The sequence below is a fragment of the Arachis ipaensis genome, chromosome B6 (assembly GCF_059453495.1).
Source record: "Arachis ipaensis isolate K30076 ecotype BB chromosome B6, ASM5945349v1, whole genome shotgun sequence".
In the NCBI taxonomy this organism is placed as follows: domain Eukaryota; kingdom Viridiplantae; phylum Streptophyta; class Magnoliopsida; order Fabales; family Fabaceae; genus Arachis; species Arachis ipaensis.
In genome coordinates, this window is record NC_142441.1 from 89,045,441 (window position 1) to 89,117,529 (window position 72,089).

The 72,089-nt window shown below is 39.1% G+C and overlaps 2 non-coding genes across 2 annotated transcripts; one reads left to right on the forward strand and one right to left on the reverse strand.

Moving 5' to 3' along the window:
• The first annotated feature begins 21,776 nt into the window (after positions 1-21,776).
• Positions 21,777-21,884, forward strand: LOC148561691 (small nucleolar RNA R71). The gene has a single exon (XR_015886867.1). It is a non-coding gene; the product is annotated as a small nucleolar RNA R71 (small nucleolar RNA).
• Positions 21,885-26,433: 4,549 nt separating this feature from the next.
• LOC148561692 (small nucleolar RNA R71) lies at positions 26,434-26,541 on the reverse strand. Its single transcript, XR_015887635.1, has one exon. It is a non-coding gene; the product is annotated as a small nucleolar RNA R71 (small nucleolar RNA).
• Between the last annotated feature and the right edge of the window lie 45,548 nt (positions 26,542-72,089).

Consider the following 72,089-nt stretch of genomic DNA (forward strand, 5'->3'; position numbering starts at 1 on the left):
CGGTTCCCACTCATGCTAGAATAGGATCCATTGATCCTTTTTCGTCTGTCACTACGCCCAGCCCTTGTGAGTTTGAAGCTCGTCACAATTATTCAATCCCTGAATCCTACTCGGAATACCACAGACAAGGTTTAGACTTTCTGGATTCTCAAGAATGCTGCCAATGGATTCTAGCTTATACCACGAAGATTCTGATTAAGGAATCCAAGAGATATTCATTCAATCGAAGGTAGAACGGAGGTGGTTGTCAGGCACGCGTTCATAGGTTGAGGATGATGATGAGTGTCACGGATCATCACATCCATCATATTGAAGTGCGAATAAACATCTTAGATAGAAACAAGCGTGTTTGAATAGAAAACAGAAATAATTGCATTAATTCATCGAGACACAGCAGAGCTCCTCACCCCCAATAATGGAGTTTAGAGACTCATGCCGTCAAAGAGTACAAAGTTCAGATCTAAAAATGTCATGAGGTGCAAAATAAATCTCTAAAAGTTGTTTAAATACTAAACTAGTAACCTAGGTTTACAGAAAATGAATAAACTAAGATAATTAGTGCAGAAATTCACTTCTGGGGTCCACATGGTGTGTGCTGGGGCTGAGACTTAAGCTTCTCACGTGCCTAGGCTGTTTCTGGAGTTAAACGCTAGGTTGTAACCTGTTTCTGGCGTTCAACTCCCATTTGTAACCTGTTTCTGGCGTTTGACGCCAGACTGCAACATGGAACTGGCGTTGAACACCAGTTTACGTCGTCTATCCTTGAGTAAAGTATGGACTATTATATATTGCGGGAAAGCCCTGGATATCTACTTTCCAACGCAATTAAGAGTGCACTATTTAGACTTCTGTAGCTCCAAAAAATCTATTTTGAGTGCAGGGAGGTCAGAATCCAACAGCATCTGCAGTCCTTTTTCAGCCTGAATCAGATTTTTGCTCAGCTCCGTCAATTTCAGCCAGAAAATACCTGTAATTACAGAAAAACACACAAACTCATAGTAAAGTCCAGAAATATAATTTTTATTTAAAAACTAATAAAAATATAATAAAAACTAACTAAATCATACTAAAAATATACTAAAAACAATGCCAAAAAGCGTATAAATTATCTGCTCATCACTTAGACAAGAGTTTCTTTTATCATTCATATTTGAAAACCCAAAAATCTTGATTGCTTTGTCTTAGTTATAGTTACTTGTTTAGTTTAGAATAGAATTACGTTGGATGTTATTTTATGAGTTTGGAATTATTTACTGGTGCACGAAATCGTGATTGTTCATTCCTTGGTAACAGCGCCAAAAACTTAATACGCACGTTCATAATCTTAGTTCTTTTTCACAACTTCGCACAACTAACCAGCAAGTGCACTGGGTCGTCGAAGTAATAAACCTTACGTGAGTAAGGGTCGATCCCACGGAGATTGTCGGCTTGAAGCAAGCTATGGTCATCTTGTAAATCTCAGTCAGGCGGATTCAAATGGTTATGGTGAATTGATAGTTAAAATATAATTAAAATATAAAATGGGATAGAGATACTTATGCAATTCATTGGTGAGAATTTCAGATAAGCGTATGGAGATGCTTTTGTTCCTTTTGAACCTCTGCTTTCCTACTGTCTTCATCCAATCATTCATACTCCTTTCCATGGCACGCTGTATGTTGGGCATCACCGTTGTCAATGGCTACATCCCGTCCTCTCAGTGAAAATGGTCCAAATGTGCTGTCAACGCACGGCTAATCATCTGTCAATTCTCGATCATGCTGGAATAGGATCCAGTGATCCTTTTGCGTCTGTCACTACGCCCAGCATTCACGAGTTTGAAGCTCGTCACAGCCATCCCTTACCAGATCCTACTCGGAATACCACAGACAAGGTTTAAACTTTCCGGATCTCAAGAATAGCCGCCAATAATTCTAGCCTATACCACGAAGACTCTGATCATAAATCAGGAGGCTAAGAGATATGCATTCAAGCTTGCTTTCATGTAGAACGGACGTGTTTGTCAGGCACGTGATGAGCGGATAATTTATACGCTTTTTGAAAGTGTTTTTAGTATGTTTTTAGTATATTTTAGTTAGTTTTTATTATGTTTTTATTAGTTTTTATTTAAAAATCATATTTCTGGACTTTACTATGAGTTTGTGTGTTTTTTTGTGATTTAAGGTATTTTCTGGATGAAATTGAGGGACCTGAGCAAAAATCTGATTCAGAGGCTGAAAAAGGACTGCAGATGCTGTTGGATTCTGACCTCTCTGCACTCAAAGTGGATTTTCTGGAGCTACAAAAGTCCAATTGGCAAGCTCTCAATTGCGTTGGAAAGTAGACATCCTGGGCTTTCCAGCAATATATAATAGTCTATACTTTACCCGAGATTTGATGGCTTAAACAGGCATTCCACGTCAGCTCAAGAATTCTGGCGTTTAACTCCAAAACTGGCACAAAAGCTGGAGTTAAACGCCCAAACTGGCACAAAAGCTGGCGTTTAACTCCAAGAAAAGTCTCTACACATGGAAGCTTCAATGCTCAGCCCAAGCACACACCAAGTGGGCCCGGAAGAAGATTTCTGCATTAATTACCTATTTCTCTAACCCTAGGCTACTAGTTTTCTATAAATAGGACCTTTTGCTACTGTATTTTCATCATATAGAGAGATCATACAGAGATCATACACAGATCATATACACAGACCTTTTCACGTTTGGGGCTGGCCTCACGGCAATGCCTAGACCTTGTTCTTATGTATTTTTAACGGTTGAGTTTCTACACACCATAGATTAAGGTGTGGAGCTCTGCTGTTCTTCATGAATTAATACAAGTACTATTATTTTTCTATTCAACTCAAGTCTATTTCTTCTCCAAGATATTCATTCGTTCTTCAACTTGATGAATGTGATGATCCGTGACACTCATCATCATTCTCACCTATGAACATGTGCCTGACAACCAACTCTGTTCTACTAGCAATGGCTTGAATGCATATCTCTTGGGTTTCTAATCTAAGATTGGAACCTTCGTGGTATAAGCTAGAATTATTGGCGGCCATTCCTGAGATTCGGAAAGTCTAAACTTTGTCTGTGGTATTCCGAGTAGAATCTGGGAAGGGATGACTGTGACAAGCTTCAAACTCACGATTGTGGGGTGTGTGACAAACGCAAAAAGATCAATGGATCCTATTCCGACATGATTGAGAACCGACAGCTGATTAGCCGATGTTGTGACAGCGCATCAGGACCATTTTCACTGAGAGGACGGGATATAGCCATTGACAACGGTGATGCCCAACATAAAGCTTGCCATGGAAAGGAGTATGAATGGTTGGAAGAAGGCAATAGGAAAGCAGAGGTTCAAGGGGAACAAAGCATCTTCATACGCTTATCTGAAATCCACCAATGAATTACATAAGTATCTCTATCTTTATTTTATGTTTATTTTCATCACCTTAAACTCCATAACCATTTGAATCTGCCTGACTGAGATTTACAAGATGACCATAGCTTGCTTCAAGCCGACAATCTCCGTGGGATCGACCCTTACTCACGTAAGGTTTATTACTTGGACGACCCAGTGCACTTGCTGGTTAGTTGTGCGGAATTGTGACAAAGTGTGATTCACATTTGAGAGCTCCAAGTTTTTGGCGCCATTATTGATGATCACAATTTCGTGCACCAACACGCGTTCATAAGTGAGAATGGTGATGAGCGTCACATAATCATCATATTCATCATGTTCTTGTGTACAAATAAATATCTTAGAGAAGAAATAGGCTTGAGTTGAATAGAAAAACAATAGTACTTTGCATTAATTCATGAGGAACAGTAGAGCTCCACACCTTAATCTATGGTGTGTAGAAAATCTACCGTTGAAAATACATAAGAACAAGGTCTAGGCATGGCCGAATGGCCAGCCTCCCCAAATGGCATATGAATTCGAAAATAGGGAAAAGGACCTCTAGTACAATAGTAAAAAGTTCTATTTATACTAAACTAGTTACTAGGGTTACAGAATTAAGTAAATGATGCAGAAATCCACTTCCGGGCCCACTTGGTGTGTGCTTGGGCTGATCATTGAGCTTTCATATGTAGAGACTCTTTTTGGAGTTAAACGCCAGGTTGTAGCCTGTTTTTGGCGTTTAACTCTGATTTGCAACCTGTTTCTGGCGTTTAACTCCAGAATAGGGCAGGGAGTTGGCGTTTGAACGACAGTTTGCATCATCAAAACTTGGGCAAAGTATAGACTATTATATATTGCTGGAAAGCCTTGGATGTCTAATTTCTAACGCAATTGAGAGCGCACCAATTGGGTTCCTGTAGCTCCAGAAAATCAACATTGAGTGCAGGGAGGTCAGAATCCAACAGCATCTGCAGTCCTTCTTCAGCCTCTGAATCAGATTTTTGCACAAGTCCCTCAATTTCAGCCAGAAATTATCTGAAATCACAGAAAAACACACAAACTCATAGTAAAGTCCAGAAATGTGATTTTTATTTAAAAACTAACAGAAATGTACTAAAAACTAACTAAATCATACTAAAAACTATGTAAAAACAATGCCAAAAAGCGTATAAATTATCCGCTCATCACAACACCAAACTTAAATTGTTGCTTGTCCCCAAGCAACTGAAAACCAAATAGGATAAAAAGAAGAGAATATACTATAAATCCTAAAATATCAATGAAACTTAGCTCCAATCAGATGAGCGGGACTAGTAGCTTTTTGCCTCTGAATAGTTTTGGCATCTAACTTTATCCTTTGAAGTTCAGAATGATTGGCATTTATAGGAACTCAGAATTCAGATAGTGTTATTGATTCTCCTAGTTCAGTATGTTGATTCTTGAACACAGCTACTTTATGAGTCTTGGTCGTGGCCTGGTGCACGAAATTGTGATCATCAACAATGGCGCCAAAGACTTGGAGCTCTCAAACGTGAATCACACTTTGTCACAATTCCGCACAACTAACCAGCAAGTGCACTGGGTCGTCCAAGTAATAAACCTTACGTGAGTAAGGGTCGATCCCACGGAGATTGTCGGCTTGAAGTAAGCTATGGTCATCTTGTAAATCTCCGTCAGGTAGATTCAAATGGTGATGGAGGGTTGATAATTAAAAGATGAATAAAACATAAAATAAAGATAGAGATACTTATGTGATTCATTGGTGGATTTCAGATAAGCGTATGAAGATGCTTTGTTCCCCTTGGACCTCTGCTCTCCTATTGCCTTCTTCCAATCATTCATACTCCTTTCCATGGCAAGCTTTATGTTGGGCATCACCGTTGTCAATGGCTACATCCCGTCCTCTCAGTGAAAATGGTCCTGATGCTCTGTCACAACATCGGCTAATCAGCTGTCGGTTCTCGATCATGTCGGAATAGGATCCATTGATCCTTTTGCGTCTGTCACACGCCCCACAATCACGAGTTTGAAGCTCGTCACAGTCATCCCTTCCCAGATCCTACCCGGAATACCACAGACAAGGTTTACACTTTTCGGATCTCAGGAATGGCTGCCATTAATTCTAGCCTATACCACGAAGGTTCCAATCTTAGATTAGAAACTCAAGAGATATGCATTCAAGCCATTGCTAGTAGAACAGAGGTGGTTGTCAGGCACATGTTCATAAGTGAGAATGATGATGAGTGTCACAGATCATCACATTCATCAAGTTGAAGAACGAATGAATATCTTGGAGAAGAAATAGACTTGAGTTGAATAGAAAAACAATAGTACTTTGTATTAATTCATGAAGAACAGTAGAGCTCCACACCTTAATCTATGGTGTGTAAAAACTCCAACGTTGAGAATACATAAGAACAAGGTCCAGGCATGGCCATGAGGCCAGCCCCAAACGTGAAAAGTTCTATCAAAGTATGAGTAAAAGATGAAAATACAATAGTATAAGGTCCTATTTATAGAGAACTAGTAGCCTAGGGTTACAGAAATCAGTAATTAATGCAGAAATCTTCTTCCGGGCCCACTTGGTGTGTGCTTGGGCTGAGCATTGAAGAATTTTCGTGTAGAGACTTTTCTTAGAGTTAAACACCAGTTTTTGTGCCAGTTTGGGCGTTTAACTCCAGCTTTTGTGCCAGTTTCGGAGTTAAACGCCAGAATTCTTGAGCTGACTTGGAACTCCTGTTTGGGCCATCAAATCTCGGGCAAAGTATAGACTATTATATATTGCTGGAAAGCCCAGGATGTCTACTTTCCAAAAACATTGAGAACGCGCCAATTGGGTTTCTGTAGCTCCAGAAAATCCACTTTGAGTGCAGGGAGGTCAGAATCCAACAGCATCTGCAGTGCTTTTTCAGCCTCTGAATCAGACTTTTGCTCAGGTCCCTCAATTTCAGCCAGAAAATACCTGATATCACAGAAAAATACACAAACTCATAGTAAAGTCCAGAAATGTGATTTTTAAATAAAAAATTAATAAAAACATAATAAAAACTAACTAAAATATACTAAAAACATACTAAAAACAATGCCAAAAAGCGTATAAATTATCCGCTCATCATGGCCCTAAGCACTTTGTTTTCCAGTATTACCACCGGATACATAAATGCCATAGACACATAATTGGGTGAATTTTTTCAGATTGTGACTCAGCTTTGCTAAAGTCCCCAATTAGAGGTGTCCAGGGTTCTTAAGCACACTCTGTTTTTGCTTTGGACCTCGACTTTAACCGCTCAGTCTCAAGCTTTTCACTTGACACCTTCACGCCACAAGCACATGGTTAGGGATAGCTTGGTTTAGCCGCTTAGGCCAGGATTTTATTCCTTTGGGCCATCGTATCCACTGATGCTCAAAGCCTTGGATCCCTTTTACCCTTGCCTTTTGGTTTTAAGGGCTATTGGATTTTTCTGCTTGCTTTTTTTTCTTTTTCTTTCTTTTTTTTTCGCCTTCTTTTTTTTTCTGCAAGCTTTTCTCTATTCACTGCTTTTTCTTGCTTCAAGAATCATTTTTATGATTTTTTTGATTATCAAATAACATTTCTCCTTTTTCATCATTCTTTCAAGAGCCAACAATTTTAACATTCATAAACAACAAATTCAAAAGACATATGCACTGTTCAAGCATTCATTCAAAAAACAAAAAGTATTGTCACCACATCAAAATAATTAAACTAGTTTCAAGGATGAATTCAAAATCATGTACTTCTTGTTCTTTTGTGATTAAAAGCATTTTTCATTTAAGAAAGGTAATGGATTTATAGGACATTCATAGCTTTAAGACATGGACACTTAGACACTAGTGATCATGTAATAAGACACAAACATAAATAGACATAAAGCATAGTAGACAAAAAACAGAGAAAATAAATAGACAAGGAGATTAAGGAACGGGTCTACCTTAGTGAGGGTGGCGTCTTTTTCCTCTTGAAGAACCAATGGTGTTCTTGAGCTCCTCTTTGTCTCTTTCTTGTCTTTGTTGCTCCTCCCTCATAGCTCTTTGATCTTCTCTAATCTCATGCAGAATGATGGAGTGCTCTTGGTGCTCCATCCTTAGTTGTCCCATGTTGGAACTTAATTCTCCTAGGGAGGTGTTGATTTGCTGCCAATAGTTTTATGGAGGGAAGTGCATCCCTTGAGGCATCTCAGGGATTTCATGGTGAGGAATTTCCTCATGCTCTTGTTGAGGTCCATGATCTCTTGTTTGCTCCATCCTTTTCTTGGTGATGGGCTTGTCCTCATCAATGAGGATATCTCCCTCTATGTCAATCCTAGCCGAATTGCAGAGGTGGCAAATGAGGTGAGGAAATGCTAACCTTGCCAAAGTGGAGGACTTGTCAGCCACCTTGTAGAGTTCTTGAGGTATAATCTCATGAACTTTCACTTCCTCCCCAATCATGATACTATGGATCATGATGGCCCAGTCTACAGTAACTTCAGACCGGTTGCTAGTAGGAATAATTGAGCGTTGGATGAACTCCAACCATCCTCTAGCTACAGGCTTAAGGTCCGGTCTTCTCAATTGAACCGGCTTGCCTCTTGAGTCAACTTTCTATTGAGCTCCTTTCACACATATGTCTATGAGGACTTGGTCCAACCTTTTATCAAAGTTGACCCTTCTAGTATATGGGTGTGCATCTCCTTGCATCATGGGCAAGTTGAATGCCAACCTTACATTTTCCGGACTAAAATCTAAGTATTTCCCTCGGACCATTGTAACCCAATTCTTAGGGTTCGGGTTCACACTTTGATCATGGTTCCTAGTGATCCATGCGTTTGCATAGAACTCTTGAACCATTAAGATTCTGACTTGTTGAATAGGATTAGAGAGAACTTCCCATCCTCTTTTTCTAATCTCTTGTCGGATCTCCAGATACTCGCTCTTTTTGAGCTTAAAAGTGACCTCAGGGATCACCTTCTTCTTGGCCACAACTTCATAGAAGTGGTCTTAATGGACCTTTGAGATGAATCTCTCCATCTCCCATGACTCAGAGCTGGAAGCAATTGCCTTCCCTTTCCTTTTTCTTGAGGTTTCTCTGGCCTTAGGTGCCATTGATGGTTATAGAAAAACAAAAAGCAATGCTTTTACTACACCAAACTTAAAAGGTTTGCTCATCCTTGAGCAAAAGAAGAAAGAAAGTAGTAGAAGAAGAAGAAAATGGAGGAGATGGAGTGAGAGAGTGTATTCGGCCAAGGGGAAAAAGTAGTGGTTGTGATGTGTGAAAATGGAGTAGTGTTAAGGGGTTTATATAGGGGTGGCGGAGGTTAGGTTTCGGCCATTAAGGTTGGGTTTGGGAGGGAAAGGAATTTGAATTTGGAGGTAGGTGGGGTTTATGGGGAAGAGGTAATAAGGTGATTGGTGAAGGGTATTTGAGGAAGAGGTAATAAGGTGATTGGTGAAGGGTATTTAGGGAAGAGTGTTATGAGAAGGTGTGAAGAGGAGAGAAGAAGAGGTAGGGTAGGTGGGGATCCTGTGGGGTCCACAGATCCTGGGGAGTCAAGGACTTAGCATCCATGCTCCGAGTAGGCGTGCAAAATGCCCTTAGAATGCATGTCTGGTGTTAAACTCCAGCTTGCTACTTATTTCTGGCGTTTAATGCCAGCTTTTCTCCCATTTTTGGCGTTAAACGCCAATTCCATGCTCTGTCCTAGCGTTAAACGCCAGTCTGGTGCTTGTTTCTGGTGTTTAACGCCAGCTTGATGCTTCTTTCTGGCGTTAAACGCCAGTTTGATGCTTCTTACTGGCATTTAAACGCCAGTAAGCTCTTCCTCCATGGTGAGCTATTTTTAATGCTATTTTTCATTCTGTTTTTGATTTTTCACTAGTTTTTGTGACTTCACATGATCATCAACCTAAAGAAAACATAAAATAGTAATGGAAAATAAATAGATATAATTAAATAACATTGGGTTGCCTCCCAACAAGCGCTTCTTTAATGTCAATAGCTTGACAGTGAGCTCTCATGGAGCCTCACAGAAAATCAGAGCAATGTTGGGGCCTCTTAACAGCAAACTTAGAGTTTGGTTGTGGCTTCCCAACACCAAACTTAGAGTTTGAATGTGGGGGTTTTGTTTGACTCTGTATTGAGAGAAGCTTTTCATGCTTCCTCTCCATGGTTACAGAAGGAGAACCTTGAGTCTTAAATACAAGGTAGCCCTCATTCAACTGAAGGACCAACTCTCCTCTGTCAACATCAATCACAGCTTTTGCTGTGGCTAGGAAGGGTCTGCCAAGGATGATGGATTCATCCTCATCCTTCCCAGTGTCTAGGATTATGAAATCAACAGGGATGTAAAGGCCTTCAACCTCTACTAACACATCCTCTACTAGTCCATAAGCCTATTTCATTGATTTGTCTGCCATCTCTAATGAGATTCTTGCAGCTTGTACCTCAAAGATTCCCAGTTTCTCTATTACAGAGAGTGGCATGAGGTTTATCCCTGACCCAAGGTCACACAGAGCTTTCTCAAAGGTCATGGTGCCTATGGTACAAGGTATGAAGAACTTTCTGGAATCCGATTTCTTCTGAGGCAATGTCTGCCTCATTAGTGCACTCAGTTCATTGGTGAACAAGGGGGGTTCATCCTCCCAAGTCTCATTACCAAATAAACTAGCATTCAACTTTACGATTGTTCCTAGATTCTTAGCAACTTGCTCTGCAATGGTGTCTTCATCCTCTTCAGAGGAAGAGTATTCATCAGAGCTCATGAATGGCAGAAGGAGGTCCAATAGAATCTCTAGGGTCTCGGTATGAGCCTCAGATTCCTTTGGTTCCTCAAAAGGGAACTCCTTTCTGTCTAGAGGACGTCCCAAGAGGTCCTCCTTACTGGGATTCACGTCCTCCTCCTCCTCTGGGCATTTGACCACACCAAGTAAGGTTATGGCCTTGCACTCTCTCTTGGGATTTTCTTCTGTATTGCTTGGGAGAGTACTAGGAGTAGTTTCAGTAATCTTCTTACTCAGCTAACCCACCTGTGCCTCCAAATTTCTAATGGAGGACCTTGTTTCATTCATGAAACTTAGTGTGGTCTTGGATAGATCAGAGACTATGGTTGCCAGGCCAGAATGGCTCTGTTCAGAATTCTATGACTGTTGCTGAGAAGATGATGGAAAAGGCTTGCTATTGCTAAACCTATTTCTTCCACCATTATTATTGAAGCCTTGTTGAGGCTTCTATTTGTCCTTCTATGAGAAATTTGGATGATTTCTCCATGAAGGATTATAGGTGTTTCCATAGGGTTCTCCCATGTAATTCATCTCTGCCATTGCAGGGTTCTCAGGATCATAAGCTTCTTCTTCAGAAGATGCTTCTTTAGAACTGTTTGATGCAACTTGCAATCTATTCAGACTCTGAGAAATCATATCGACTTGCTGAGTCAATATTTTGTTCTAAGCCAATATGGCATTCAGAGTATCAATTTCAAGAACTCCCTTCTTCTGAGGCGTCCCATTGTTCACAGGATTCCTCTCAAAGGTGTACATGAACTGGTTATTTGCAACCATTTCAATGAGTTCCTGAGCTTCTGCAGGGGTTTTCACGTGAAGAGATCCTCCTGCAGAATGGTCCAATGACATTTTTGACAACTCAGACAGACCATCATAGAATATACTTATGATGCTCCATTCTGGAAGCATGTCAGTAGGACACCTTTTGATCACTTGGTTATATCTTTCCCAAGCTTCATAGAGGGACTCTCCTTCCTTCTGTCTGAAGGTTTAGATTTCCACTCTAAGCTTGCTCATCTTTTGAGGTGGAAAGAATTTGGCCAGGAAAGCACTGACCAGCTTATCCCAAGAGTTCAGGCTATCCTTAGGTTGTGAATCCAACCATGTTCTATCTCTGTCTCTTACAGCAAAAGGGAAAAGCATAAGCCTGTAGACCTCGGGATCAACTTCATTGGTCTTGACAATGTCACAGATTTACAAGAATTCAGCTAAAAACTGATGAGGATCTTCCATTGGAAGTCCATGGAACTTGCAATTCTGCTGCATTAGAGAAACTAATTGAGGCTTAAGCTCAAAATTGTTTGCTCCAATTGCAGGAAGTGAGATGCTTCTTCTATAGAAGTTGGAAGATGGTGCAATAAAGTCAACTAGCATCTTCCTTGCATCTCCACCATTGTTATTATTTTCGGCCATGTCTCCTTCTTTTTCAAAAATTTCTGTCAGGTTTTCTCCAGAGAGTTGTGCTTTAACTTCCCTTAGCTTCCTCTTCAGAGTCCTTTCAGGTTCAGGGTCAGCTTCAACAAGAATGTTCTTATCCTTGTTCCTGCTCATATGAAAAAGAAGAGAACAGAAAAGAAAATATGGAATCCTCTATGTCACAGTATAGAGATTCCTTATGTGAGTATAAGAAGAGAAGAATAGAAGAAGGAGAAGATAAGAATTCGAACACAGAGGAGAAGAATGGGTTCGAATTTTTGAATGGAAGAGGGGTGTTAGTAGATAATTAAATAAATAGAAAGAGATGAGAGGAGGGAGAATTTGAAAATTAAATAAAATAAATAAAAAATTTTTGTTTTTATTTTGACTATTAGTTATAATTTGAAATTTAAAAAGAAAAATAAAATTAAATTAAATTAGAATTTAAAACAAATAGTTAATTAAAAAGGAATTTTGAAAAAGTGGGGAAGAGTTTTCAAAAATTAGAGAGAGAAAATTAGTTAGGTGGTTTTGAAAAAGATATGATCGAAATAGAAAACTTTAAAAATAAAAAATTCAAGTAGTTAATTGAAAAAAATTTGAAAATCAAATTTGAAAAGATAAGAAGTTAGAAAAGATTTTGAAATTAAGTTTTGAAAAAGACATTATTGAAATTGAAAAAGATTTGAAAAGGAGATTAAAAAGATTTGATTTTGAAAATTAAAGTTGATTACTTGACTAACAAGAAACTAAAAGATATGATTCTAAAATTTAAAGATGGAACCTTTCATAATAGGCAAGTAACAAATTTTAAAATTTTTGAATCAATCACATTAATTGTTAGTAAAGATTTTGAAATTATAAAATGAAATTAAAAAAAGATTTTGAAAATCATTTTAAAAAGTTTTCGAAAAACACCAAATTGGAACAAAACATAAAAATTATGAATCAAAACAACTAATGCATGCAAGAACACTTTGAATGTCAAGATGAACACCAAGAACACTTTGAAGATTAAGATGAACATCAAGACTTATTTTTGAAAATTTTTAAGAAAAGAAAAGCATGCAAGACACCAAACTTAGAAATTTTCAATAATTAGACACTAACAAATTGAAAATGCATATGAAAAACAAGAAAAGACACCAAACATGAAAGATTAAAGATCAAACAAAGAAGATCATCAAGAACAACTTGAAGATCATGAAGAACACCATGCATGAGTGTTCGAAAATTTTAATGAAAATTAAAAATATGCAATTCACACCAAACTTACAAATTGACACTAGACTCAAATAAGAAACACCAAATTATTTTTGGTTTTATGATTTTATAAATTTTTTTTTTGGATTTTTCGAAAATTGTTTGGAAAAATAAAAATATGGATTTCAAAATTTTTAATGAGAATTCCATGAATCATGCAATGTTAGTCTAAAGCTCCTGTCCAGGAATTAGACATGGCTTACTAGCCAGCCAAGCTTTCAGTGAAAGCTCCGGTCCAAAACACTAGACATGGCCAATGGCCAGCCAAGCTTTAGCAGATCATTACATTCAACAGCAAGATTGATAGAAATCAACAAGCTCTTGTGATGATAAGTTAAAACCTCCGTCCAAAAGATTAGACATGGCTTCACAGTCAGCCAGACTTCAACAGATCATCATAAAACTCTAGAATTCATTCTTAAAAATTCTAAAGACAAAATAATTTTTTTTCAAAAATAAAAATAATAAAAATAAAAAGCTTAAAATTAAAATAAAATTACCTAATCTGAGCAACAAGATGAACCGTCAGTTGTCCAAACTCGAACAATCCCCGGCAATGGCGCCAAAAACTTGGTGCACGAAATTTTGATTGTTCATTCCTTGGTAACGGCGCCAAAAACTTAATACGCACGTTCATAATCTTAGTTCTTTTTCACAACTTCGCACAACTAACCAGCAAGTGCACTGGGTCGTCCAAGTAATAAACCTTACGTGAGTAAGGGTCGATCCCACGGAGATTGTCGACTTGAAGCAAGCTATGGTCATCTTGCGAATCTCAGTCAGGATGATTCAAATGGTTATAGTGAATTGATAGTAAAAATATAATTAAAATATAAAATAGGATAGAGATACTTATGCAATTCATTGGTGAGAATTTCAGATAAGCGTATGGAGATGCTTTTGTTCCTTCTGAACCTCTGCTTTCCTACTATCTTCATCCAATCATTCATACTCCTTTCCATGGCACGCTGTATGTTGGGCATCACCGTTGTCAATGGCTACATCCCGTCCTCTCAGTGAAAATGGTCCAAATGCGCTGTCACCGCACGGCTAATCATCTGCCGGTTCTTGATCATGCTGGAATAGGATCCAGTGATCCTTTTGCATCTGTCACTACGCCCAGCATTCGCGAGTTTGAAGCTCGTCACAGCCATCCATTCCCAGATACTACTCAGAATACCACAGACAAGGTTTAGACTTTCCGGATCTCAAGAATGGCCACCAATAATTCTATCATATACCACGAAGACTCTGATCGTAAATCAGGAGGCTAAGAGATATGCATTTAAGCTTGCTTTCATGTAGAACGAACGTGTTTGTCAGGCACGCGTTCATAAGTGAGAATGGTGATGAGCGTCACATAATCATCACATTCATCATGTTCTTGTGTGCGAATGAATATCTTAGAGAAGAAATAGGCTTGAGTTGAATAGAAAAATAATAGTACTTTGCATTAATTCATGAGGAACAACAGAGCTCCACACCTTAATCTATGGTGTATAGAAACCCTACCGTTGAAAATACATAAGAACTAGGTCTAGGCATGGCCGAATGGCCAGCCTCCCCAAATGGCATATGAATTCGAAAATAGGGAAAAAGACCTCTAGTACAATAGTAAAAAGTTCTATTTATACTAAACTAGTTACTAGGGTTACAGAATTAAGTAAATGATGCAGAAATCCACTTTCGGGCCCACTTGGTGTGTGCTTGGGCTGAGCATTGAGCTTTCATATGTAGAGACTATTTTTGGAGTTTAACGCCAGGTTGTAGCCTGTTTCTGGCGTTTAACTCTGATTTGCAACCTGTTTCTGGCGTTTAACTCCAGAATAGGGCAGGGAGTTGGCGTTTGAACGCCAGTTTGTGTCGTCAAAACTCGGGCAAAGGATGGACTATTATATATTTCTGGAAAGCCCTGAATGTCTACTTTCCAACGCAATTAAGAGCGTGCCAATTGGGTTCCTATAGCTCTAGAAAATCCACTTTGAGTGCAGGGAGGTCAGAATCCAACAGCATCTGCAGTCCTTCTTCAGCTTCAATTTCTGCCAGAAATTACCTGAAATCGCAGAAAAATACACAAACTCATAGTAAAGTCCAGAAATGTATTTTTATTTAAAAACTAATAGAAATATACTAAAAACTAACTAAATCATACTAAAAACTATGTAAAAACAATGCCAAAAAGTGTATAAATTATCCGCTCATCATTTACACTTTGCTCTAATTGTCTGAATTAATTTCTTACATTCCAAGATTAGTTGCTTGTTAAGATTCCTAGTTTAATTTCTTGATCATGACTTGCAACCCCGGATTTCTAACCAATGTTAAAGCACATGTTTGCCCATTCCTTGTGGGACGACCCGAGGTTTGAATACTTCGGTTACTTTTATTGGGGTTGAACTTGTGACAACCAAATTCCTTTCTAAATTTGATACTCGAGGATTGTTGTTGGGAAGAGTTATACTTGCAACGGGATTTTATTGAGAAATTCTATACCAACATAGTTGGTGCACGAAATTGTGATCATCAACAATGGCGCCAAAGGACTTGGAGCTCTTAAACGTGAATCACACTTTGTCACAATTCCGCACAACTAACCAGCAAGTGCACTGGGTCGTCCAAGTATTAAACCTTACGTGAGTAAGGGTCGATCCCACGGAGATTATTGGCTTGAAGCAAGCTATGGTCATCTTGTAAATCTCAGTCAGGCGGATTCAAATGGTTATGGAGTTTAAGGTGATAAAATAAACATAAAATAAAGATAGAGATACTTATATAATTCATTGGTGGATTTCAGATAAGCCTATGAAGATGCTTTGTTCCCCTTGAACCTCTGCTTTCCTATTGCCTTCTTCCAATCATTCATACTCCTTTCCATGGCAAGCTTTATGTTGGGCATCACCGTTGTCAATGGCTATATCTCATCCTCTCAGTGAAAATGGTCCTGATGCTCTGTCACAACATCGGCTAATCAGCTGTCGGTTCTCGATCATGTCGGAATAGGATCCATTGATCCTTTTGCGTCTGTCACACACCCCACAATCGTGAGTCTGAAGCTCGTCACAGTCATCCCTTCCCAGATCCTACTCGGAATACCACAGACAAGGTTTAGACTTTCCGAATCTCAGGAATGGCCGCCAATAATTCTAGCCTATACCACGAAGGTTCCAATCTTAGATTAGAAACCCAAGAGATATGCATTCAAGCCATTGCTAGTAGAACAGAGGTGGTTGTCAGGCACATGTTCATAGGTGAGAATGATGATGAGTGTCACGGATCATCATATTCATCAAGTTGAAGAACGAATGAATATCTTGGAGAAGAAATAGACTTGAGTTGAATAGAAAAACAATAGTACTTGTATTAATTCATGAAGAACAGCAGAGCTCCACACCTTAATCTATGGTGTGTAGAAACTCCACCGTTGAAAATACATAAGAACAAGGTCTAGGCATGGCCAAATGGCCAGCCTCCAAACGTGTCTAAGATAGCATAAGACTTATCAAAGATGAAAATACAATAGCAAAAGGTCCTATTTATAGAAAACTAGTAGCCTAGGGTTACAGAAATCAGTAATTAATGCAGAAATCTTCATCCGGGCCCACTTGGTGTGTGCTTGGGCTGTGCATTGAAGAATTTTCGTGTAGAGACTTTTCTTGGAGTTAAACGCCAGCTTTTGTGCCAGTTTGGGTGTTTAACTCCAGTTTTTGTGCCAGTTTTGGAGTTAAACGCCAGAATTCTTGAGCTGACTTTGAACGCCTATTTGGGCCATCAAATCTCAGGCAAAGCATGGACTGTTATATATTGCTGGAAAGCCCAGGATGTCTACTTTCTAACGCAATTGAGAGCGTGCCAATTGGGCTTCTGTAGCTCTAAAAAATCCACTTTGAGTGCAGGGAGGTCAGAATCCAATAGCATCTGCAGTCCTTTTTCAGCCTCTGAATCAGATTTTTGCTCAGGTCCCTCAATTTCAGCCAGAAAATACCTAAAATTACAGAAAAATACACAAACTCATATTAAATTCCAGAAGAGTGATTTTTATTTAAAAACTAATAAAAATATAATAAAAACTAATTAAAATATACTAAAAACATACTAAAGACAATGCCAAAAAGCGTATAAATTATCCGCTCATCACAACACCAAACATAAATTGTTGCTTGTCCCCAAGCAACTGAAAATCAAATAGGATAAAAAGAAGAGAATATACAATGAATTCCAAAAACATCTATGAAGATCAGTATTAATTAGATGAGCGGGGCTTTTAGCTTTTTACTTCTGAACAGTTTTGGCATCTCACTTTATCCCTTGAAGTTCAGAATGATTGGCATCTATAGGAACTCAGAATCCAGATAGTGTTATTGATTCTCCTAGTTAAGTATGTTGATTCTTGAACACAGCTACTTTATGAGTCTTGGCCGTGGCCCTAAGCACTTTGTTTTCCAGTATTACCACCGGATACATAAATGCCACAGACTCATAACTGGGTGAGCCTTTTCAGATTGTGACTCAGCTTTGCTAGAGTCCCCAATTAGAGGTGTCCAGGGTTCTTAAGCACACTCTTCTTTTTGCTTTGGACCTCGACTTTAACCGCTCAGTCTCAAGATTTCACTTGACACCTTCACGCCACAAGCACATGGTTAGGGACAGCTTGGTTTAGCCGTTTAGGCCAGGATTTTATTCCTGTGGGCCCTCCTTTCCACTGATGCTCAAAGCCTTGGATCCTTTTTATCACCCTTGCCTTTTGGTTTAAAGGGGTATTGGCTTTTTTTGCTTGCTTTTCTCTTTTTTTTTTGTGCAAGCTTTTCACTGCTTTTTCTTGCTTCAAGAATCAATTTTATGATTTTTCAGATCATCAGATAACATTTCTCTTTTTCCTTTCATTCTTTCAAGAGCCAACAATTTTAACATTCATAAACAATCAAATTCAAAAATATGCACTGTTCAAGCATTCATTCAGAAAGACAATAGTATTGCCGCCACATCAAAATAATTAAACTGTTTTAAAATTTGAAATTCATACACTTCTTTTTCTTTCTCAATTGAAAACATTTTTCATTTAAGAAAGGTGATGGATTCATTTTCATAGCTTTAAGGCATAGACACTAATGATCATGTAATAAAGACACAAACATAGATAAACATAAAGCATAATTTTTCGAAAATCAGGAAAATAAAGAACAAGGAAGTTAAAGAACGGGTCCACCTTAGTGATGGCGGCTTGTTCTTCCTCTTAAAGATCTTATGGAGTGCTTGAGCTCCTCAATGTCTCTTCCTTGCCTTTGTTTCTCCTCTCTCATGGTTCTTTGATCTTCTCTAATTTCATGGAGGAGGATGGAATGTTCTTGGTGTTCCACCCTTAGTTGTCCCATGTTGGAACTTAATTCTCCTAGGGAGGTGTTGATTTGCTCCCAATAGTTTTGTGGAGGAAGATGCATCCCTTGAGGCATCTCAGGGATTTCATGATGAGGAGTTTCTTCATGCTCTTGATGAGGTTCTCTTGTTTTCTCTATCCTTTTCATAGTGACGGGTTTGTCCTCATCAATGAGAATGTCTCCCTCTATGTCAATTCCAACCGAATTGCAAAGGTGACAAATGAGATGAGGGAAGGCTAACCTTGCCAAAGGAGAGGACTTGTCCGACACCTTGTAGAGTTCTTGGGATATAACCTCATGAACTTCTACTTCCTCTCCAATCATGATGCTATGTGTCATGATAGCCCGGTCTATAGTAGCTTCGGACCGGTTGCTAGTGGGAATGATTGAGCGTTAGATGAACTCCAACCATCCCCTAGCCACGGGCTTGAGGTCATGCCTTTTTAGTTGAACCGGCTTCCCTCTTGAATCTCTCTTCCATTGAGCGCCCTCTTCACATATGTCCATGAGAGCTTGGTCCAACCTTTGATCAAAGTTGACCCTTCTAGTATATGGGTGTGCATCTCCTTGCATCATGGGCAAGTTGAATGCCAACCTTACATTTTCCGGACTAAAATCTAAGTATTTCCCTCGGACCATTGTAACCCAATTCTTAGGGTTCGGGTTCACACTTTGATCATGGTTCTTGGTGATCCATGCATTAGCATAGAACTCTTGAACCATTAAGATTCCGACTTGTTGAATGGGGTTGGTGAGAACTTCCAACCTCTTCTTCGGATCTCATGTCGGATCTCTGGATATTCGCTCTTTTTTGAGCTTAAAAGGGACCTCGGGGATCACCTTCTTCTTGGCCACAACTTCATAGAAGTGGTCTTGATGCACCATTGAGAGGAATCTCTCCATCTCCCATGACTCGGAGGTGGAAGCTTTTGCCTTCCCTTTCCTCTTTCTAGAGGTTTCTCCGGCCTTTGGTGCCATAAATGGTTATGGAAAAACAAAAAGCTTTAGCTTTTACCACACCAAACTTAGAAGGTTGCTCGTCCTCGAGCAAAAGAAGAAAGAAGAGAGTAGAAGCAGAAGAAATAGAGGAGATGGAGTGGGCTTTGTGTTTCGGCCAAGGGGGATGGGTAGTGTGTATGTTTATGAAAATGAAGGAGTGAAGATGGGTTTATATAGGGGTGAAAGGAGTGTGTATCGTTCGGCCAATATGGGTGGATTTGGGAGGGAAAGTGGTTTGAATTTGGATGGTGAGGTAGGTGGGGTTTTATGAAGGATGGATGTGAGTGGTGAAGAGAATGGTGGGATTTGATAGGTGAGGGATTTTTGGGGAAGAGGTATTGAGGTGATTGGTGAATGGGTGAAAAAGAGAGAGAGTGGTAGGGTAGGTGGGGATCCTGTGGGGTCCACAGATCCTGAGGTGTCAAGGATATCTCATCCCTGCACCAAGTGGCGTGCAAAACGCTCCTTTCTGCCAATCCTGGCATTAAACGCCAGGCTGCTGCCCATTTCTGGCGTTTAACGCCAGCTTCTTGTCCATTCCTAGCGTTAAACGCTAGTCTGGTGCCCATTTCTGGTGTTAAACGCCCAGAATGGTGCCAGACTAGGCGTTTAACGCCCATTCTGCTACCTTTACTGGCGTTTAAATGCCAGTAACTATCTCCTCCAGGGTGTTCTATTTTTCATTCTGTTTTTGTTTTTGATTTTTCAATTGTTTTTGTGACTTCACATGATCATCAACCTACAGAAAACATAAAATAGAAAAAGAAAATAGAAATTTAACATAGATAAGTTAAAGATTGGGTTGCCTCCCAACAAGTGCTTCTTTAATGTCAATAGCTTGACAGTGGCTCTCATGGAGCCTCACAGATGTTCAGAGCAATGTTGGAACCTCCCAACACCAAACTTAGAGTTTGAATGTGGGGGTTCAACACCAAACTTAAAGTTTGGTTGTGGCCTCCCAACACCAAACTTAGAGTTTGACTGTGGGGGCTCTGTTTGACTCTGTATTGAGAGAAGCTCTTTGTGCTTCCTCTCCATGGTGACAGAGGGATATCCTTGAGCCTTAAACACAAGGGAGTCTCCATTCACTTGAATGATCAATTCTCCTCTATCAACATCAATCACAGCTTTTGCTGTGGCTAGGAAGGGTCTGCCAAGGATGATGGATTCATCCATACACTTCCCAGTCTCTAGGACTATGAAATAAGCAGGGATGTAATGGTCTTCAACCTTTACCAAGACATCCTCTACAAGTCCATAAGCTTGTTTCTTTGAATTGTCTGCCATCTCTAGTGAGATTCTTGCAGTTTGTACCTCAATGATCCCTAGCTCCTCCATTACAGAGAGAGGCATAAGGTTTATACTTGACCCTAGGTTACACAGAGCCTTCTCAAAGGTCATGGTGCCTATGGTACAAGGGATTGAGAACTTTCCAGGGTCCTGTCTCTTTTGAGGTAATCTCTGCCTAGTCAAGTCATCCAGTTCTTTGATGAGCAATGGAGGTTCATTCTCCCAAGTCTCATTACCAAATAACTTGGCATTTAGCTTCATGATTGCTCCAAGGTACTTAGCAACTTGCTCTTCAGTGACATCTTCATCCTCTTCAGAGGAAGAATACTCATCTGAGCTCATGAATGGCAAAAGTAAATTCAACGGAATCTCTATGGTCTCAGTGTGAGCCTCAGATTCCCATGGTTCCTCATTAGGGAACTCCTTGGAGGCCAATTGACGTCCATTGAGGTCTTCCTCAGTGGAGATCACTGCCTCTTCCTCCTCTCCAGGTTCGGCCGTGTGTGTTGTGGTTATGGCCTTGCACTCTCTTTTTGGATTTTCTTCTGTATTGCTTGGGAGAGTACTTGGAGGGAGTTCATTAATTTTCTTACTCAGCTGACCCACTTATGCCTCCAAATTTCTAATGGAGGACCTTGTTTTAGTCATGAAACTTTGAGTGGTTTTGATTAGATCAGAGACAATGGTTGTTAAGTCAGAGGGGTTATGCTTAGAATTCTCTGTCTGTTGCTGAGAAGATGATGGAAAAGGCCTGCCATTGCTAAACCTGTTTCTTCCACCATTGTTGTTGTTGAAACCTTGTCGAGGTCTCTGTTGATCCTTCCATGAGAGATTTGGGTGATTTCTCCATGAAGGATTATAGGTGTTTCCATAGGATTCTCCCATGTAATTCACCTCTTCCATTGCTGGGTTCTCAGGATCATAGGCTTCTTCTTCAGAGGAAGCTTCCTTAGTACTGCCTGTTGCTGCTTGCATTTCAGACAGACTCTGAGAAATCATATTGACTTGTTGGGTTAATATTTTATTCTGAGCCAGTATGGCATTCAAAGTATCAATCTCAAGAACTCCTTTCTTCTGAGTTGACCCATTATTCACAGGATTCCTTTTAGAGGTGTACATGAATTGGTTATTTGCAACCATTTCAATGAGTTCTTGATCTTCTGCAGGCGTCTTCTTCAGATGAAGAGATCCTCCAACAGAGCTATCCAATGACATCTTGGATAGTTCAGACAAACCATCATAGAAGATTCCTATGATGCTCCATTCTGAAAGCATGTCAGAAGGGCACCTTCTGATCAATTGCTTGTATCTCTCCCAAGCTTCATAGAGGGACTCACCATCTTTCTGTCTAATGGTTTAGACTTCCACTCTAAGCTTACTCAATTTTTGAGGTGGAAAGAACATTGCCAAGAAGGCATTGACTAGCTTTTCCCAAGAGTTCAGGCTTTCCTTAGGTTGTGAATCCAACCATGTTCTAGCTCTGTCTCTTACAGCAAAAGGAAAGAGCATAAGTCTGTAGACTTCAGGGTCAACCCCATTGGTCTTGACAGTGTCACAGATTTGCAAGAACTCAGCTAAGAACTGATGGGGGTCTTCCAATGGAAGTCCATGAAACTTGCAATTCTGTTGCATTAGAGAAACTAATTGAGGTTTAAGCTCAAAGTTGTTTGCTCCAATGGCAGGGATAGAGATGCTTCTCCCATAGAAATCAGGAGTAGGTGCAGTAAAGTCACCAAGCACCTTCCTTGCATTGTTGGCATTGTTGTTTTCGGCTGCCATGGTTTCTTCTTCCTTGAAAAGCTCTGTTAGGCCCTCTAAAGAGAATTGTGCTTTAGCTTCTCTTAGATTTCTCTTCAAGGTCCTTTCAGGTTCAGGATTAGCTTGAATAAGTATGCCTTTATCTTTGTTCCTACTCATATGAAAGAGAAGAGAACAAGAAAGTAGGGAATCCTCTATGTCACAGTATAGAGATTCCTTGAAGTGTCAGAGGAAAAGAAGAATAGAAGGAGGAGGTAGATGGAAGAGTATTCGAACATATAAAGAAGGAGGGAGTTCGAATTGTACCTTGAGGAGGAGTGTTAGTCCTTTAAATAGAAGGATGTGAGAAGAGGGGAAGAAATTTTCGAAATTAAAGTAAGAGATTTTGAAAATTTGGTAATTGGTTTTCAAAAACTAAGATTGAGAAAGAAATCAAGTGATTTTTGAAAAAGATTTTGAAATCAGAAATTAAAAGGATATGATTGAAAATTAATTTTGAAAAAGGGTGTGATTGAAAAGATATGATTAAGATATGATTGAAAATCAAATTAAAAAGAGAAAGTTTTAAAACTAAAGTTGATTACTTGACTAACAAGAAATTAAAAGATATGATTCTAAAATTTAAAATTTGATCCTTTCTTAATAGGCAAGTAACAACTTGAAAATTTTTGAAGTAAATCTTGAATTGAAGCAAGGATTTTTGAAAATAGTAAAAATAAATATAAAATGGAAAGAAATTGATTTTGAAAGAGATATGATTGAAAAGATATAATTTGAAAAAGATTTGATTTTGAAAAATTATGAAAACTTGAAAAAAATGTGAATTAAAAACAAATTCTTCCCTCTAGTGTCATCCTATCGTTAAGCACCCAGAATAGTGCCCATTCTGGCGTTTAACGCCCAAATCTCTACCTTTTTGGGCATTAAACGCCCAGCCAGGTACCCTGGCTGGCGTTTAAACGCCAGTTTTCCTTCTTCACTGGGTGTTTTGAACGCCCAGCTTTTTCTGTTTGATTCCTCTGCTGAATGTTCTGAATCTTCAATTCTCTGTATTATTGACTTGAAAAGACATAGTTTTAAAAAATATTTTTGAATTTTTGAAGAATGGAATCAATAAAAATGCAACTAAGATCAAATAAACAATGCATGCAAGACACCAAACTTAAGAATTTTCATATAAGAGACACTAAGAAATTGAGAATGCATATGAAAAACAATAAAACACACTAAACAAGAGAATTTAAAGATCAGAGTAATGAAATCATCAAGAACAACTTGAAGATTAATGAAGAAGATATAGCATGTTTTCGAAAAATGCAAGAAGAATAAAGACATGCAATTGACACCAAACTTAAAAATTGATACTAGACTCAAACAAGAAACATAAAGTATTTTTGGTTTTATGATTTTAAAATTTTTTTGTATTTTTTTAGAAAATTATATAGAAAAGAAAATAAAGAGAATCAAAACTTTTAATAAGAATTCCAGGAATCATGCAATGTTAGTCTAAAGCTTCAGTCTAAAAAGGATTAGACATGTTTGGCCAAGCTTCAGCAGGACATTACATTCAATAGCTAAATTGATGAGAATCAATCAGCTTTTGTGATGGTGGGAACATCACCTTGAAACTCTAGAATTCATTCTTAAAAATTCTGAAAAGTACTTAATCTAAGCCACAAGATGAACCATCAGTTGTCCAAACTCGAACAATCCCCGGCAACGGCGCCAAAAACTTGGTGCACGAAATTGTGATCATCAACAATGGCGCCAAAGGACTTGGAGCTCTTAAACGTGAATCACACTTTGTCACAATTCCGCACAACTAACCAGCAAGTGCACTGGGTCGTCCAAGTAATAAACCTTACGTGAGTAAGGGTCGATCCCACAGAGATTGTCGGCTTGAAGCAAGCTATGGTCATCTTGTAAATCTCAGTCAAGCGGATTCAAATGGTTATGGAGTTTAAGGTGATAAAATAAACATAAAATAAAGATAGAGATACTTATGTAATTTATTGGTGGATTTCAGATAAGCGTATGAAGATGCTTTGTTCCCCTTGAACCTCTGCTTTCCTATTGCCTTCTTCCAATCATTCATACTCCTTTCCATGGCAAGCTTTACGTTGGGCATCACCGTTGTCAATGGCTACATCCCGTCCTCTCAGTGAAAATGGTCCTGATGCTCTGTCACAACATTGGCTAATCAGCTGTCGGTTCTCGATCATGTCGGAATAGGATCCATTGATCCTTTTGCGTCTGTCACACCCCCCACAATCGCGAGTTTGAAGCTCGCCACAGTCATCCCTTCCCAGATCCTACTCGGAATACCACAGACAAGGTTTAGAATTTCCGATCTCAGGAATGGCCGCCAATAATTCTAGCCTATACCACGAATGTTCCAATCTTAGATTAGAAACCCGAGAGATATGTATTCAAGTCATTGCTAGTAGAACAGAGCTGATTGCTAGGCACATGTTCATAGGTGAGAATGATGATGAGTGTGACGGATCATCACATTCATCAAGTTGAAGAACGAATGATTATCTTGGACAAGAAATAGACTTGAGTTGAATAGAAAAACAATAGTACTTGTATTAATCCATGAAGAATAGTAGAGCTCCACACTTTAATCTATGGTGTGTAGAAACTCCACCGTTGAAAATACATAAGAACAAGGTCTAGGCATGGCCAAATGGCCAGCCTCCAAATGTGTCTAAGATAGCATAAGACTTATCAAAGATGAAAATACAATAGCAAAAGGTCCTATTTATAGAAAACTAGTAGCCTAGGGTTACAGAAATCAGTAATTAATGCAGAAATCTTCTTCCGGGCCCACTTGGTGTGTGCTTGGGCTGAGCATTGAAGCATTTTCGTGTAGAGACTTTTCTTGGAGTTAAACGCCAGCTTTTGTGCCAGTTTGGGCATTTAACTCCAGCTTTTGTGCCAGTTTTGGAGTTAAACGCCAGAATTCTTGAGCTGAATTGGAACGCCTGTTTGGGCCATCAAATCTCAGGCAAAGTATGGACTATTATATATTTCTGGAAATCCCAGAATGTCTACTTTCCAACGCAATTGAGAGCGCGCCAATTGGGCTTCTGTAGCTCCAGAAAATCTACTTTGAGTGCAGGGAGGTCAGAATCCAACAGCATCTGCAGTCCTTTTTCAGCCTCTGAATCTTATAAATTAATCTTACAATCACACCATCAATGATAGAGATTCTAACCAATCAATTTGCAGTCAAGGCTTTTATTTATATTATTTAAAAATCCTCAATTTAAATTCCAATTTACTTAGCTCAACTTCTTGGAACATCTGATTAATAAAACAGCACACTTTTCTGCAACTCGTTGGGAGACGACCTGGGACTTAAAACTCCCAGTAAATTTAATTGAAATTCTCTGTGACACATTTTTAAATTGATAGGCAGATTTTTGGTGAGTAAAGAACTATACTTGCAACGTAACCAATTTAATAAATTTTTAATTCACCAACTTCTGCTTCCCATCAATTTTTGGCGCCGTTGCCGGGGAGTTGCAATAGAGTGCTAATTTTATTAATTAGAATTTATTTATTTGCATTTTATTTAATTTTGCTACTATGAGCTGCATGTTTCTTCCGTCAAATGACGCGTTCACTTCCTGATCCGCGCTTGCTAATATTCGATCCTAAAATTGAAAGGACTATTTCACGAATAAGGCGAGAATAGCGTAGGTTAGCTCGCTCTGAGGGCGGATCTGAAAGTGAATCTGAGGAAGAAACCAACCCCCGTTCTACTGATTCGGTTGTTTGACGTGCAGAAAACATGGCAGCTAGAAGAGTTACCATTCAGGAGGAAGGAGCTCCTTATTTTACAATGCAACCGTTTCAAGCGCATCATCTAGCGGTAGCTATGGATTTTGAAATAAAGACCGCACTGATAAATTTGATGCCCAAGTTTCATGGCCTACCTGCTCAAGAGCCTATCAAGCACTTGAGAGATTTCCAGGCAGCCTGTTCTACTGTCAGGCGTGATGGCACTGATGAAACTTCAATTCTGATGAAAGCTTTCCCATTCTCTCTTGAGGGAAAAGCAAGAGAGTGGTACTACACTCAACCTATAGCCAATGTATCCAACTGGGATACACTCAGAAAGGAGTTTTTGGAGAAATTCTTTCCATCTGAAGTTACTGATAAACTGAGGAAGGATATCTCTACAATTGTTCAGGATGACAATGAGACTCTCTTTGAATACTGGGAGCGCTTCAATAATCTTTTGGAAGCATGCCCCCACCACATGATTGACAAGATCGTGCTACTCAGCTATATCACACAAGGTATGAGGCCCCAAGATAAGACCACATTGGAAAGTGCCAACAATGGGTCTATGAAGAAGTACAAGACCACTGATGAAGCTTGGCAATTGATCCGTGATTTAGCTGAATCTACTCAGAACCACAGACAGAAGCAAGGCCGTTCAAAAGCTGTTGCAGAAGTATCTTCTGGCATAGAGACTGCTGCTCTAAATCGAAGCATCTGTGAGATGACCAACCTGCTGAAGCAAATGCAGTTGAGTCAACAAGCTCAGCAAACTCAACCACAGCAAAACCAACAACTAGTTCCACAAAGAATTTGCGGAATTTGTGCTGATTACAGCCATTACACTGATGAATGCCCGCAGCTCCAATAAGAAGACAACATGGTGGCATCCACTCACAACTTCTATGACTGCCCCAACCAAGGGTACAATCAAAGTGGAAATAATAACCATGGATGGCAGGACAATTCAAACCAGAATTGGAGAGACAACAATAATAGGGGAGGCAGAGATAACCAGGGAAATCAGAGGTGGAATAATAACAACAACAGGCAACAAAATTAACCTTACCGAGCACCTCACCTGAGGCAAAACCAAGGACCACCGAACAATCAGCAGCAAACCTCTCAATTTACTCATTCTTCTGTATCTTCTAATGAAGATTTATTACAAGCTTTTGAGAAAAGACAACTGGCCATGGAGAATACCATCGTGAATAGTATTAATGCCAGTCTGAATGATTTCACCTCTACTCTGCAAGCTTTTATGACACAACTTGGTTCAGCACAAAATTCCAGTAACCAACCTTCAAGCATCACTGGAATCCCCTCTCAACCATTATCCAATCCAAAGGGAGGCATTAATGCCATCACCCTGAGGTCCGGAACCACACTGCAGGAGAGGAATCAGGAGGAACCAAACTCACCAGAATACGCCTCAGCTGAAGAGGTGGTAGAAATCGAAGATGTTGAAGAGGAAGAGGACATACAGGACATAGCTGAAGAAGAGATAGCTCAACCACAGGAAGAAGCACAAAAAGGCGCAGGCACCACAGAAAACACTACTCCCATTCCATTTTCACAACTTGCAAGGAAGCCCAGGAAGCAGCTGGAACCTGATCCTAAAATGGTAGAAATATTCAAAAAGGTTGAGGTAACTGTTCCCTTTTTTGATGTTATTCAGAAGGTACCTAAATATGCAAAGTTTCTAAAAGACTTATGTATCCATAAAGACAAAATTAATGAATTAGAAACTATTCCTTTAGGTAGTTCTATATCTGCTTTAATGGGAGGATTATCTGAAAAATGTAGTGATCCAGGTCCTTGCATAGTTAGGTGTACTATTGGTGGTGTAGTAATTTATGATTGCATGTGTGATTTAGGAGCATGTGTCAGTATAATGCCTTTGTCTATATATGATGTTTTAAGGCTCCCTCCCTTAAAAAGGTCGGCAGCTCGTTTTGTGTTAGCAGATAAAAGCATTATTACAGTGGCTGGAGTTGCTGAAGATGTTTTGGTGAACATTAAAGGGCTCACATTTCCCACTGATTTTTATATCTTGGAGATGCCCCATAATGATTCAGATAAGCCATCATCAATCCTACTTGGAAGACCATTCTTGAAGACATCAAAATTCAAATTGGATGCTTTTTTAGGAACATACTCCTTTGAAATAGATGGCCGCATAGTGATCTTCAATCTGAATGGAGTCATTAACAACCCCCCAGAAGATCGTTCTATCTTCCAGTGTGATGTCATAGACGAAAGTGTGGCTGAAGTCCAAAAAGAAGAGTTTGAAGAGAGGCACACTGGACAAGGTCCGAGTGTGGGGACCCTCTTAACTGACAATGAGGACACTTCGCCATTTTCGCAAGCCCCAGATAATCCAGAGCCTGCCCATGATCAAAAGTTAGAATTGAAACCTCTCCCTCCACATCTCAAATATGCTTATCTTGAGGATGAGCAGAAGCTTCCGGTTATTATTGCAAGGGAACTGACTTCTCAACAAGAAGAGCAGTTACTTGATGTACTGAGGAAGCATAAGAAGGCAATTGGGTGGAGTTTGACAGACATAGTGGGAATTGACCCTCAAGTATGCGAACACGGAATATTTTTAGAAGAGGGAGCAAGACCTGTCCATCAACCACAAAGAAGATTGAATCCCACCATCTTGGAAGTTGTCAAAAAGGAAGTGACCAGACTATTGGAAGCAAGTATCATATATCCCATTTCAGACAGTGAATGGGTAAGCCCAGTACAAGTGGTGCCCAAGAAGTCTGGAGTCACTACAGTAAAGAATGAGCATGGGGAGCTCATAGCAACTAGAGTTCAGAATGCTTGGAGAGTTTGCATTGATTACAGGCGTCTCAACCAAGCTACCCGTAAGGATTACTACCCACTTCCATTCATTGATCAAATGCTGGATCGCCTGTCAGGTAAATCACATTATTGCTTTTTAGATGGTTACACAGGTTATTTCCAGATTCATATAGCTCCTGAGGATCAGGAAAAGACTACTTTTACATGTCCTTTTGGGACTTATGCTTATAAGAGAATGCCCTTTGGCTTGTGCAATGCACCAGCCACCTTCCAAAGGTGCATGATGAGTCTTTTCTCTGATCTTATTGAGGACTGTATGGAAGTTTTTATGGACGATTTTAGCGTTTATGGTGATTCTTTTAACCTTTGCTTAGATGGATTATCTAGAGTATTAGATAGATGTGTTAATACAAACCTTGTATTGAATTTCGGAAAATGCCACTTTATGGTAAAGCAAGGAATTGTATTAGGACATGTGGTATCTAATAATGGCATTTCTGTAGACCCAGCAAAGGTGAATGTTATTTCTAGTTTACCTTACCTCTCTTCTGTGAGGGAAGTCCGTTCGTTCCTTGGCCATACAGGTTTCTACAGGAGATTTATTAAAGACTTTAGTAAGGTGGCACTTCCCTTATCCAGATTACTGCAGAAGGACATTGAGCTCGAGTTCAGTGAAGATTGCAAACAAGCATTTGATAAGCTGAAGACTGCTCTAACTCAAGCCCCAATTGTGAGAGGACCCGACTGGAGCCAGCCGTTTGAGATCATGTGCGATGCTTCCAACCATGCAGTAGGAGTAGCGCTGGCTCAGCGTGAAGGTAAGGACCCTTTTGTTATTGCCTATGCGTCAAAGACTTTAGACACTGCCCAGTCCAATTATACTACTTCTGAGAAAGAGCTACTTGCTATTGTTTTCACTCTGGATAAATTCCGAGCTTATTTACTTGATACTAGAGTAGTAGTGTATTCGGACCATGCAGCTCTAAAGTATTTATTAGCTAAAAAGGAATCCAAAACAAGACTTATACGTTGGATACTGCTGTTACAAGAATTTGATTTAGAAATAAAGGATAGGAGTGGTAATCAAAATTTAGTAACAGACCACTTGAGTCGCCTTGAACATATTAAGGATGATTCTACTCCTATAGATGATAATTTTCCTTTTGACAACCTGCAAGCAGTATCTGAGGTAGTCCCTTGGTATGCACCTGTTGCTAATTATTTAGTTAGCCGCACATTTCCTCCACATTTTTCTAAACATCAAAGAGACAAGCTGAAAAGCGAGTCTAAATATTATATATGGGATGACCCATATTTATGGAGATGTGGCGCTGACCAGATAATTAGACGTTGTGTACCTCAATCAGAATTCCAGTCCATTTTAGAGGCCTGTCACTCATCTGAGAGTGGAGGACACTTTGGCCCTCAAAGAACAGCTAGAAAGATCTTAGACTGCGGATTCTGGTGGCCTACTCTTTTTAGAGATGCTGCTGAGTTTTATAAATCTTGTCACCCATGCCAGAAATTTGGTAACATATCCAGGAGGGATGAGATGCCTCAACAATATATGCTTTTCTGTGAAATTTTTGATGTATGGGGCATTGACTTCATGGGTCCATTTCCAAATTCTAGTGGATATTTTTATATATTGTTAGCTGTGGATTATGTTTCCAAATGGGTGGAAGCAATTCCTACCCGCACTGATGATGCTAACACTGTTGTTTCCTTTGTGAGAAACCATATTATATGCCGCTTTGGATCACCACGAGCGATCGTGAGCGATCAAGGCACCCATTTTTGTAACAGGAGACTAACAGGCTTGATGAAGAAGCATGGGATAATCCATAAAGTTGCAACAGCTTACCATCCCCAAAATGATGAGCAAGTCGAGGTGTCAAACAGAGAAATTAAGCGTATCTTGCAAAAGATAGTAAAGCCTCATAGAAAAGCCTGGAGCACCAGGCTACAAGATGCACTGTGGGCATACAGAACAGCATACAAGACACCCATTGGGATGAGTCCCTTCCGCTTGGTTTATGGAAAAGCTTGCCATCTCCCAGTTGAAACAGAACACAGAACCTTCTGGGCAGTTAAGGAGTGCAACATGGGAATTGAGAATGCTGGAACTGAAAGAAAGTTGCAACTGCAGGAACTGGAGAACCTTAGCCTGGAAGCTTATGAGAACTCCAGAATATACAAGGAAAAGATGAAAGCTGTGCATGATCAAAACATCAAGAAGAGAGAGTTCCAACTTGGAGATTTTGTTCTCCTTTACAAATCTCGACTGAGGCTCATGCCCTGTAAGTTGAGATCAAAATGGGAAGGTCCATACAGAGTAGAGAAGGCTGAACCGTACGGAGTCTATCACCTAAGCCATCCTTCAAGCTCTGAACTTATTAAGGTTAATGGACATCGCCTGAAGCTATACCATGGTGAGAAGGTGCAGAAAAATAACGAGCTTGAGATCTTCCGCCTGGAAGATCCCCACATCGCAGCAGATTGAGCAATTGCAGCGTCCAACTTACGGACGTAAAAGCAAAGTGCTTGGTGGGAGACAACCCACCGTGGTATGATCGTTCTTTTCTTCACTCTTAGTTTTTTTCTTTAAGAACTCTTCTCTTTATTAGTGCTTTCGTGCTCTTTCAATTACATATCTTTATCTTTTATTTAAAAAAAATACAAAAATTCACCACGCGACGCGATCGCACCAGCGACGCGTCCGCGTGGCAAGGGGAGTAAAGAAAAATAAAAAAAATGAACAAAAAGTTACGCAGGAGGAGCGCTGGAGTCGTGCCAATGGCACAAATTGACCCACGCAACCGCGTCTCTGACGCGTTCGCGTCGCATGGGAATCATAGCCTCCCACGCAACCGCGTGCCCTGCATTTTTGACGTAAAAGGGTGCACAATGCTATATTGTGCGAGAGTGGTGCTGGATTGGTGCTGGAAGCACATTCCTTGTCACGCGACCGCGTCGCCGACGCGGTCGCGTCAATTACTTTCTGACGCACACTCACGCGATCGCATGACCCACGCGATCGCGTCACCCAATTTTGGCTATTAAAATAAATTGAACAGAGAGTTGTGCTGGAGCGAGGCTACACTCGCGCCAGCAGCGCAACACGGGTCACGTGACCGCGTGACTGACGCGATCACATCATCTTACCTGATGCGCACCCACGCGAACGCGTGCCCCACGCGGCCGCGTCGCATGCGCCGCGCAGCTAACCCCCAATTGCCAAATTATCTTATCTTTCTTTCCTCCAAATCCTAATTTTTCTTTTCCCTCCTTCTTTCTTCTTTCCCCCCTTCCCCCTTCTATCTCACCTCTCACTCTCTCTCTCTCTCCTCCATTAACAAGGTTTTACCTTCTTCTTCCTTCTTCTCTTTCCTATCATTCTTATTTTATTATGTATATATATTATTATTTTCTTTTTCTTTTCTTTTTTTTCTTTTCAAACTTTTATTTTTCTTCTTCTTCTTTTCCTTTTACATGGTGTTAGAAACCTTTTGAGTCATCACCCCTCATTATATGCTTGTGGATTATTGCAAATTGTTTGACAATTATTTTTTTTCTCCTATTAAAGGGATTGCTTGCATGTTTATCTTCATATTTTCTATACCCTATTCACCATGCATGCTATATGTTTGTGAAAAAGCTCATGTGGCATTATGCACTTCTCTATGTTGCTATACTATTCATTGCTTGCTTTTCACAACTTTCCCTTATTATTTTATTAATTAGATTTAATTGTCAATACAAACGTGATAGTTTGTTACAAATGGTAATCTAAACTGGACATTGAATGTTTGATATATGCTACTCATGCCTTTGCCTGCATGCCAATAAACCTCTTGCATTCCATTGTCCTACATGCACTTGCTATATTTCCATTGATGAGCTTTTCACATGTAATCCGGACCATGTGTTAATGCCATTTATCTTTATTGTGCATTGACTATCACTTACAATACCCTCTTCCTTGCTTTATCTCTTTGAATTTAATTTCCTTTCTCTTCCCTTCTTTTAGGATGGCCACCAAGAAAGGAAAAGAGAAAGCTACTTCCAAACCACCAGCAAGAAGAGGAACTAAAAGAGCATTAGTGGCAGAGCCTTCTTCAACCGCAGTCAAGCCCTCAACAAAAAGAGTTAAGAGGATAATAAAGGTGGACGACAAGGAGAAAGCCTTTCCAGCAAAGGACACTGCGCGATTTCCCAATCGCTACTGTGAGCAGATGTTCCCTATCCTAGCAGAAAGGAACTATAACAATGAATACCTTCTTATCCTCCCGTCCAATATTGCCGCCTTTGTTGAGCCGCAAATTGAGCGAAGACAATGGGGTTTCTTACGGAGACAGCCGAGGCAGGTCAATCTCTCTTGGGTAGTTGAGTTCTACTCCAACTTCTACATACCGACCCTGCAGTCTGTTTATGTCCGGCAGAAGCAAGTCCCCATCACAGAAGAGGCCATTCATCAAGCTCTGAGTCTTCCCCCTATTCCAGCAGGAATGGACGCTTTTCAAGAATCCACCCTTCAGCGCCAGAGATACCAATTTAACTGGGACTCCGTTCTCGGAGTCATTGCATTACCTGGTAGCCGTTGGATCTACTGATACCACCGTACCCGCCCTAAGGAAATCTTGGCTTCCGCACTTACCTTGGAGGCTCGCGTATGGGCATAGATCATGTCCCATTACGTCTTTTCGAGCACTCATGAGTCCTCTTTCACTGCAGACATGGCTGTTCTACTATGGTGCATCCTTACAGACCAACCTCTGAATCACTCAAGACATATCCGGAATGCTATGGAACACGTACAAATCGCGGGCAACCTACCTTTTCCCACCCTGGTCTCAGATCTTGTCTCAGTAGCCGGAGTCTCCTACAGAGCTGGGGACACCAAAGCCATGCTTGCATGGGATGATCAATATGTCCCTAACGGGAAATACCTCAGACTTTCAGCAGCCACTACAAGCCAGCCTACTGAGCCAGTTGAAGATATTCCTTCTTCAACACCACAAGCATCTACCACTGAGAAATTGCTCCAACAGTTATTTGAAAAGTTGGATCGGCATGAACAGAAAGCTAAGATGAGAGAGCGTCGTAACAAGCGCCGATTCACATACCTCAAGGAGTTGATCATGGGCAAATTCAAGGACTCAGACACTCTGGACTCCACTTCTTTTACCAGCACCGGGAGCCATGATGGTCCCGACTGTGGAGATACTGCTACCAGCCCACCGCTATTCCTGACAGATGGCACCGAGGACGGTGCAAAGCCTTAAGTGTGGGGAGTGATGTGCGGAAAACGATCCGACACAAAACTCACCGGCAAGTGCACCGGGTCGCATCAAGTAATAACAACTCACATGAGTGAGGTCGATCCCACAGGGATTGAAGGATTGAGCAATTTTAGTTTAGTGGTTGATTTAGTCAAGCAGATCAAGAGTTGATTGAGTGATTTGTGATTAACAGAAATTAAATTGCATGAAAAGTAAAGGGAGAGGAGTAAATTGCAAGAAATTAAAGAGAACAAAAAATAAAAGTGCTGAATATTAAAGAACAAGAAAATAAATGGCAGAAACTTAGAACGCAAGAAATGTAAATTGCAGAATCTTAGAATGCAAGAAATGTAAATGGCTTGAATTGTAAATGGATCAGGGATGTGGGATTGCAAAAATTAAACCAGAGAGCAGTAAATCTCAACAAACAGAAACGTAGAAGATGGATCTAATTGAACCGCATCTTAAATGCAAATGAAAATAAACTTGGTGTAGCAATGTAACAAGGAAATTGAAATTGAAAGATGTAGATCTCAGGACTCAAGAGACTAGATAACCAAGTCTAGATCTCACTGCCTTCTTAGATCCAAATTTAGAATTCAATTGCAAAAGATTAAAAATCAAAACAGAAGAAAACTTGGATTCAAATCTCAATTCTCCAATGATGCAGTGAAAGAAACAAAAAGAGATCTCAAGGTGAGATTGAGACAGAAAGGTTCTCTACTATGAATACTATGAAAACTCTTAAAGAAAACTCTAAACGAAAAAAAAACTCCCTAAAACTTCAAATCCTAAGCTATTTATACACTTTCTTCAAATGATCATTAAGCCTTGAATTGGGCCTTTAGCCTTGATGGAATTGGGTTGCTAGTAGCCTCTGTTGATTGCTCTTGGTGTTGGGAGGAAATCCATTAGTGAACCAGGCCATGAACCATTCACGTTTGAGCCAACGTTTGAGGCAAACGTTGACTCAAACGTTACTTGAGTGAGGCATTATGCAGCTAGGCCGTGTGCTGTCTTCCACGTTTGGCTCAACGTTTGAGGTCAAACGTGAGCTCAAACGTGGACCTCCCTTTTTGTATGCTTCTTGGGGGCTACTTTGTCCTCTTGTCGCGTTGCCAATTTTGTGCCCAATAGAGACTATTATATATGGTTGGAAAGCTCTGAATGTCAGCTTTCTAACCCACTTGGAATCACCTCAATTGGACATCTACAACTCAAGTTATTCTTGTTGGAAGTGTGCCCCTTCATGCTGTTTGGCGCCAACGTTTGACCTCACGTTTGAGGCAAACGTTGGCTCAAACGTTGCTGTGCCCAGGAGCTCCAACTCTCTTCTTTTTGGAGCCAACGTTTGACCTCACATTTGAGGTAAACGTTGGCTCAAACGTTGCTGCCTCCAGGGATGCCATTTCTCTTCTCTTTGGCGCCAACGTTTGACCTCACGTTTGAGGCAAACGTTGGCGCAAACGTTGCCTTCCCAGGAGCTTCAATTCTCTTCTCTTTTGGCGCCAACGTTTGACCTCACGTTTGAGGCAAACGTTGCCGCAAACGTTGCCTTCCAGGAGCTTCCATCTTCAGCCAACGTTTGACCTCAATGTTTGAGGCAAACGTTGGCGCAAACGTTGGCTTTTCCCCAGGGTGTTCTTCAACTGCTACTCACGTTTGAGTTGACGTTTGAGGCAAACGTTAGCTCAAACGTGAATTCCATTTTCTCAAACCCATTCTTGCAACCTTCTTCCATAATGTTGGCACACCTTTTGTTTCCTTTCTTCACCTACAAGTAATCAAAACAACCAATCAAAGTATCACAAAATTTACAAGGTTTATAAATCAATTAATTATCAACTAAAGTTAGCTTGAACCTCATGATTTTGTATCAATTAAAAGGTGGTTGATTGATTTAAGGAAACCATGCAATTCCAATTCAAATGGCTAATTTATAATGCAAGAAAGTGCATAAAACTAACTGAAAACAAGAGAAAAAGACTAGTGAAACTAGGCTAAGATGACTTGTCATCACAACACCAAACTTAAAGCTTGCTTGTCCCCAAGCAAGAAAAGAATTATTAAGAAGAAAGAATGAAAACAAAAGGGAATGCTCATGTTAGCAGAATATTATTGGTAGTTCATGGGGTTTTATGCAGATATGTAACTTATCCACTTCTTATTGATAATTAGGCCTAGAAAGTTTCCTTTAAGCATCAAGCACTACACTGCTATGACCTCTCATTATTCCTTTGTCCTTGTTTACTGAAATATTTTTTTTTCATATACTTTAGTTCAGTGTCATGTGTAACAAGCTCCTTTCTTTATTTATGCTTGACACATTATTCACTTTAGACACTTGGCTCACATGCCTTCTTAGAATATTGATGCCCAGCACCTCTTTGGGTTACTAAATGTCTTGTAGCTAGGTTGCTCTTGATAGTGGATTTTTAGTTGATAATCCCGGGTTAGTTAACCCAAGTTACCAAGTGTTAATGCACTCCAAAGAACTTAATAATCCAAGCAGATCCTAGTACAAAGACACCACAGGCATATATTCTAAGGTTCAAGCTATTGATGTCTAACTTTGTTTCTTTTTATTTTTTTTTCTTTTATTCTGTTGCCACTTTTTGGCTATTTCTTTTCTCTTTTTGTTTTTCTTTTCACACAAGGACTTTTATTTGATTGAGATTCATAGACAGTGAGCTGCTTTCTTCTTAAAGAGAGAACAATCTATTCCTTTTATTCACTGATAGTGAGTTGCCACACAATCACACATATATGCCACCACTTACTATTATTTGACTTCTAGCTAACAATGAACCATCTTACTTCATGTTTCAAGCATTTCTTTTATTGAATTGAAAAGATGCAAGGGACAAGGCATGCATTAGTTAAGTGAAAGTAACCACACAAGCACACACTTAGACTAGCTTATTTTAAAAAAATTTCTACTTGTACTAGCTGAAAACTTTAGCAAGATAAAAATCATAGCATTTCTCAACAGCAGAAGTTAAGTATAGATACAACCTATTGGTTTGCAGTTCTTTTGTCTTCCTTTCTGTTGTTCCCTTTTTGCGTCATGGTTCGTAATGTCTTCAATTTGTGGTTAGTTCCCTGCACAATTCTCAAAAGTTGCTTGCTTTCCAAGCCCTTTGGGTGACTGATTAGTATGCATAAATTGAGTGCGGCTTTTGGATTTAATTTGGTGTGGGAACACCAAATTTAGTTCCTTGCCACTTCCTCTGATGCAACAAGTTACTATGTGTAAAATCTTGTGCTCTTGCTAAAGGTAATGGGGTTAAACTAGAGAGCAATTAAGTAGTTGAATAATCTGTTTGATTGCCTGGAGCTAGTATTACGCAAGAAGTGAGAATGTGCTTTTAAATGATGTTTTGGTGGAACACCAAACTTAGAATCCTTCATTCTCCCTTAAATTGTTTTGGTGTGCAACACCAAACTTAGCTTCTTGCAATGCATACCAATCATTCGACATTTTTATTGAAAAGGCTATGAAAAGAAAACTACCTCAGATTGGGTTGCCTCCCAACAAGCGCTCTTTTAATGTCACTAGCTTGACATTCTCTGTGCTTGCTCAGTTCAGATTTTGAGCTTCCTTCTCCTTGTCCCCTTGTCCTCCTAAGTGAGGCTTTGCTTTGTGATGCTCATCCTGGATGAGTGATTCTTTTCCTTTAGCCCTCTTCTCACTCATTCCTGTGAGATTCTTAGCTAATTGTCCCATTTGCCTCTCAATTCTCCCGAGTGAGGCCTCCTGGTGTTTGCTTATCATCTCTTGATGTGTCATCATTCTCTCTACTAAGATCTCCAGATTGGTGATCCTCTGAGAGTCTTGTGAAATTTGTAGGTTGTGGGGTGTTGGGGGTTGGAAAGGTGGGTAATGTGGTAGTATGTAGTGATTGTTGTTGGTATGGTGGTGTTTTTGCAGGTTTGGGAAATTGGGGTTGTTGTAGTTGAAGTCCCTTTGTTCCTGATGTTGAGATTCCCTCATTCTTAGATAAGAATGTGGCTTCCATGGTGGAAATTGTGCATTCACTGTAGTAGAATGGAGAAGATCAATTTGTCTAGCTATTGACTCCAATTGTTGCTGAGTTTGCTGATGTAGCTGTTTGCTTTGATTCATGACTGCCTTCATTCCTTCAAGATTCATTATCTCCTTTTCTGATGTTGTATTCTGTGGGGTCTCAAATGAGTGTTGATTATTGGCTCTTTTGTCATTGAACTCTGCAGTTCCTTGAATGGTTGCTGTTGCGTTGAACAGGCCATCTGAGAAGTGATCCACCGCTCTTCTTATTTCCGGGGTTAATCCTTCATAGAACGCTTGGAAATCCGCTTTGTTGCTTGCCTTCTTGTATTTTTCCCATGCTTTGAACAATGATTCTTCCCCTCCTTGTATGAATGGATGTACTCCCTCTTTCATCTTGATGTGTTGTTGGGACGAGGAGAATTTGGCTAGAAACTTGGCAACCAAATCATCCCAACTAGTTATACTTCCTTGGGGAAAGGTTTCAAGCCATTGTGCTGCTTCATCCTTCAGTGAGAAGGGAAATAACAAGAGCTTAATGGCATCATGATTTACACTATCGAGATTGACAGCACCACAAGTTCTTAAGAAGGTAGATAGATGTTGATTTGGGTCCTCCAATGGTCCTCCCCCAAACGAGCAGTTGTTTTGGACCAATGTGATGAGTTGTGGCTTCAGTTCAAAGTTATTTGCATTGACATTAGGGGTGAGAATGCTGCTTCCACAATGTCTAGCATTTGCAAAGGTGTAGGAGGCCAATACTCTCCTCTGTTGTGGGTGATTGTTAACTCCTCCTCCTGGATTAGATGTATCTCCTTCCATCTCGTGATATTCTTCCTCAGATTCTTCTTCTCAAACAATATTTTTCCCTCTTTCAGCTCTTCTTAACCTTCTAAGAGTTCTCTGGTCAACTTCAGATAAAACAGGAATGGATCTCCCTGTACCTGACATACAAACAAAACAAAAGAAACACCAACAATAACACTTCAATCTATTGCTAGAATGAAGTTTAGTTTAAGCAAAAATTCGAACAGTTAGTGGGTTAGTTGAAAATTAGAGAAACAGAAAATAAAGATGCTAGATCTAGATCACCACCTCACTTAGTCATTGTCAATCTAATCAATCCCCGACAACGGCGCCAAAAATTTGATGTGCGGAAAACGATCCGACACAAAACTCACCGGCAAGTGCACCGGGTCGCATCAAGTAATAATAACTCACATGAGTGAGGTCGATCCCACAGGGATTGAAGAATTGAGCAATTTTAGTTTAGTGGTTGATTTAGTCAAGCAGATCAAGAGTTGATTGAGTGATTTGTGATTAACAGAAATTAAATTGCATGAAAAGTAAAGGGATAGGAGTAAATTGCAGGAAATTAAAGAGAATAGAAAATAAAAGTGCTGAATATTAAAGAACAAGAAAATAAATGGCAGAAACTTAGAACGCAAGAAATGTAAATTGCAGAATATTAGAATGCAAGAAATGTAAATGGCTTGAATTGTAAATGGATCAGGGATGTGGGATTGCAAAAATTAAACCAGAGAGCAGTAAATCTCAACAAACAGAAACGTAGAAGATGGATCTAATTGAACCGCATCTTAAATGCAAATGAAAATAAACTTGGTGTAGCAATGTAACAAGGAAATTGAAATTGAAAGATGTAGATCTCAAGACTCAAGAGACTAGATAACCAAGTCTAGATCTCACTGCCTTCTTAGATCCAAATTTAGAATTCAATTGCAAAAGATTAAAAATCAAAACAGAAGAAAACTTGGATTCAAATCTCAATTCCCCAATGATGCAGTGAAAGAAACAAAAAGAGATCTCAAGGTGAGATTGAGACAGAATTTCCTCAATTCTTCAACACCCAAGACTCTAAATCCCCAAATAGCTCAAAACCCAAAGGTTCTCTACTGTGAATACTATGAAAACTCTTAAAGAAAACTCTAAACAAAAAAAAAACTCCCTAAAACTTCAAATCCTAAGCTATTTATACACTTTCTTCAAATGATCATTAAGCCTTGAATTGGGCCTTTAGCCTTGATGGAATTGGGTTGCTAGTAGCCTCTGTTGATTGTTCTTGGTGTTGGGAGGAAATCCATTAGTGAACCAGGCCATGAACCATTCACGTTTGAGCCAACGTTTGAGGCAAACATTGACTCAAACGTTACTTGAGTGAGGCATTATGCAGCTAGGCCGTGTGCTGTCTTCCATGTTTGGCTCAACGTTTGAGGTCAAACGTGAGCTCAAACGTGGACCTCCCTTTTTGTATGCTTCTTGGGGGCTACTTTATCCTCTTGTCGCGTTGCCAATTTTGTGCCCAATAGGGACTATTATATATGGTTGGAAAGCTCTGAATGTCAGCTTTCTAACCCACTTGGAATCACCTCAATTGGACATCTACAACTCAAGTTATTCTTGTTGGAAGTATGCCCCTTCATGCTGTTTGGCACCAACGTTTGACCTCACGTTTGAGGCAAACGTTGGCTCAAACGTTGCTGTGCCCAGGAGCTCCAACTCTCTTCTTTTTGGAGCCAACGTTTGACCTCATGTTTGAGGTAAACGTTGGCTCAAACGTTGCTGCCTCCAGGGATGCCATTTCTCTTCTCTTTGGCACCAACATTTGACCTCACGTTTGAGGCAAACGTTGGCGCAAACGTTGCCTTCCCAGGAGCTTCAATTCTCTTCTCTTTTGGCGCCAACGTTTGACCTCACGTTTGAGGTAAACGTTGGCGCAAACATTGCCTTCCAGGAGCTTCCATCTTCAGCCAACGTTTGACCTCAACGTTTGAGGCAAACGTTGGCGCAAACGTTGGCTTTTCCCCAGGGTGTTCTTCATCTGCTACTCACGTTTGAGTTGACGTTTGAGGCAAACATTAGCTCAAACGTGAATTCCATTTTCTCAAACCCATTCTTGCAACCTTCTTCCATAATGTTGGCACACCTTTTGTTTCCTTTCTTCACCTACAAGTAATCAAAACAACCAATCAAAGTATCACAAAATTCACAAGGTTTATAAATCAATTAATTATCAACTAAATTTAGCTTGAACCTCATGATTTTGTATCAATTAAAAGGTGGTTGATTGATTTAAGGAAACCATGCAATTCTAATTCAAATGGCTAATTTATAATGCAAGAAAGTGCATAAAACTAACTGAAAACAAGAGAAAAAGACTAGTGAAACTAGGCTAAGATGACTTGTCATCAGGGAGGTCGGTCAGTACCTGACTTCCGGAGGTGAATTCTCTTCTCTGGCACCAATAATTAGGATATTTTAGTTAGATTTTCTTTCTTTTATAGAATAGAATAAATTGCATAGGTTAGAATAGTTGCATGCATGTTCTACTTGATTGAAAAGACAATAAGTTTCTTTTAAAAATCTATCTTTGGAACAAAATTTCACTAATTTTTCAAAATTTTTATGATAAATCTGCTTGAGTTGTATTTGGAACATGATGTTTGAGCTAGAGAACACACAACCTGTGAAAGATTTGAGCCTTTATGTAGTTACATTATTTAACCATAATTATTTTATTCTTGTGTGTTTACTTCTCTATGATTGTAATCTATATTTTGTTTTATCTTATATGTCCAATATTTATTATATTTACATGCTTGCACATGATTGAGGCCATTATTTGTTTAAACTCACTTATCCAAATCAAGCATACCCTTCTCAATTACCTTTGTTAACCACTCTGAGCCTTTAATTCCCATTTATTCGATATTTTACCACATTACTAACCTTAAGCCGAAAAAATAATTATATATCCCAAATTGAATCTTTGGTTAGCTTAAGATAGAATTGTGTGTGCTAGTTAAGTATGAAAAATTATGGGAACAAAAGTTGTTGAGGGAATATGTCATGAAAATTTAAAGGGATTTTGGATACCTACTCATGTGAAAATATAAGAATGAAAAATCTTTGTGCATTGATAAGCTTTATGTATTCAAAAAAAAATCAAGAAATAAGGGGACAAACTTACCCTAATGTTAAATTCAGAATTCAAAGATCAATGCACATATGATAGAATTAAAATACAAAGTTGAAACATGAGTATGGGTTGAAAAAGGGAATTATGGGTAGCTAAGCATGAATTTAAAAGTATATAGAATATATGTATATTAGGTGAGAGCTTAGGTTAATTAAAGATTCAATTTATAAAGCTCACTTAGCCATATGTATATCCTTACCTGCACCTTGGCCCCATTACAACCCTGAAAAGACCTCGTGATGTTTGCATTGGTATATTAACTGTTGTTGATTGGTTAAGAGAAAAACAAAAGCTAGAAAACATGACTAGAGAAGAATAGAGTGATTACCCTATACACTAGAGATTAGAGCATACATACATTATCAGTGAGGGTTCAATGCTTGAATTCTCATGTTTCCTGCTTTCATAAGCTATCTTCTTGCACTTTTATCAGTTTTATTGTATGATGATAGAATTAGTGGAATTTGATTTGTAAATGTTTTGAAGGGCTTATTTACTTTTGATCAAGTGGACAATAATCATATAGTTGCATTTATTTATATATGTAGGGTTGCATTGTATTTCATGAGTTTCTGCATGTTCATACTTATTTCCTTGTCTCCTTCAATTTAGCATGAGGACAAGCTAATGTTTAAGTGTGGGGAGGTTGATAAACCACTATTTTATAGTTTATATTGTGTTTAATTGTGTGGTTTTGTCGTGATCCTTACCCACTTATTCATCAATTTAGCATGCATTTAGATTTTCTTCCTAAATTCAGTACATGTTTGAAAATTGCTTCCTAGAGACTTTAATTATTTATTTTTAATTCTCCTTTATTCCATTCGACGCCGTGATCTGTGTGTTAAGTGTTTCAGACTTTATAGGGCATGAATGAGTTGGAGATTGGAAAGGAAGCTAGCAAAAAATGGAAGGAACACAAGAATTTGAGGAGATAACCAGCGAGAAGTGACGCGGTCGCATGGCTCACGCGACCGCGCGAAGGAGCGCAATTCGCAGTGACGCGGCCGCATGGCTTGCACGACCGCGTGGAGAGGAAAAAGCGCAAGCGACGCGTCCGCATGGACGACGCGATCGCGTGACATGCGCGATCTGCATAATCTGCAGAATTCGATGGGGGCGATTTTGGACCTTATTTCGGCCCAGTTTTTGGCCCGGAACAGCAGACTAGAGTCAGAGAATATGCAGAAACAAGGGACACATTCATTCAGTAGTTTTAGATCTACTTTTTCACTCTCTTAGGTTTTTTCTCTCTAGTTTTTAGAATTTTAATTTTCAATTGGTCTTAGCATTGGAACAGTGAGAAGAGTTATTTCCTCATCAAGACTTCATCATTCTAGTTTGTTCTCTTAACTTGGTTCTATTCTTCCATGTTCTTTGTTATGTTCAATTTTGTCATTCAGATATTTTTATGATTATTTAATGCAAGGATTATTTCTTTTTAATTCAATTTCAATTCCAATAATCATGTCTTCTTTTAATTCCCTTTCATGTGCTATGGATTCCTTATTTACAATGCGTGAGTAGTTTCCTTACTTGATGGGGAGTTGATTAAAAGGAACTCTTGAGTTGGAAGGATTGAAAGAAAATTTGTAATTGGGTTAAATGTTGGATTGCTATCCTGTCACCGACGCCAATCCCTTTGAACTAAATGGGTTGCGACTTGTGAACAGATCTGGCATTCCCACTTGTTTGACTTTCCCTTACCTAGTAAAGGATAACCAAACAGAACAACCATTAATTATAAATTAATCTTACAATCACACCATCAATGATAGAGATTCTAACCAATCAATTCCCAGTCAAGGCTTTTATTTATATTATTTAAAAATCCTCAATTTAAATTCCAATTTACTTAGCTCAACTTCTTGGAACATCTGATTAATAAAACAGCACACTTTTCTGCAACTCGTTGGGAGACGACCTGGGAATTAAAACTCCCAGTAAATTTAATTGAAATTCTCTGTGACACATTTTTAAATTGATAGGCAGATTTTCGGTGAGTTAAGAACTATACTTGCAACGTAACCATTTTAATAAATTTTTAATTCACCAACTTCTGCTTCCCATCAGTCCCACAGCATCTTTCACCTATCCCACTTATTCCTACCTATTTTCACACTTCCCCATACACACTTTCCTATAAACCCTATCCCAATCACATCCATTTCACTTCCCCAAAACCATCATAAATCCCACTCACCACCTCCCACATCAAAATCAAATTTCCCACCCAACACCCACCCTATGGCCAAACCTTATCCTTCCCCACTACTTTAAATACCCCTCTTCATAACCCTTCATACACTCACTACCCCCACAAGGATGAGCCCTCTCTCTCCCTCTTTCTTCCTCTATTTTCTTCTTCTTCTACTCTATTCTTCTCTTTTCTTTATTTTTGCTCGAGGACGAGCAAAGTTTTAAGTTTGGTGTTGGAAAAGCATAGCTTTTTTTCTTTCCATTACCATTCATGGCACCCAAGGTTGGAGAACCCTCTAGAAAGAGGAAAGGAAAGATAGTAGCCTCCTCTAAATCTTGGAAGATAGAGAGATTCATCACCGAAGCCCACCAAGACCACTTCTATGAAGTGGTGGCAGAGAAGAAAGTGATCCCGGAGGTCCCTTTCATGCTCAAGAAGAATGAGTATCCGGAAATCCGAAGAGAGATCCGGAGAAAAGGTTGGGAAGTCCTAACTAATCCCATTCAGGATGTTGGGATTCTAATGGTGCAAGAGTTCTATGCTAATGTATGGGTTACTAAAAACCATGACACTAGTGTGACCCAAATCCAAGGAATTAGATTACCATGGTCCGAGGGAGAATCTTAGATTTCAGCTCAGAAAGTGTGAGGTTGGCGTTCAACTTGCCTCTAATGCAAGAAGATCCTCATCCTTACACTAGGAGAGTCAACTTTAATCAGAGATTAGATCAAGTACTCTCAGATATCTGTGTGGAAGGAGCACAGTGAAAAAGGGATTCCTACAGCAAGCCTATTCAACTAAGAAGGGTTGACCTAAAGCCCATAGCTAGAGGATAGTTAGAATTTATCCAATGTTCCATCATCCCCACTACCAACCGGTTAGAAGTGACCATTGACAGAGCCATCATGATCCATTGCATCATTATTGGAAGTGAGGTGGTAGTACATGAGGTGATTCCTCAAGAACTATACAAGATAGATGAGAAGTCTTTCCACCAGTGCAAGGTTGGCATTCTCACACCTCATCTGTCATCTATGCAATTCAGTTGAAATTGTCATAGAAGGAGATATCTCCATTGGGGAGGATTAGCCCATCACTAAGAAGAGGATGGAGCAAACTAGAGAGCATGCATAAGAGCCTGTGCAGTGATGACCGGAATTCACTCCCCATAAAAATGAATCCGTTTTTTGGCAAGCGCACCAAATATCGTCAAGTAATAACCCACTAAGAGTGGGGTCGAATCCCACAGAGATTAACAAATTAAAGCAAACAATAGTTAATTGATTATCCTAGTTAGACTACTCAATTTTGAGTGATACGCAATAAGAAAAGTAAATGACATGAAAGTAAAGGAATGCAATAAAGTGAAAGAAAGTAAATGGCAAGGAAAGTAAAGTACAAGAAAGTAAAGTGGTGGAAATGTAAAGTGCAGAAAATGTAAATAATCATAAAGTAAATAATCATAAAGTAAATAAAAGAAAGAAAGATAAAATAAACATTGGGATCAAGAGATATTGCATTCTCCGGATTAATTAATTTCATCTCATCTTCAATCATGCAACTCATTGACCTCTTGGCAATCATGATTGATTGAGCCCCAATTCCTTGGTGACTTAATCTCTCAAATCTTTATCAATAGCCAATTCCTTGGTCTAATTGCTCATGAGAAGAGATGAAGAATGGTCCCTGATTATACCACACATCATCATAGGTCCAAGTAGAGGGAGGATTATATGTCACCATATCCAAACACCAAAAACCAGATTCTACTCAAGTGTGAGAAAGGATTTCTAGCATGATTTCATGATTTCTTTTCCAAGGCTTCCATGAAACCCAAATATATTCAATCTCTTTTTCAAGATAATTGAATGCTAGAATGAAGAACGAAATCCTTTCTAGTAAATCAAAGAGAGATGAATAGAAGAAGAAGAATAAAAATAATCAATCCATTGAAAAATAATAGAGCTCTCTTTCCCAATGGACAGAGTTAGTAATTCATAACTAAATTATTTACAAAGTAAGAAAGAAAAGAGAAGAAATTGATGGTGAACAGAGAGGGTCCTAAGACTTCCCCCCAATTCGGCATGCCTAATTCTATGAAACTAAGGCCTTTATATAGGCTCTCCTAAATTACAAACTTAAATGAAATTAAAAGCAAATTACAATGAAATGAAAATAAACTATTCTAGATGCTTCTTGTGGCCTGATGAGCGGATAATTTATACCCTTTTTGGCATTGTTTTTACATAGTTTTTAGTATGTTTTAGTTACTTTTTATTATATATTTATTAGTTTTTATGCAAAAATCACATTTCTGGACTTTACTATGAGTTTGTGTGTTTTTCTGTAATTTCAGGTATTTTCTGGCTGAAATTGAGGGACCTGAGCAAAAATCTGATTCAGAGGCTGAGAAAGGACTACAGATGCTGTTGGATTCTGACCCTCCTGCACTCGAAGTGGAGTCTCTGGAACTAAAGAAGCCCAATTGGTGCGCTCTCAATTATGTTGTAAAGTAGACATCTTGGGTTTTCCAGTAATGTATAATAGTCCATACTTTGCCCGAGATTTGATGGCCCAAACTGGCGTCTAAACACCCACCAGAAACCCTTTTTCTGGCGTAAAATGCCAGAACTAGCACCAGAACTGGAGTTAAACGCCCAAACTGGCATCCAAGCTGGCGTTTAACTCTAGAAATGGCCTATGCACGTGTAAATCTCAATGCTCAGCCCAAGCACACATCAAGTTGGCCCCGGAAGTGGATTTCTGCACTATCTGCACTTAGTTACTTATTTTCTGTAATCCCTAGTAACTAGTTTAGTATAAATAGCACTTTTTACTATTGTATTCGCATCTTTGGAACCCTTTTGATTATCTCTGGACGTTTAGTCCTTAGACTTGGATCATCTTTTGTTACATTTGAAGGCTGGCCACACGGCCATGCTTAGACCTTTTTCTCTTATGTATTTTCTACGGTAGAGTTTCTACACTTCATAGATTAGGTGTGGAGCTCTGCTATTCTTCATGAATTAATGAAAGTACTATTATTTCTCTTTCAATTCATGCCTACTTCTTCTCCAAGATATACTCTCGTACTTAATTCAGTTAAGTCAAAATGAAGGGGTGACCCGTGACAATCACGCACTATCTTCGTTACTCGCATAGCCAAGATCCGCGTGCCTGACAACCACAGGCGGTCTACATGATGTTCGATGTAGTCATTGGATGACATTCAGAGTATATTCTCTTGGGTCTCTAATCAACGGACCGAGTCCGTAAGGTTAGAACCTTCGTGGTATAAGCTAGAACCAATTGGCAGCATTCTTGACATCCGGAAAGTCTAAACCTTGTCTGTGGTATTCCGAGTAGGATCTGGAAAGGGATGACTGTGACGTGCTTCAAACTCGCAAATGTTTGGCACAGTGACAGTGTGCAAAAGGATAGAGAGATCCTATTCCGATGCTAGTGAGAACCGACAGATGATTAGTCGTGCGGTAGCTGTACCTGGTATTTTTCATCCGAGACGAGAAATCCGACAGTTGATTAGCCGTGCAGAAACCGTACCTGGTATTTTTCATCCGAGAGGATCATACAGCTTGCCATGGAAGGGAGCACGCATGGTTGGATGAAGACAATAGGAAAGCAGAGGTTCAGAAGCAACAAAGCATCTCCAAACGCTTATCTAAAATTCCCACCAATGAATTACATAAGTATCTTATTTTATTTTATGTTTTATTTATCTTTTAATTATCAAAACTCATAACCATTTGAATCCGCCTGACTAAGATTTACAGGATGACCATAGCTTGCTTCAAGCTGACAATCTCCGTGGGGGATCGACCCTTACTCACGTAAGGTATTACTTGGACGACCCAGTGCACTTGCTGGTTAGTTGTGCGGAGTTGTGAAAAGTGTGATCACAATTTCGTGCACCAAGTTTTTGGCGTCGTTGCCGGGGATTGTTCGAGTTTGGACAACTGACGGTTCATCTTGTTGCTTAGATTGGGTAATTTTATTTTATGTTTAAGCTTTTTATTTTTATTTTCAAAAAAAAAAAGCTTTCGAAAAAAATGTTCTTTGGAGTTTTTAAAAAATGAATTCTAGAGGTTCATGAGATATGTTGAAGCCTGGCTGGCTGTTAAGCCATGTCTAATTTTTTGGACCGAGGTTTCCACTTTCCATTGTAGAAAGGACATGTCTGTGTTTGTTATGCTAAAGCTTGGCTGGCCATTTGGCCATGTCTAATTCTTTTGGACCGAAGCTTTAGATTAACATTGCATGAATCCTGGAATTCTTATTAAAAATTTTGAAATTCTTTATTTTCTTTTACCAAAATCATTTTTTGAAAAATATACAAAAAAAATTAATAAAATCATAAAACCAAAAAAATTTTGTGTTTCTTTTTTTAGTCTAGTGTCAAATTTTAAGTTTGGTGTCAATTGCATTCTTTTAATTTTCTTAAAATTTTTGAAAATTCATGCAATATGTTCTTCATGATCTTCAAGTTGTTCTTGATGATTTTCTTTGTTTGATCTTTAATTTTTCTTGTTTTGTGTTTTTTTTTGTTGTTTTTCATATGCATTTTCGAATTCATAGTGTCTAACCATTAAAACTTTTTAAGTTTGGTGTCTTGCATGTGTTTCTTTTCTTAAAAATTTTCAAAAATATGTTCTTGATGTTCATCATGATCTTCAAAGTGTTCTTGGTGTTCATCTTGACATTCAAAGTTTTCTTGCATGCATTATTTGTTTTGATCTTAAATTCTTATGTCTTGTGTCTTTTTGTTGTTTTTCTCTTTCTTCATTAATTCAAAAAAATCAAAAATAATATCTTTTCTTTATTTTACTTATAAATTTCAAAATTTTGGGTTGACTTAGTCAAAAAAATTTAAAATTTAGTTGTTTCTTGCTAGTCAAGTCAAAATTTCAATTTAAAAATTCTATCTTTTCAAATCTTTTTCAAAAATCAAATCTTTTTCATTTTCCTTCTTAATATTTTCGAATTTCTTAAATAAATTTTCAAAATCTTTTTCTTATTTTTATTTCATATTTTCGAAAACTTTACTAACAATTAATGTTTTGATTCAAAAAATTTCAAGTTTGTTACTTTCCTGTTAAGAAAAGTTTAATCTTTAAATTCTAGAATCATATCTTTTAGTTTCTTGTTAGTCAAGTCATCAACTTCAATTTTAAAAATCAAATCTTTTTAATTTCTTTTTCAAATCTTTTTCAAAATAAATTTCAATCATATATTTTTCAAAATTTAAATTCAAAATCTTTTTCTAACTTCTTATCTTTTCAAAATTTATTTTCAAATCTTTCTCAATTAACCACTTGACTTGTTTGTTTTAATTTTAAAAAGTTTACTATTTCTTATCTTTTTCAAAACCACCTAACTACTTTTCCACTTCTAATTTCCGAAAATCACTAACCATTTTTTCAAAATTCTTTTTAATTAACTAATTATTTAAAATTCTAATTTATTTCCTTTCTTAAATTTTGAAGTCTAACTTATAATTAAAATAAAAATAAAAATATTTTTCTTTTCTTTTAATTAATATTCAAATACTCTCTCTCATCTCTTTCTATTTATTTTATTTATTTACTAACACCTCCCTTCTACACATAATTCGAACCTTCTCCCTCTCTCTGTGTTCGAATTCCTCTTATTCTCTCTCTACCTCATTCATCTATTCTTCCATTCTTATACTCACATAAAGGAATCTCTATACTGTGACATAGACGATTTCTCTTCTCCCTTTGTTCTCTTCTTTTTCATATGAGCAGGAATAAGGATAAGAACATTCTTGTTGAAGCTAATTCTGAACCTGAAAGGACTCTGAAAAGGAAGCTAAGAGAAGCTAAAGCACAACACTCCGGAGAGGACCTTACAGAAAATTTTGAAAAAGAAGTAGACATGGCAGCCGAACCCAACAACAATGCTAGAGATGCAAGGAAGGTGCTTGGTGACTTTACTGCACCAACTTCCGACTTCTATGGAAGAAGCATCTCAATTCCTACAATTGGAGCAAACAACTTTGAGCTTAAGCCTCAATTAGTTTCTCTAATGCAGCAGAATTGCAAGTTTCATGGACTTCCATTGGAAGATCCTCATCAGTTCTTAGTTGAATTCTTACAGATCTATGACACTGTTAAGACCAATGGGGTTAATCCCGAGGTCTACAGACTTATGCTTTTCCCGTTTGCTGTAAGAGACAAAGCTAGGATATGGTTGGACTCACAACCTAAAGAAAGCCTGAACTCTTGGAAAAAGTTGGTCAATGCTTTCTTGGCCAAATTCTTTCCACCTCAAAAGATGAGAAAGCTTAGAGTGGAAGTCCAAACCTTCAGACAGAAGGAAGGTGAATTCCTCTATGAAGCTTGGGAAAGATACAAGCAACTGATCAGAAGGTGTCCTTCTGACATGCTTTCAGAATGGAGCATCTTATGTATATTCTATGATGGTCTGTTTGATTTATCCAAGATATCATTGGACCACTCTGCTGGTGGATCTCTTCATCTGAAGAAAACCCCTGCAGAAGCCTAGGAACTCATTGAGATTGTTGCAAATAACCAGTTCATGTACACTTCTGAAAGAAATCCTGTGAATAATGGGATGACTCAGAAGAAAGGAGTTCTTGAGATTGATACTCTGAATGCCATATTGGCTCAAAATAAAATATTGACTCAGCAAGTCAATATAATTTCTCAGAATCTGACTGGAATGCAAGCTCTATTCGGCAGTACTAAAGAAGCCTTCTCTGAAGGAGAAGCTTATCACCCTGAGAATCCTGCACTAGAAGAGGTAAAATACATGGGAGAATCCTATGAAAACATCTATAATCCTTCATGGAGGAATCATCCTAATTTCTCATGGAAGGATCAGCAGAAGCCTAATCAAGGCTTTAATAATAATAATGGTGGGAGAAATAGGTTTGGCAATAGCAAGCCTTTTCCATCATCGTCTCAACAACAGACAGAGAATTCTAAGCAGAGCCTCTCTGACTTAGCAACTATAGTCTCTTATCTAACTAAGACCACTCACAGTTTTATAACTGAAACAAGGTCCTCCATTAGAATTCTGGAGGCACAAGTGGGTCAGCTGAGTAAAAGAGTTACTGAAATCCCTCCTAGTACTCTCCCAAGCAATACAGAAGAGAATCCAAAGAGAGAGTGCAAGGCCATCAATATATCCAAAGTGGCCGAACCTATAGAGGAGGAAGAGGCAGTGATTTCCAGTGAGGAAGACCTAAATGGACGTCCACTGACCACTAAGGAGTTACCTAATGAGGAACCAAAGGAATCTGAGGCTCATACAGAGACCATAGAGATTCCACTGAACTTACTATTGCCATTCATGAGCTCTGATGAGTATTCTTCCTCTGAAGAGGATGAAGATATTGTTGAAGAGCAAGTTGCTCGGTATCTAGGAGCAATCATGAAGCTGAATGCCAAGTTATTTGGTAATGAAGACTACCTTGTGTTCAAGGCTCAAGGATCTTCTTCTATAACCATGGAGAGAAAGCATGAAAAGCTTCTCTCAATACAGAGTCAAATAGAGCCCCCACACTCAACTTCTAAGTTTGGTGTTGGGAGGCCACCATTAGGCTCTGAGTCTCTGTGAAGCTCTCTAAGAGCTCACTGTCAAGCTATTGACATTAAAGAAGTGCTTATTGAGAGGCAACACAATGTTATTTAATTATATTTATTTATAGACATTTGTTTTCCATTGCCATGTTAGGTTTTCTTTAGGTAGATGATTATGTGGAGTAACAAAAATAGCTCCAGAATTAAAGCGGAATCAAAAATAGCATCAAAAATAGCACACCCTGGAGGACAGGCTTACTAGCGTTTAAACGCTAGCAAAGATAACAGAATGGGCATTTAACGCCCAGTCTGGCAGCATTCTGGGTGTTAAACGCCAGAATTGGCAGACAGACTGGCGTTTAACGCCAGAAAAGGGTGTCTGGCTGTCTGGCTGGCGTTAAATGCCAGAATTGGCAGACAGACTGGCGTTTAATGCCAGAAAAGGGTGTCTGGTTGGCGTTAAATGCCAGAAAAGGTAGCAGAGATGGCGTTAAACGCCATAAATGGCACACAGAGGGCGTTTAAACACCAAAAAGGTGCAGGGACCAGAATTTCTTAACACCTAAGGATCTGTGGACCCCACAGGATCCCCACCTATCCCACCTCTCTTTCTCTCATCTTCACACCTCTCCATAAAAATCTTCCCCAAATACCCTTGACCAATCACATCAACACCTCTTCCCTAAACACCATTCACCTATCAAGTCCTACCCTCTTCCCTACAATCTCTTCACCACTCACATCCATCTAACATTTCCCTCCCAAACCCAACCCCCTCTTACACGAATTCACTCTCTCTCTTAACCTATAAATACCCCTCCTTACCACCTTTAATTTCACACATCATACACACTTAAACCCCCTTTGGCCGAATTCAACACACCCTTCCATCTCTTCCATTTCTTCTTCTTCTACTCGTTTCTTTCTTCTTCTGCTCGAGGACGAGCAAACCTTTTAAGTTTGGTGTGGGAAAAAGCTCTGCTTTTTGTTTTTCCATAACCATTAATGGCACCTAAGGCCAGAGAAACCTCTAGAAAGAGGAAAGGGACGGCAATTGCTTCCACCTCCGAGTCATGGGAGATGGAGAGATTCATCTCAAAAGTCCATCAAGACCACTTCTATGAAGTTGTGGCCAAGAAAAAGGTGATCCCCGAGGTCCCCTTCATGCTCAAAAAGAGTGAATATCCGGAGATCCGACGTGAGGTTCGAAGAAGAGGTTGGGAAGCTCTCACCAACCCCATCCAACAAGTCAGAATCTTAATGGTTCAAGAGTTCTATGCTAATGCATGGATCACTAAGAACCATGATCAAAGTATGAACCCGAACCCAAAGAATTGGCTCACAATGGTTCGAGGGAAATACTTAGATTTCAGTCCGGAAACTGTGAGGTTGGCATTCAACTTGCCAATGATGCAAGAAGATCCTCACCCTTTTACTAGAAGGGTCAACTTTGATCAAAGGTTGGACGAAGTCCTTATGGACATCTGTGTGGAAGGAGCTCAATGGAAGAGAGACTCCAAAGGCAAGCCGGTTCAACTGAGAAGGTTTGACCTCAAGCCTGTGGCTAGAGGATGGTTAGAGTTCATCCAACGCTCTATCATGATCCATAGTATCATGAATGGAGAGGAAGTAGATGTTCATGAGATTATACCTCTAGAACTATACAAGGTGGTGGATAAGCCCTCCACTTTGGCAAGGTTAGCCTTCCCTCATCTCATCTATAACCTATGCAATTCAGCTGGAATTGTCATAGAACAAGACATCCTCACTGAAGAGGACAAACCCATCACTAAAAAGAGGATGGAGCAAACAAGAGAGGCCACTCATGGACCTCAACAAGAGCATGAGGAGATTCCTCATCAACAAATCCCTGAGATGCCTCAAGGGATGCATTTCCCTCCACATAACTATTAGGAGCAACTCAACACCTCTTTAGGAGATTTGAGTTCCAACATGGAGCAACTAAGGATGGAGTACCAAGAGCACTCTATTATCCTCAATAAAATCAGAGAGGACCAAAGAGTCATGAGGGAGGAGCAACAAAGGCAAGGAAGAGACATTGAGGAGCTTAAGCACTCCATAGGATCCTCAAGAGGAAGAACTAGCCGCCGTCACTAAGGTGGACCCGTTCTTTAATTTCCTTGTTCTTATTTTTCTGTTTTTTGGTTTCTATGCCTTATGTTCTGTCTATGTTTTTTTGTCTTTATTACATGATCATTAGTGCGTAGTGTCTATGTCTTAAAGATATGAATGTCCCATGAATCCTTCACCTTTCTTAATTGAAAAATGTTTTCTAAAAAAGAAAAAGAAGTACATGAATTTCGAATTCTATCTTGAAAATAGTTTAATTATTTTGATGTGGTGGCAATACTTTCTGTTTTCTGAATGAATGCTTGAACTGTGCATATTTTTAATAGTGAAGTTTATGAATTTTAAAATTATTGGCTCTTAAAAGAATAATGAAAAAAGAGAAATGTTATTGATAATCTGAAAAATCATAAAACTGATTCTTGAAGCAAGAAAAAGCAGTAAAAAACACAAAGCTTGTAAAAAAATAGAAAGAAAAAGAAAAAGCAAGCAGAAAAAGCCAATAACCCTTTAAACCAAAAGGCAAGGGAAAAAAAGGATCCAAGGCTTTGAGCATTAATGGATAGGAGGGCCCAAAGGAATAAAATCCTGGCCTCAGCGGCTAAATCAAGTTGTCCCTAACCATGTGCTTGTGGCGTGAAGGTGTCAAGTGAAAAGCTTGAGACTGAGCGGTTAAAGTCGTGGTCCAAAGCAAAAAGAGTGTGCTTAAGAACTCTGGGCACCTATAACTGGGGACTCTAGCAAACCTGAGTCACAATCTGAAAAGGTTCACCCAATTATGTGTCTGTGGCATTTTATCTATCCGGTGGTAATACTGGAAAACAAAATGCTTAGGGTCACGGCCAAGACTCATAAAGTAGCTGTGTTCAAGAATCAACATACTGAACTAGGAAAATCAATAACACTATCTGAATTCTGAGTTACTATGAATGCCAATCATTCTGAACTTCAAAGGATAAAGTGATATGCCAAAACTGTTCAGAAGCAAAAAGCTACTAGTCCCGCTCATCTAATTAAAACTAATTTTCATTGATAATTTTGGAATTTATTATATTTTCTCTTCTTTTTATCCTATTTTGTTTTTAGTTGCTTAGGGACAAGCAACAATTTAAGTTTGGTATTGTGATGAGCGGATAATTTATACCCTTTTTGGCATTGTTTTTACATAGTTTTTAGTATGTTTTAGCTACTTTTTATTATATTTTATTAGTTTTTATGCAAAAATCAAATTTCTGGACTTTACTATGAGTTTGTGTATTTTTCTATAATTTCAGATATTTTCTGGCTGAAATTGAGGGACCTGAGCAAAAATCTGATTCAGAGACTGAGAAAAGACTGCAGAAGTTGTTGGATTCTGACCCTCCTGCAGTCGAAGTGAATTTTCTAGAGCTACAGAAGTTCAATTGGAGCACTCTCAATTGCGTTGGAAAGTAGACATCTTGGGCTTTCCAGAAATGTATAATAGTAAATACTTTTTCCGAGATTTGATGTCCCAAACTGGCGTCTAAACGCCCATAAGAGACCCTTTTCTGGCATAAAACGCCAGAACTGGCACCAGAACTGGAGCTAAACGCCCAAACTGGCATCCAAGCTGGCGTTTAACTCTAGAAATGGCCTATGCATGTGTAAATCTCAATGCTCAGCCTAAGCACACACCAGGTGGGTCCCGGAAGTGGATTTCTACACTATCTGCACTTAGTTACTTATTTTCTGTAATCCCTAGTAACTAGTTTAGTATAAATAGCACTTTTTACTATTGTATTAGTATCTTTGGAACCCTTTTGATTATCTCTAGATGTTTAGTCCTTAGACTTGGATCATCTTTTGTTACATTTGGAGGCTGGCCACACGGCCATGCCTAGACCTTTTTCTCTTATTTATTTTCTACGTTGGAGTTTCTACACCTCATAAATTAAGGTGCGAAGCTCTGTTGTTCTTCATGAATTAATGCAAGTACTATTGTTTCTCTTTCAATTCATGCCTACTTCTTCTCCAAGATATACTCTCATACTTAATTCAGTTAAGTCAGAATGAAGGGGTGACCCGTGACAATCACCCACTATCTTCGTTACTCGCTTAGCCAAGATCCGCGTGCCTAACAACCACAAGCGGTCTACATGATGTTCAACGTAGTCATTGGACAATATCCAGAGTATATTCTCTTGGGTCTCTAATCAACGGACCGAGTCCGTGAGGTTAGAACCTTCGTGGTATAGGCTAGAACCAATTGGCAGCATTCTTGAGATCCGAAAAGTCTAAACCTTGTATGTGGTATTCCGAGTAGGATCTGGGAAGGGATGACTGTGACGAGCTTCAAACTCGCGAATGTTAGGTGCAGTGACAGTGTGCAAAAGGATAGAGAGATCCTATTCCGACGCTAGTGAGAACCGACAGATGATTAGCCGTGCGGTATCTGTACCTGGTATTTTTCATCCGAGACGAGAAATCCGACAGTTGATTAGCCGTGTAGAAACTATACCTGGTATTTTTCATCCGAGAGGATCATACAGCTTGCCATGGAAGGGAGCACACATGGTTGGATGAAGACAATAGGAAAAAAGAGGTTTAGAAGCAACAAAGCATCTCCAAACGCTTATCTGAAATTCCCACCAATGAATTACATAAGTATCTTATTTTATTTTATGTTTTATTTATCTTTTAATTATCAAAACTCATAACCATTTGAATCCGCCTGACTAAGATTTACAGGATGACATAGCTTTCTTCAAGCCGACAATCTCCGTGGGATCGACCCTTACTCACGTAAGGTATTACTTGGACGACGCAGTGCACTTGCTGGTTAGTTGTGCGGAGTTATGAAAAGTGTGATCACAATTCCGTGCACCATGGCCTTGATTGGTTGACAATTGTGGCTTGAATGAGAGCTTAGAGTGGGCTTTATTGAAGGTTGGGGGCTGCAGGAAGAAGTGGGCGTGTGGTTTCAAGTGCCATTCCCACTTGATTTTGCTCTTTGGATTTTGACCCATTTGACATGCTAAAAAGATAGAGTTGTTTGGGCCTAAAATTAAATGTCCACTATTAAGTATTATATATTTTTGGAAAGCCCTGGATGTTAGCTTTCCAACACCATTAGAATCAACTCATTTGGACCTCTGTAACTCAAGTAATGCCCATTTGAAGGTGGATAGGCCAGTCTGTCAAGTAACCCGGCGTGCCACGCCCACTCTTTGGGGTGACACGCTTTCAAGGATGCACAAAAGCTTCCTCTCTGACCATTAGAACTGGCGTGTCATGCCCAGAACATGGCGTGCCATGCCCATTATGAAAATAGAGCTGGCGTGCCACACCTTCGATGTCAAGTGGCACGCCTAGATTTTGCAATGCTGAAATAATGGCCTTTTTCACCTCTATTTTTAACGTCCACCCCAAAGTGTTATATATCGTTGGAAAGCTCTTGATATCATCTTTCCAACACCACTAAAATCGGATCATTTGGACTTCTACAACTCAAGTTATGTCTCTTTGAAAATGAAGAGGTCAGGCTGGTAACTCTGCAGTGACATGTTTTTCTCCTTGTGCTTTCGGGGACAATATCTTCCTCAATTCCAGTGTCTATAATAAAGTTTTATATATGGTTGAAAAGTCCTGAATGTCCACTTTCTAATGGCACTAGATTCACCTCATTTGGAGTTGTGTAGCTCAAGATATCTTCATTTGAATGAGAGGAGGTCAGGCTGGCATATGCCCCGGCATGCCACGCCCACTTCTTGGCATGCCACGCCCATAGTGGGGCTCAAAATTACTCCTCTGGAACTTAAGCCTGGCGTGCCACGCCCAAGACACTAAGTGGCACGCCCTCTTTGAGATCTTGACTTCACAACTTGGCGTGCCACGCTCATAGCACCAAGTGGCACGCCCTCTTTGAGACTGGACTTCACAAACTTGGCGTGCCATGCCCCTAGCACCAAGTGGCACGCCCATGTAAAATTCTTCAAACTTCTTTGCTGGAATGTTGGCCTGGCGTGCCACGCCCAGAGCTCCAAGTGGCACGCCCATTGTTGAGAATTGGCTTCAAAACCTTGGCGTGGCACGCCCAGAGCTTCAAGTGGCACGCCCAGCTTTATTTATTTTTTCTTTCCCATTTTGTTGCTCATTTTCACCTGAAATTCAACACAACCCATTTCAAAGCAATGTCCCATAATATACATCATTTGGTTCATGAAATTGCATTGATTCAATGAGATTATGCTCTTTTTATGGTCCTTTTAGATAAGAAAAAGGGGTAAAAGATGCAAGTCATCCTGTAGTCGCCTCAGTATGAGATCCCTGAGATGCCTCAAGAGATGTACTTTCCTCCTCAAAGCTATTAGGATCAATGGCAAACTTCTCTTGGAGAATTGAGCACTAATATGGAGCAATTGAGGGTGGAGCATCAAGAGCACTCCATCACCCTCAATGAAATAACAGAAGATCAAAGAGCCATAAGGGAAGACCAAAGGGCTATGAGGGAAGAGCAACAAAGGCAAGGGAGTAACATAGAACAGATCAAGCATCACATTGGATCCTCAAGGAGGAACACTAGCCGCCACCATTAAAGGGGGATTCGTTCTCTTTTACTTCCTTTTCTTTTATCAATTTTCTGTTTTCTGTTATGTTTTGTCTGTTCTCTTGTTCTTGTTGCATGATCATTTGCACTGATGTCTTAAAGTTGTAAAATATTCCATATATCTCTCACCTTGCTTAAAAGAAAAAAAATTATTTGAAAAGAATTGGGAGATACATGAATTTCAAGTTTAAAATAAGAATAGTTTAATTATGTTGATGTGGTGGCATTGCTTTTCTTTTCTGAATGTATGAATAAATAGTGCATATTTAAAGTTAAAATTTTAGAATGTTGGCTCTTGAAAGAATAAAGAAAAAGGAAAAGTATTATTGGTAATCTGAAAAATCTAAATAAATTGATTCTTAAAGCAAGAAAAAGCATAAAAAAGAAAAAGAAAAGCTTGCATGCAAAAAAAGTGGCAAAAAAATGAGAAAAGAAAAAAGGAAAAAGCAAGCAGAAAAAGTCAGTAGCTCTTTAAACCAAAAGGCAAGAGTAAAAAGCCAATAACCCTTTAAACCAAAAGGCAAGGGTAAAAGGATCCAAGGCTTTGAGCATTAATGGATAAGAGGGTCTAAAGGAATAAAATCCTTGCCTAAGCGGCTCAAACAAGCTGTCCCTAACCATGAGACTGAGCGGTTAAAGTCGTGATCCAAAGCAAAGAGAGTGTGCTTAAGAACTCTGGACAACTCTATCTAGGGACTCTAGCAAAACTGAGTCACAATCTGAAAAGGTTCACCCAATTAAAGTGTCTGTGGCATTATTGTATCCAGTGGTAATACTGGAAAACAAGGTGCTTAGGGTCACGGCAAAGACTCTGAAAGTTGTGTTCAAGAATCAAAAAGAACTGAACTAGGAGAGTCAGTAATATCATCTGGATTCTAAATTCCTAAAGATGCCAACCATTCTGAATTTCGATGGATAGTGAGATGCCAAAACTATTCAGAAGCAAAGGCTACTAAGTCCCGCTCATCTAATTGTAACTGAGCTTCATTAAAAACTTAGAAATTTATTATATCTTAATTTTTTTTATCCTACTGTGTTTTTAGTTGCTTGGGCACAAGCAACAGTTTAGGTTTGGTGTTGTGATGAGCGGATATTTTATACGCTTTTTGGCATAATTTTCATATAGCTTTTAGTATGTTTTGTTTAGGTTTTATTAAGTTTTTATAGGTTTTAGTGTTAAATTCATATTTTTGGATTCTATTATTAGTTTTTTGTTTTTTTGTACAATTTCAGGTAATTTCTGGCTGAAATTGAGGAGCTAGAGCAAAAGTCTGATTTAGAGACGAAGAAAGCACTGCAGATGCTGCCTAGATCTGACCTCCTTGCATTCGGAAGAGATTTTCTGGAGCTACAAAAGTCTAAATGGAGCGTTCTCAACGTCTATGGAAATCTGACTTCCATAGCTTCCCATCAATATATAATAGTCCATACTTTGCTTCGGATTAGAAGGCCCAAAACTGGCGTCCAATGCTAGCTTCCTGCCCCCCTTCCAGGCGTCCAGCGCCCACAGAGAAGAGTCCAGCCTCCAAACGCCCGGAGAGGACCCCCTAGCCAGTGTTCAATGTCCTAGGAGCCTCATAGCATGTGGATCTCATCAAAGCTCAGCCCAAACACTCACCAAGTGGGCCCCGAAAGTGAATTTTAGCACTAGATAGATTGTTTTACCATTACTAGTCATCTATTTAGTATTTAAGACCTATTTTACATCTCTCAAAAGGAGAGAGGTATATTATTTACCATTATTTTGAGTTTTACATTGTATTTTCTTTTTAGTATGAGATTCTAAACCTCCTAGGTTGAGGGGAGGAGCCCTGCTGAGTCCTATGAATTAATAAAAGTATTACTATTTCTTCTTCGATCTGTGTGTTATTAATTCTAAGATGTATATTCGTACTTCAACATGGTAAATAGGATGATCAGTGACAATCAGCTCTGTTCATCATACTAAGACGAACGTGCCTGACAAACACCCGCGTCTACTTGGGTTTGTGTGAATACTTTAGTGGAAATCACGAGCCACCAGCTTGAATCATACATCTCTCAGACGGCTAATCTGCGACTTCATTGGGGACTTCTTGAGACACCAGTTCAGCCGATTTACGGGGAGATTAGGGTCTCTATGGTAGAGGCTAGAACCTAAAGATGCAGCATTCTCTGATCCGGAAGATCCAACCTTGTCTGCGGCGTTTTGAGTAGATCATTAAGGAGAATAGACTGTACGCGCTTCACCCTCAAGCAGAGATGGATCCACACTAACCCTGGGGTTCAGATCCGGAGGAGTATTGACGACCTCTCAATAAAGGCGCTAATCACTTACAGCCTGCCATTTAAGAGATCACTCACAAGCAAAGAAGACAGTAATACCAGAGTTAATTCAGAAAGACAACGCAACTCCAATCCTTAACCATATTCCTCTTACTGGTTCCTTTCTAATTTATAAAGTATTTTATTAGTTACATGTCTTCATAGTTTCACAACCAACAACCTTTTGATTTCGCCTGACTAAGACCTGCAAGATAACCATAGCTTGCTTCAAACCAACAATCCTCGTGGGATCGACCCTGACTCGCTCAGGTATTACTTGGATGACTCAGTGCACTTGCTGGTACAATAGTACGAAGGTGTGGGGATTCGTGCTACCATAAATCTTAGTCAGGCAGATAGAAAAGTTGTTTAATTGTTGAAAGCGCATAAAAGTAAAATAAAGATAACGTTACTCAATGGTTGTAAATCTAATGATAAGAAGATGGTTAAGGCTTCAGAGATGCTTTGTTCTTCTGGCTCAATACTTTCTTACTGTCTACTCCAACTGTGAATGATTTCTTCTATAGCAGGCTATATGTGATCAATGCTGGTTTGAGCAGCCACCAATCTTCCTCTAGGCTGAACACCAGGTTTAGTGTGCATCCAGCCTGAATGAGGGTGAAGCTCCTGCAGTTCATTCCCTTGGTGATCCTACTCAAAACGCCACAGACAAAGTCGAATCTTCCGGATCAGAGAATGATGCGTCTTGGTTCTAGCCTTTACCACAGAGACCCTAATCTCCCCATACCTCGACTGAACTGATGTCTCAAGAAGTCCCCAACAAAGTCGTGGATTAGCCATCTAAGAGACATATCCTCAAGCTAGTGGTTCATTGATATCTGATGAAAGATGCTCGCTAAACCCATATAGAATAGATATAACCTTGTGCCATTTCAACTCATTCATAAGGTTAAAGAACGAAGATAAATCTTAGGAGATGATCAAACATGAATTAAAATAGAACAGTAGTACTTTTATTAATCCATAAAACTCATCAGAGCTCCTAACCATAACATAGGAAGTTTAGTGACTCATACTGTACATAGAACAATGTAAAACATGTAAAGTGGTGGAGGAAGATCCAAATTTCTTAAACAAGGGTGATCTCCTCCTATAAATACTAAGCTAATGACTCAAGATTATAGAAATATGATAGGCTTAGGCTTGTAGTGCAAAAATCCAATTATGGGGCCCACTTGGTGAGTGTTTGGGCTGAGCTTTAGTGTCTCCCACGTGCTAGGACTCCCTAGGGGCGTTGAACGCTGGCTAGGGGCACCCTTTTGGGCATTGGACACTGGTCACCTCCTTGTGGGCATTGGACGCCTAGGACTAGGGTAGATGGATGGCGTTGAATGCCAGGTTTGAGCCTTTAATTTTGAAGCAAAACATGGACTATTATATATTTTTGGAAAGCTCTGGATATAGCTTTCCACAGCCATTGAGAATGCTCTATTTGGACTTTTGTAGCTCTAGAAGAGCTCCTTCGAGTGTACAGAGGTCAGATTCTGACAGCATCTGCAGTGCTTTCTCTGCCTCTGAATTAGACTTTTGCTCCATCTCCTCAATTTCAGCCAGAAAATACCTGAAATTGCATAAAAATACACAAACTCAAAGTAGAATCCAAAAATGTAAATTTTGCACTAAAACCTATGAAAACTTAATAAATCTTAAATAAAACATGCTAAAAACTATATGAAAATGATGCCAAAAAGCGTATAAAGTATCCGCTCATCAGTGCACAAGCCTCCTGAGCATGAGATTGATAATGAAGGGAATGTGGTTGTCATTGGAGATGGATTAAGTTTTGGTGGAGACAATGATTGGGCTTAAGCAGTGGCCAGATTGGCAAGGAAAGTTCATGCTACACTTGGTGAATTTGAAGAAGTTGTTCTTGCTATCATAGAAGAGGACAGCAGATTATGTGCAATGGATGCACTGTCTTTCTCTTATTGGCCTTTTGCTGAGAAATGTAAAGTCAATGCGCTTGCTTCAGGGCAAGACTATTGAACTACATGAACTACTCCACTCTTTACTACTCCCCGGGGTGACAGACTTGTTTCATAATTATATCTCCCCGTTAACATGCATGTTTTGAGCCAATTTATAACAGCTAGAAATGATACTTGCGTTTCATAACCTTATTGTGAATATATAGTTGAATAGCTCATTCATTCATGCAATTTCTTTACTTCCATTCCTCATGCCTGAATGAACTATGATAGCTATAGTACTAAATATTGATTTGATGTTTATTGAATCAAATTATATATGAACTTGGTAATGTATAAATAGGAATTAATTCTGCTATGAACAATTTCTGGCTATTCAGAAAATGGCCTTGTGTTCCAAATCTTAATACAATAATTTTCTTATTATTAGGTCCTGTTCAACGCAATATAGCAAATGCTATATTTTGTTCATGGATGACTATTGGCAATATCCCGGGATATTCTGCTGGTTCTAGTGAAAAGTGGAACAGGTGAGGCCTTGCTAATATTTCATACTGTGCTAACTATATAAAACTCATTGCTCATGTTCCTTTGAGAATGGCATTTAATCAATGATAAAATATAGAGATAAGCCCCCTTATTCATGCAAAGGTCACTAGTCATGGCATGTAATTATAGCAATTAAATATTTAAAGCCATCTAGCAGATTTTCTTATGAAATCAATTTTTTTGAAACAAATCACAATAATTTGTTTTACATTTTTATGCTGAAGAGTTATTATAGGAGATGGGATCCTTAGGATGGCGTAGAACAACTCGTGTGAAGGGTCTCTTAAAAGAATGAGAATTCTATCTTTTATAGAAGCATGCTTTTTTTACCATACTTGTATTTTGTATAGGTTTTACTTGAAATTAATGCTTATTTTCTGCTCATTGATATTATTTATTTCTTACCTGAGTAGATGGTTCCCTTTCCTGACAAATAGAGCTTGTTGTGAAGCCTGTGGCAATCTTAAGGCTGCATTTCTTGTTGCTGTGGTGGGTTACTATCTGATATCATTTTATATATTATTGTCAGATCATATAAAATATGTAAATTTGATTGATCTAAATTGTTCATTTCATACCAATTTGATTGATGTAATTTGTTTAAATTTCTGTTAATTCCATACTAATTACTAATTTCTTTAAAGTTAAATAATCTTTAGTTTGATTGTTGTAATTTTTTCAATCAATAATAGTAGTTTATAGCTTTCAAATATGTTTAGTTTCAATTTTAAATTATTTCAACCGATCAGTTTGATGCAATTTTTTTTTTGGCAATTCAGTTTTTGTGGGGGTTTTAAACTGCCACAAGAAGTTCAAAAAACTGCAAAAAAATTCAACTCAAAAACCCCTCCCCCCCCCCCCACAAAGCAGATAAAGAACCACCACTAAATTATGTCCTGGGGGTTCTGCAAAACCGCCACAACTAAGCTTGTGGAACCTCAAATTTTGGAGGTTTGGAAAACTCCCACTAATCTTTTGGTGGCAGTTTCAAACCCCCACAAACCAGAAAAAAACCTCCACAAATCAACTTGAATCTTATAGTATTATGCAAAGCAATGGAGAAACGGTAGGAAGGCCTCCTCGCCGGAGGCAAACTCAATGCTGAGAAAGGGAGTGGCACCAATGAAATGCGGAGAACAAATAGGGATTGGGGAGCCACTAGAGATTGGGAAGAGAAAAATGGGAAAGGAATGTCTACAGGGTTGGGTTAGGGTGTTAGGGTGTTATTTTAGTTTTTTTATTTTTAATTGGTTGGGGTAATTTAGTCATTTTATTTATTTCGGTTTTTATTTTTATTTTGAACCAAATAGAATACTGAGACCTAACTCACCAAACACAATATAAAGATTTAATTAAGTATCTCTCTCTTAGCCTTAGTCTCTCTGCCAAACGTAACCTAAGAGTTGTGTTTGTTCAATGTATTGTACCTATTAGTTACAATCACAATTCCTTGAGAATGATAATAACGGTGAATGAGTGCCTGAGTTCATTTTATCAATGTTCTGAAAACTAGACTGGACCAGTCGGTTCAACCAGATTAACGAGAAATCGGTCGTTTGGCCAGTCTGGTTGATACTCAAAACTGTCTTGCAAAAAATTCGATTAAAAAACTGGCTAAACCAGCAATTAACCAGCAAACCGATAGAACCGGCCCAGTTCTTAAACCTTCCGATTCACAACTCCTACCTTAAAACGACACTATTTTGAGGCCCAAAAAAAAAGCAGCAGTCAACAATAGCATAACCCCATTTTCTCTCTTTTTCTCTCTCAAAAAGTGAGAAACCCAACCCTAAAGTCAGCCACCATCACCATCCCCTTCAAACATCTCCACTGCCGAACTCATCTACACCGATGTTAAAGGGTGTTGTTGCCGCCGGCATGGTCGGACCATGGGTGCCACTGCACTCTTCTCATCGCCGAACTCTTCTCATCATTCTTCTTCTCGTTGTCGTCGCACGAAGGTCGTCGTTGAGTCTGTGGTGTCCCTGTCGCGAAGGTTGCTTGGTTGGTCGTCTGTGTGTGTGTGAGAAAGACATCTACGTTCAAGCTCTATGTCGCTCTCTGTCTGAGCTCACTTCCATTCCTCCATCGTTATCCCATCCCATTCTTCCGTCGCCGTCACTTTACTTCCTCCTTCGCCGCCAGTAAGCACTGCTACTTTAATTTATTTTTGGTTGTTTTACACTTTTGTTAAAAATACTTAAGTTCTGGATTTATGATTCTGAATTTGCTGGTTGATGATTCTGAATTTGTTACTTCAATTTATTTTTAGTTTATGATTCTGAGTTGCTGGTTTATGATTCTAAATTTATGATGGAGATATTGGCTTTGGATAAATGGAGATATTGGAACATTCAATAATGATTATGATTTGTGATGAGTAGTGCTTTTGTTTAGTTGAAAATTTATTTGTTAACCTTTTTTGGTGCTAGAACATTATGTATTTGTCATTTATGTGTATTTCATTTGTTTTTAGTTATGATTTTTTATGTTTGAAGTTGTTTGTAAATTTTTAATATTAAACTATAGATAGTTTATTATGTAAAATTCTAAAATTTTAAATATTGTTGTCTTAAATATTCTTAAATTTAAATATTTGAAATTATATATTAAATTTTTTATATTTTTGTTTTATATTAATTAATCTGGTATATTGACCGGTTTGGTTCTCACAACTATGCATTTTATTGCTTCGTGCAAAATATATATATATATATATATATATATATATATATATATATATATATATATGCGCTTGTCCATTTTTCAAGTGAAAAAAATTAACAAAGTGTGTATTTTTTAACTATTGAGAATTTTAAAGAGAGTAAATAATTTTTTGTTATTGTTAAATAAAAAATTTATAGGCAGTTTTATTATATTTTGAGAGAGTATTATCATTAAACCTATAGTAATTAAATGAGAGAATAAATAATTTTTTTAAAAAGATGATATAATCATGCCTTAAAATCACAACAAATATAAATTTTGTCATCTTGATTCTTCCTCATCATAGTTTTTCCAATATAAGGCCTAATAAAATTTTGGTTTTATAAAGTATTTAGTATGCATGTTATAATAAAATGTAAAATAATAACCTAAATCAGTCTCTACAAAATTCTTAGTTCTCTTACCAAGACTCAAACTTTTTACTAAATTTTAAAGTTAAAATTGATATGTCTAATAAAATAAAAAGTTAGAAATTAATTTGTTGAATAAAAAGTTTACCGGTAATAATGAATTTTAAACAAACGAATGAGTTTAACTGTCCCAAATTGATTAATTTATTATCCATTTGACATATTACAAATTTACAATTTTTTCTATTTTTTCACGCTATCTCTCAACTTAGTAGGCCAATGACTACTCCGCCATGGACATAAGCTCCATTTAAGGGTTTGTTGTTGGCAAGTGGGTTGCTACATGCACAAGTCATGATTCGAATCCCCAACACTTGTTAAAGCAAACTAGTCAGTTAACCACTAGACCACTCTAAATTAGTTACAAATTTATAATTTTTTTTTATTTTCCACAGTATCCCTCAGTTCGGCAGGTCAAGGATAAATGTAACACCCTACCATACAGAGTCTTATGCTTATGTCATAATTCAGAGATGGCAAGGTATTACAACCTCTAAAACAAAAATTTAGTACGTATAGTAGTATGAATAATTGATTATAACTAAGAGCCTTTGTAGAAAAAGGGGTAAACAAAAACCGTAACTCGAAAGCACAACACTCCGATCGATAACGTAACGAGTAAAGGATAAGTGAACGCGAGATCATATATATAAAGGAGTGTCAAAAACAGGAATATCAAGACTCAAAATCCGGCTGCGAAGATAACCGGTCCGAGCATAGCAATATATACATATGATAGAATAAGGAAAACCCCAAAGGAAACCCAAAGAGACACAAATACAGAAATCTAATCTCCAAAAATCCACTCTAGAAGGAGTCATCACAGTTTGTATTATTTAATGGAGATAAAAGTATCTAAACAAGATATATAAACCAAAACAGAGCCCCGAGAACAAAGATCTTCGCTAATCCGGAAGTCTCTAGCATGCCTCAGCGAGAAACCTCACGCCCTGCATCTGAAAACCACAAAATCCGCATGGGTGAGAACCAGAGGTCCCCAGCACGGTAACAGCTTCCACATATATAATACATAATAATAGAGGAAAGTCGAAGGCAATCCTAGAACTTCCTCCAGATAATATCAAAGCTTATAAACAAGCTAAACCGTAAGTGGCAACTGACTAAAGATTCTTCAGTCTAACTAATACTTCCCTTTCCAATTCCTTCAGACCTCCCAACCACCAGCAGGAGTATAATATAGCAAACACAGTTATATCAGACAGAAGATATACAAATAAGAACAATTAAGGCATTTAGACAAATAGCAAGTAATATGCAGTCAAATAGGCAATCTCAAACAATTCATGTAGTATGCTTATGATGCATGCCTGTCCCTAGTGGCTGATGATATCATCTGTCGGTTATAGAGCCAATCCGACAAGTCCTGGTAGCTAACCATTGGTGTAACACCCTAACTACCAAAGCTCGCACTTCCGGCTGCGCGACTCTGATAGCTCGGACATTACGACGACACTTATATTATTTAATACTAAAATATGAGCCTATTTAAAACTTTAAACCGCAATACCGCTCCCAAAAATACTTTTACTATACAACGTACATCCATACATACCATACAACTTACAAAAACTCATAAAGGGTACATACATATATACACTTATATACATAGATAATATTATAAGCATTATCCAATACAATTCCTATCCCTCTTACAGAACATATCAAGATAAAGGCGAGGGTGCAGTAAACCATAACTAAAATAATACAGAGCATCACAACAACAATTAAATAAGCTCTTCGTAACTTCTGCGCCATATCCTGAAAGGAGAAAAATGTAGGGGGTGAGAACATCATCCTCGAAAGGGTTCTCAGTAGAGGGTTTTTAGGAATTACTGTAATAGGATACGTGAAGATAAGCCGTACCAGTGATTCATAACCGTCTTATGCCTCTTTTCAAAAACAACGGTTTACAATGAAAGTAAAGTCGGAAATCTTTTCGGAAAGAAGAACCGTTCAATTCTCAAAAACTCAAAAGCCTTTCAAAACGGTTTATCTAAGCGAAACCAAAATAGCCTTTCATATTTTATTCCAAACCAGAAACACAAGACCGAAATCAACCATCAGTTCATCTCATTCCAACCACGGCCCTAGGCCCAAACAATCCAACCAACAACCAATCACCACAATCCAACAGAGTCCCAGATGCAAACACAGATAGGAAGTTCAAGCACAAACAAACAGTTATTACAAGTAGAACAGTTAGCAATTAATCACATAGGCAAACCAAGTATAATATGCACACCCAACCAATGTCACACAAATGCATATGATGCATGCCTGTCCCTAGTGGCTGATGATATCATCTGTCGGTTATAGAGCCAACCCGACAAATCCTGGTAGCTAACCATTGGACTGTCCCTCTGTCGTGCATCCCCAACTCGAGTTATACTCATCATAAACTTGATCATAATCATTATCCATATCCATCACCCTCACTGGTGAATATTTATGGGGGCGAGCTCATCCGGGGCTTTCACTTACGACATAGGGTCAACAGAGTATCAAGTCTCAACCTGGAGCACGTGGTGGCTAGCCACTGCTACTACCCAGGGAAACTCGTATCTCAGATAGTGGAAGTGCAACATTCACATTTATCAATGATTCAGCATAAACATGCAATCAATCTCATCCATGGATCAACATCCATCTCAGCCATCCGGCTCACGGTTCATTCTAGAACCAGCCAATATTCATATCATACACAGCCATTCCGGCTCACGGTTCAATCCAGAACCAATCAATATTGATAATCACACACAGCCATTCCGGCTCACGGTTCAATCCAAAACCAGTCAATATTCATAATCATACATAGCCATTCCGGCTCATAATAAAACAGCACTTCCACCATTCAAAATCATCAGATTTATGAAATCGGCATTTAAGCCATAAATCATTTTCTCAATTCATTTCACTTTGAAATCAAGTTTCAACTCTTTTCAGCCTTGGCTTTAGAAATCTCGTTTCTCAAATCATCTCAGGCTCATAAGCCAAATTTACTCAAAGTGAGTTCCCTTTTTAAAACAAAGCCACTTTCGGCATTCTCTTTCCAAAACTTCCAAAACCATGGCAAGTTAAGGATTTATTTCAAAATATTCAAAATCACCCATACAACAATGGGATTTCATAACAAAAGTTACTCGGTAGAGTCCCAAGTCTTTAGGGGAGAATAACATAACTCATTTCGCCAAATTCATTTAAAATCATTAAAACATTGGCTTTCTGATTTGAGTAAGCAAATAGGATCTAAGCCAAACCGAGTCACGTAATCATTTACTTCTTTCAAAGCCGTTTCCTTTACCTAGGTAAAACCAGCTTCAACCCCCATGATAAATTCTAAAGCATTTCGACTGTTCAAAATTGTTTTAGTCTTGCAAAAGTTCAGAATTCAAGGAGCACTTAAAACCTTTCTCAAACATTTCAAAATGAAACTTGTCAATAGACATTCAGGTTCTTTCAAAGCCATTGAAACTTCTTTAATTGAAACTCCCAAGTCAAATTCAAAGGCATAAACACTTTTCACGTTCAAACAGCTTTAAAACACAAGTTTCACCTAAATAACTTTCTCTTGAAAGAGATACAATGCCTTTCTTAAGAAGCAAGACTAAATTACAATTTCCCCTTTTACTAACTCATTTCAAAAGCATGAATCATCCTTTTCTTGATAATTTAAATAAAATAGTAGAAGTCTTTAACTCATCATTCTCCAAACAACATTTCAATAAAGACTCGGATTTTATAGAAATTTCGGCAGCACCTCCCCTAAAACTTGGACTTTTGCCACCCGGTTCGGGTCCCAACTAAACCGTTTCTCATTCCTTTTCAACAGCTCAAAACCAGAAATCAATTCAAAAGCAAGCTAAATCCAACAGTCGCCTCAATGGCATACCTCAAGGAAACCATTTCAAAAATCAACTCAATATCAACCGATTTAACTCATTTATAAAGCTTTAAAGAATCGGTTCAGCAATAAATCATTTATCAAAACCAGAGCAATTAAAGCAACCCAGGATGGATTTCAAGAGCATTCTATCTTTCACATCATCAAAATAATTGACTCAATTCAAACCAATCATCAACGGATTAAACTCATTTCAAATATTTAAAGAATCAACTTCAAACATTACATTTCACAAGCCACACAACAATTCAGCCAAGCCAACATCCATAATCATTCGAGTCAATCAAATAATACATAAGGCAGATACAATCGCCAAATACACAATATCTCACATCAGTATCCATATGTAATAATTCCAATACATAAAACATAGTTTTTGGAAAGCGCCCCTACCTCAAAATGCAAATTCCATAACTCGAAGGCATCACAGCGTCCTTTCCGCCTCGACCCGAAATCAACAATCAAAATCCTGACTACCAAAACCTCAGCTCCAAACCGTTTCCTCAGCAACCACAACGACTCTAATCGCAATATATAATAACCGAGATTAACTCTCATAACAACAAATGCTACAACTCCTCAACGTATAATAGAGCAGTAAATAGAGGGCTTTCAGATCGAAACGCTTACCGAACCAAAGGAACGGCTGAACCGAAACGACGGCGGTCTCCGAACCGGTTCGGCGGCAGCCCGGTAGTCAGCCCCAAGCAGCAGCGGCGATCTGAACCACACGCAGTGACAATGAAGTTCCAGGAAACTCAACAGAAGGGAAACTCAACTTAAAAGCCTTACCGGCAGTGGAGCTCGGTGGCGGCAGCGGCGTTCCCGGCGGTTGAGGCTCGACCAAAAGCTCCAGCGGTCAGAACAGCGGCACGGCTTCTCCCTCCTTCGGCAACAACAACAGTGGTGTTTTCCGGCAACCGCCGATCTCCGGCATCAGCAACAGGAGCTCCAGCTAGGCACCGAGGAGCAGCAAATCGGTAATGCCGTCGGCCAAGGTGCGACGATGGAGACGCCCTCAACCGCGGTGAAACGCGGCGGCTATGGAAGCTCCGTGGCGGCTGGCTCTGTGACGAGGATGATGGCGCGTCAGCGGTGATGCGACAAGCTGGTCGGCGACGAGGAGAACGGCGAAGGCCCACGCTCGGCGACGATGACAGGCGGTGATGGCTTCCCCGCGGTGGCTCCCTTTCGCGCACCTTCTCTCTCTGCGCGCGAGTTCGGCGGTGGCGAGGCAGTGAGGCGCGACGGTCTTCTCCCTCGGTCAGGCGACGGCGCGATGGCGACGGTGAAGCCCGCATGCCGGCGCGGGTCTTTCTCTCCTTCTCCTTCCTCGGCCCTCACAGCTCTCTCCCCTCCTTGTCAGCAGCGGCGGCGACGGTGGCAGTGACGTCCACCGCGCCGCCTTTCCTCCTCTCTCAATCTGCTTCCGCAAACCCCTCCCCTGTTTCCCCCTTTCACGTTGCAGCCGCTGCTGCTGTAGTATTAGGGAGTGTTTGTGTGTGCTGGGTTGTGGGGGGAAGAAATGGGTTACCGGGTTAGGGTTTTAGGGTTAGGGTTTCTCTTTCAAAAATTAGGGTTAGGGGCATTTTGGTAATTTCAAATAAAAA